Here is a 72,089-nt window from a genome sequence, read left to right as displayed (position 1 = left end):
TCTGCAGTGGGTTTGGCTGAGAGTAGCGCCCAAAATATTTGACATTACATCGGGCCTTGGTTTCCTCTTCATACGTGATTGGTCACATCGCGACATTACCTTATTTGAATTTTTACAATGAGAATTTCGCGCCTCCCCCCGATCCGCGCAGACGACAACTCTGAAATTATATTATGACTTTGTGTGGACAACGCCCATTTTATAAATAGCGGGCTAGTTTTATGTGAGCGACAAAACCAAAATTGTGTATTCAAGATAATATGGGACTGGTATGAAATATCACATCACAAACTGAGGACTTGCTAAGTGGGTAGAAGAAGAGAGGCAGAGGAGGAAGGGGTGAAGGGAAAAAAACGTTAGAATTCGCGATTTCAAATTTGTACATTACACACGTAATAGGAATGCAAGCATGGAAAATACCGAACAGTCACATGTTAATTTGTATTCAGGAAATATTTGTCGTCATCTAATACTTTAAATATCACATCTCTTTGTTATTAAAATAAGCTATGTAAACTGAATGTTTTGCGTTTTATGACACGGTCTTTTAATAGGAAATTACAATGTCATGACCCTAATACTCCTATAGGTACTCCGTTGTGAAAAAGAGCAAATGAATCTTCGATATATTGCAAATAGCCTGAGCCAGTCGAAAGGAAGTTCCATTTTGAAATCGACGTTCAACTGAACACTTTACACTTGTAAATTTAGTCTCTGCTGTACAATATTTAAACTGACCTTTCAGCTGTTTAATGTGCTTATCTATATTTTACAAAGTTTTGTTTTTACTACAATATTCTATATATAAAGTACACGTTTCGTATAATGCTGAGGAGCACTAATAATTTTGTCTTGAACAGTATTTTAAGGTAGAACACGTCTCGAGGACAGATATTCAAACTCTCAAACTGTTACAATATTATTTTGGTTTACGTCTTGCGGGATTCATTTCGAAGCTTATGGAGTACGTAAAATTTTCACCGGTTTAGTTTTTGAGAAAAAAATCGGAAATTTTATTTTTGCCCATAGAGATTAAAGAGGGATGGCAGCCATTTTTAATGTCAAATAATGGTAAATATTGAGTGATTCGTTTTCCTAATGTCAAAATCTGCTCGGTGACCCCAATTTTTATTCTTAATTTTGAAAGAGCATGGCTGGAAGTTTTCTGGAGCGAGGAAAGTTTGAGCAAAAGTCTGTCTGAGGAGCGAACTTCCTTAACCCTTTCACCACCATGGTTTGTCCCAAATCCATCGTTTTCTATGGTAAACTTGGACCTGTATACAGGGATCTGGAGATGAAAGGGTTAAAGGATGTTGTCAGAAGAAGAGATCAGTTGAAATGCTCTGTGGTTGAAATAACGATTGTTCCAGCTATTGTAACATCTATCGCTGTATCGGTCCCATTTTCGTCAAACCAGGCGTGAAACCTTCGATATGAATAGATCATGTACAACTAACAAGACCAGCGCATGGCTAGCCCTCAGGAAGAGTATTTAGAGATAAACCGTACAAGGACGATTTCGAGCAAATCTTCAAAATGTACACAAAACGGATAAACTTGAGGATTAGACATTCTAAAAACATATATATTTATCTTCCTAACTTTTGCGAGTTATTACGAATGCAGATTACGCCTTTGGGTTGCCATGGCTACTATATAAATTAAGCATCGCTTCAGTGGATATGGTCATATGACGTAGTAGATTGTGACCATCAGCCGCATTCCCTCCAGGGGTCTTCATTTTACTTTATTGCTTTCCCCTCCCCCTCCGTCAGCAATAAACGAGTTGATCATCGAACACCTCTGGCGCTGTCACTTAAAGAAACCATTGTCAGGTTGAAATGCCATTTAAGCACTTTAATGCCCTGGCCATTTTTCACAGACGAACACCCTCAACAACTAAGCTTACGTTTTTAAGGGACAAACTGATCATTTAAAGTATGAGGAACGACCTTGAATCAAATTATTCCTTCGCTGTGACCAAGGAAACAAAATGATCATACAGAAGCAATATTTCCGTCATTTTTTTTCTGTTTGGTATCCTTTTACCGAAAAGCCTAGAAAATTAAAGGAGGATGAATGTATAGGTAAATACTATTTAAAAATGTAAATAATTGTTAATGAATAATTAGATAGTGAGAAACAAACGTAAAGACAGACATACAAATAAATAAATAAATAAATAAATAAATAAATAAATAAATAAATAAATAAATATGGCGCCGACATGTGGTTACAGTGCCGTATCCATGCTTTTCAAAGAATGAAAGTGCGTGATATTTAAACAAGGTCGTAAATTACCGGCTGGTGACTGCATTCGATTACGATGGCAAGCTGTGTTGTAATGACATTGCAAAAAAATTATCATGCTATGAAGTTGTCACGGTTCAATTATAAGCCAACGTTTTCTTTCAAAAATAGCGTACAGTTAAAAGCCACCACTTTTTTGAAAAAAATGACTTATTAAAATCACTATTCGTTAAGGTGACATTTGTCCACTCAATTCACACGGTTAGATATACTTGTACCTATCATTACGACTACAACAAAACTGATCACGTATCAAACAAAACAAAACCATCGTGAATCAAAGGCATATATTGTACCGGGCGAGTACTGATGTTTTTTTCTCTGTTTCAGATAATAGAGGCGCCTTTCCGATTATTCGGCCGTCACTTATTTTTAATTTGATGTTTAATCCTAACCCAATGTAAATACATCGATGGAAAAAAGCGACATGTGTTTTAAGTCAAATATAGACGCCAGCGCTGAGCGCACTTGCGCACAAAATTTAATGCGCAATCTTGGTAAAAAGCTGAAGTATGTTTTAATTGCGGTCTGTGAACATATTTGTAAGGAAACACGAGGCAGTATCAGTGTTCCTTCCATATGGGTGGAAATCAATAACACACAAACTACATCCCACGATAATGACAGCGTCATCAGTTGTCACAGCCAAGGTCGGAAAAACTACTATACAGCGACGATGAACAAACATGCCTGACATCTAAACTTTCGACCGGTTAAATTAATTCCAAGTGAATCCCAGCCGGGGAAATTATTATTTCTGTCAATGACAATTTGTACTACTATGAAGGTTTCGTCTTCTTTCAGAGCTAGATTTCTGTCTTACTTTGCGAAACACAAACCGCTGAACTTTGATATCTAAACTGTGTACTTTATATACCTTGCCATCGATGGATCATGCGCTAATCGGTTTTGAAAGTTCCCTGTCGCAGGTTACTGCCCACAGAATGATTTATACCACAGGCTCAAAATTAATCATCCTGCCGACAAACGATCCGCAGTGTTCTCATTGTTTGACGTCGACAAACGAATAATCAACAGGTCAGGTCGGTATTCATGAACAAAGATAGATCATACACATATGAATAACGACAATTGTGTAACGATAAATTTCATATTCGCCTGGGCATGTCTGTTCTGAAGAATAGCATATGTAGTACGGCCTAGAAAGGCTTCGAGACAAATATTTTCGCGCGCTAATATTTAAGGTCGTTTGTCACCGTGTCTTGCGCGTATTCGCTTGATTAAATGGCTAGATATTATTTGTGTTATAACATCACGTGACCAATATGCAAGCACTTGGCACGAAAAGATATTTTGTCTTTTTTTAATTGTCAATTAGCGTAATAGCCCAACGAGGGATAGTTGTCAGCCATATTTGATGCGGGTGGTTCTCTCTCTTCTTGTCCCAGTATGCGTGTTGTTAATTTTACTCGCTACCATGGCTTAATCATTGTTCAGTATTCATTTGCACAGAAATGGGCGTATGAGTGCGAAGAGGGACCCTTTTTTTGCTATTGTAAACTATCCAATGTACCTGTGTTATGTATCTCACTCGCCTATTAAACTCACTAACTCAAATAAGTAGCTCGTGTCGACATCGACCGTCTTGGAGAAAACTTTGCTTATTTGCGTAACAAAGGGTATGGATGTTGTCGCATGCCAATGTGACGTCACGGCCTAATTCCCCTCTGTAACAGGGTGAGTTGATATTTGCTGTCGGTCGAAATCACGAGACGTTTTTTAGAATTGGGTAAAATGGTGACTGCACATTCACGAGAAACAATGATATCTGGAACGCAATTTGCGGCTCATATTGGCGTTTGTAAGAATAAGCTTAGAAATTGGGCCTTCGTATGGCCCACAGGGCTGATTTTTTTGCCGATACAAATATGGCACAACAAACACTTGTAATGAGCGCTGCTTAAGAATTTCACTAAGCGGAGAATTAAACACTTTTCACCAACCGTCAATTCAGTTCAAAAGGCACACGGGGAAATTACTTTCTGCAGTTAAGTTTTGATATTTGTTCGTCATACAGTGGCTCATGTAGACGGATCTGAGTATAGTCGATGTCCGTTCCTATGAAACAACCTTTCCCGCATAGATTACTTGTACACCGCCTAATAGGGAAGGACAGAGCCAAAAGTTTGACCATTAGGCAGCTATGGCGGTGTTGTGACCCGGTAGAGACGTCCACGCGTCACATGTACGAATGGCTGGTACCTACGGCAGACAACCCACACTCAATATCGTACCCAGTCACCGCCATGAGGGTTAACATGGTGTGCCTAATGGTCATCGTCCCAATTACAGACACACTAAGACGTAGCGGGAAACGCCGGTCTGACATGAGCTACAAGAAATTTCTACTTACTCATGTTGTCGTCGAAGGTTCACTTAATATCCAGAGGGGAAAACTGGAATCGTCAAGTCGTTATCCGGTAACATGGAGGACACCAACCCGTACATTTAGAAAACATAACATGGTGTCTTTTCTGGACCCGTGTTATTATGCATTTGAAAAGGGGGTCATTTGAATAACAGAAGCCGTTTTCAACAAAGCACTCTCACCTCGGGGCTGACAGTTGGCCGCTCGTTCCGAACCCCTCCGCTGGTGTCGTATGAGCGAGTATCTACAGCCACCCTGCATGTGCGTGGACATCTGCGTTACAGAACACGACGGACAGGGGCCGTTCCTTCGTCGTCATGGTGATGCGTAAATCGGTAGAATTTCGCCGTTTTCTGGCAAGCTGTGACACTCAACGGATCAACAGCTTTCTCGCCTTTCGACTTCTTAAAAATCGAGGGAAGAAAGTGTATGCCTCTATAGGGGTAATAATAGTGATTAAAATAATCGGAGAGCAATTAAGCAAATTGATGGAAGCTATAAATAAACAATTGTAGAGTACATTACGAAAATTAAGAGTGTTCATCACTGGCGCACTTCATTATAAAATTGTACGTGTGTTGTAGCAGTGTCACACACCAAAACGGTCAAAGTTACACCCCTAATAGAGACATCTGGTTAACATTCAGTGTTAACACTCAAATAATTTATTTTTGACCACCACCTCATCTATTCTCAGGCCCCAACCCGTCCACCGTCACTTCCCATCCCGGTACCCCGGGGGATCACACACCGCAAACCAAATGGTTTCGCTTTTCGTTTGAAGTTTGTGCAGGTGATGTATTACCTGGTGGTGAATCCACAGGGGAAATCTATTGTTACCTGCCGATTGTTTTCATTAAAATTACCAGGCCGTGCTGTCAGATCACACACTTACATACACACAGGCATGGCATTGCAGCCTGCCATCGCCGCCATGCTTCAAATTATGCATGCATTCTCATCAACCAGCGAAAGTTACAACAGGTGGTTTCACGTATGGGTACATCCATTAATCGCAGTGAACTCACTTACGTATACGCTAAGCTTCATGATGAAATAAATGAAAATATTTTACGAATATGGCTTCATCATGTAAAGGTAATTTCAGCAAAGAATGAAATTACGGAGGAAAAGATTTCCATGAACGAGGATGGACATTGCTTGGTCAACTTTATATCATATTGTTTTCTAACATAACTGAATTATGTCAAAGAAATTTATGAAATCGCTATTCGACCTGCGTCTGCCTGTCCTATCATGGTGTTATCTTTCTATAGGCGTTTTCATTTCGAAGTATTTAGTGAAGGTTGTTGCCCAGCAACGAAGTCTTTCCTTTACACGACAGTCCGCTAAACTTTGCGAAAAATGAACGAACCGAGGGTGGACCGTGACCGGGTACGTGACAAAGTAGTGGCTTAGACGGCATCAACACCTGTTAACCTGTCATCGTACACCAAGTAACGGGTGACAGTCTCGGTTGGGTGTGAACATCCAAAACACAAACATTGTACAGGCTGTCGCTAAATCAATGTGTTTTTTTTCAGGAGATGATTTTTGCTTTTCAACAGTAAACGATGCGATATTGATTGCACACGAAGCGTACATGTAAATACGTGCCGGAAAAAAGTAGAGGTGTTTTCAATAATTTGTACCTATTATAAAAGGCATTCTAATGCCTGATCGGCTATCTATCGATGTCTTTGCTTATATTAACACAGGAATGTCACTCGCAACAAAATGGGAGATACTATTTTTATGACGATGTAAAACAAACACCGTCAATTATCCTCCTGTGTGCCATGACCTGACGGCTTCCGCATATATCAGTGGAAAACTTCCATGCCACTCATACAATCATTGAAAAAAAATACAAAATGGCGGTTCACTTCGTGAAAACTCGGATTTGAAACGAGATGGAGTCATCCTCTATTTAACTTGAATTACGTTGCTACCATGACTTTGATAAAATGAACAAGGTTAGGGTAGAAAGCGCCTTACGGACACTCAACTGGCAATCAAATCCATTCTGGTCTGCTGTTTGTATGGCTTCGTTATGAATCGCGTAGAGTAAAGAACACTTTCACTGTCAAATTTTATAGTTGATTTGCAATCTCTAACCCTAAAGATAGTCCAATGATTCCTGGCATTTGTTCTTGATTATACCATAGAATGATTTCAATCTTTGCTTGAGGAAAAAATTAAGCAGAAGTTTAGATTTCCTTTTCGATGCGCTATATTGAATTTCCTGTGACTCAAATTAGAGCCACAGTTGCGCAATCACTGTGGTGTGCCATAGGGTCTATGGGAAAATGTTTCCCTGCTGTACAATCTCTGTATTTCAGTGGCAAGGAAAAATTTTGCTGTGTGGAACTTGGTAAAGAGGGATGTCATTCAACGTTTTTTTCTATGAATAAGTGCAGGATAGGGTCGTCTGTGGTATGATGTTTGCAGCTTCCTCGTCAATTTCCACATTCGGGCAAATAAATCAGTGACAGGAAAAGGAATTGAATGGGAATATCGCTGTTTCCTTGTATAGTGGAAAAGTCAGTGTCGATAACTGCCCTATCGTATCCGAAATTGACTTTCACTTTGTTTCGATTTACGTTATTGAGATACCAGACAAGCCATTGTCACCGTCACTGTCACACTACCCCAGAGCACAGTCCCTCTAAAGGGACTGTGTCAAGAGTATCTGTGGTTTGAGCAGAGGATATTGAAGTGTAATACGGCACCGCTTTGCAAGAGATAATGGTACAGTAGCATACGTGGTTATTTCATCAGCAGTGTGTCCACACCCCATGCCATCGGCGCCGCTTTTTTTTTTCAGTCAACCGACATAGGGTCCACCTTGGACAATGACAGAGACCGTACGCTACAACCCTATATACACATAGTCCGTGCAGATTGTCGGCTATATTATAGACAGTGGAGCGGAAGATCTTCTGCTCTGCTGTCTATGGATCAACATAGTATTGAAGAGCCATTGAATGAAATCACAATAATAGTCCATGAGGCCACGTGCTGACGATTAGCACCTCAAGTGTCAATCTTGGTCTACTTGACGACTTGAACCGTTCTTGGCTCAATGAGATAGCTTTCATGCGAAGTAGTGTGTTCACCAACTAAGCGCACAAACACTGTGAGCAGGGCTCACGTGCATTTATAGCAGTGACATGATAATGCTGTGGATGAGTTAAAATCCTCGAAAATCTGTATGATTACTTTTGAGACAGCCACTCTCGATAACACCACAGATAGATGCACGTCAGTTGATTTTGAAACGGCACATTCAAAGGAGGTCAGACGACAAGGTGGATATGCTTGTAAGATGCACTAGTGTTTGATCACGGTGGACCGAGGTTTGATATTAGTAAAACCAATGATATCGGGGTTTATTTTTTGTAAATTTCAAAGTAAACGAAAAATTGAAAAAAGGTTAAATACAAAGCACTGTTCTCCGACATCTTGAAGAAACTCAAAGAAACCTACCAGAAAGATGGGATGAAGTGCACGCGTATTGAAACGGTTATCTGAATGAAAACTTTGAAACAAAGAATTAGAAGAAATCTCGGTGCCTTTTTTTTCATCAGTACATATCTACGGCACGCCGCAAAACACTGTGACGGTCTTTGCGGACTGACATTCTACAAGGGGGAAACGACCGAGTCTGGGACCAAGGAACTACATTGAAGGAAAAAATTCTCTTGTGAAAGCCATCCGACGGTGAACAAATACACGTTTAAGAAATGATATTATAATTAGAAAAACAAACTTTTTACTCCCTGCTCGTTGCCACACAATAATCGAAGTATTTTTACATTTTATCTGCATTATTCTCCAAAGGTTTGTTGCAGAGCTGCAGTTTCTTCAGGTGATGATTTCGTCTTCATGCGTTGTGTTGATTTCTATGCCAGAGGTCGTTCCATATGAATTACGGTACGGTCACAGCATACTTCGAATTTCATATTTTCGGTAATGTGAGTTCGCTTGTTGATTACACCCGAAGTCTGCAATCTCTTGGAGGGAGCATCACCTACAACCCATAAGCTTACCGTGAAAGCTCAAAAGGCGAGGTTCTCTCGGGGATTGTTCAAAATCATGAAACAATCATAGAACAACAAGATCGGACGTAAGTATATTGTATCATAGACAGTATATTGAGTAGAAACAAAGTACCAATGATGTTACTCTCTCGCTATGAATACAAGGTGAAACATAACGCCCTTGCAAGCCCGCATAGCATGACATGTGAATCTGATGCTAATACACCAATGAAATGGTGTTCACTGAACCATAGACAAAACGAAAGAAACGATTAATACCATTGGCACATGAATGAGTTTAGTAGACTGAAATTAAAATTTTGGCTCGTGTGGGTTTCGCATTCTCTCCACCATCTACGCGATAGTCTGTTGAAGTTTATTCCTTTATTCTGTTATGATAAAAGCCCATAGACTTGGGGCTAGTTAGCTGTGGGTTCATAGCTTTGGTGTTTTCAGACGGGATTCCTGCCTTTTACGGGCTGGTTAAAATCATAAAAGTCAAAACCAGCCGTAAAAGGCAGGAATCCCGTCTGAAAACACCACAGCTATGGACCAACAGCTAGGGGCTAGTCTACTCCCCTCCGCCTGCCTGCCTGCCTGTCTGTCTGCCTGCCTGCCTGCCTCTCTCTCTCTCTCTCTCTCTCTCTCTCTCTCTCTCTCTCTCTCTCTCTCTCTCTCTCTCTCTCTCTCTCTCTCTCTCTCTCTCTCTCTCTCTCTCTCTACCATAGGTGAACATGTAGGATTGGATCACCAGGTCTCTAGCAGCCGAGAACAACAGTATTTACCATTCCGAAAATTCGCATTTTAAGGCTTTCTTTGGAAACATTCAAACCATCCGAGGAGTAGATAAAAAACTTGACATTACTTAAAAGACACGGCTTCGAAAATCTGCCACTCTATTACATAATTCTTAGAATGATGCTGGTTGGACACCGCTTTCATGAACAGATTCTATTATTTCCAATAGTATAGTGCGACCTTGGTAGAAAACTAATGTTGACAGAGTTCATTGATATTCAGAAACAATCTTGAAGAACTGGAGATTACAATTATCATAATGGGGATGTTAAGGTGCATAATACTGGCATTTCGATGGCAGCAATCTATATTGAGCTGCTTGATGCGGTGTTTGTTCGGTTGACGCTCTCCCAGTTTGGCTGAAGCTACCACCTCGATTGACCAAGGAAGTTTGTGTAGATGCAGACACAGGCAACGTGATACCGCGCGGTTCAAGCTCTTTCTGTACACTATTTACCGTAGTTTTGGTCTTATTCTCAACTCGTCATTTGGAACTTTTTGTAACAGTAAGAATACAAATTGAATTTTTTGTTTGATTTTTGGGATTGATTGAATAAGCGGTGTGCCTTTGATGACGTTTAGTTTAGGTGTTCTGTCTTGAAAAAAACGTCTGTGGTTGCGTTTATTTTGTTGCCCCGCACAACAGAGAGTCCACGCTGACTTCGTTTTCGCTGTAAGTTTGTCGTTTAGTGTAGGCCAGGAGGTCGCGATACTTCTTCTCAAATTTCCGCCACAGCGGGACCGTCGTCTTGTTTGCATGGTTCGACTCATGACGTGAACATCGATTAACGAGTTGAAACCACAGAGGGCGGCTCACCCATCTCCACTTTATAGGCCATAAAAAGTGAAAAGTTTTTTCTCATCCTCGTGCGCGTCGATAAAGACTAGCTGCATCATCATCCTGTATTTTCATGTTTACTTGTAAAACTGATATGTTAAAAAAGTTGTTACGCATGGTAAAAACAGTAATAACATCTATTACAGGATCACAAGCACACATTGCGCAGTTCTAGATCCGACAGTAAATTATCACCGACATCTTGTCTCAATTACCATTGCATGTCAACATTCCTGGTTTGTTTGTTGTTGTTTTTTCTGTCGGGAGCTTGATTTTAAGAGCTCAAACAGCCGAACAAATAAACAAATAAACAAACAAACAAACAAACAAACAAACAACTAAACAAATAGAACAAAAATCCGAGAATGAAATTTAAATTCACAACTCCTCCTCGTTTTTTTTGTAAGATGTACCTAGGATGAGACAAAATTATAAACATCTTTTGGCCTGAATAGAATTTTCGTCCTATCAGTGTGTGTCACCATGTTCATGCTGATACAGTGAAATCATTGGTTGCATAATAAAGGTGACACTGAGTTTTTAAAATTATCCTTATTCAATATTTAAATGATTATTTGTGTGGGACAATGACATGTTATTACGTATGATTATCTATGATGTCCTATAGGTCGATGGAAATAATGGCATATTCATGGTCAAGGCTTGGCGAATGCTGTGCCCAAGGTTCAAAGGTAAAGGCGGCTCCTTTTGTAAGTCTCGGTTACCCAGACTACTCTGCGCGGCTCAGCCAACCAAGAGCCACGCAGAGCAGTCTGGGTAACCTATACTACTCCTTTGGTGAGAGAATGGAGAGCGATTACTATCGGCATATTGATAGTAATAATGAATTTTGCAACAAACTGATACTACTACTACTTTTTTCACAGCAATCACTTCTAAAGTTGTATTAAAGCATGTACTACAGCTTTCTATTGGAGTACCCCTAGGTGTCTCTAATGAGTAAATACAATCACGATAACCCCGAAGAAATTGTTGAATTTTTCAAGTTTTTCAGGTATTGCACAGTACGAAATATTCCTCAATCTTGCCGGTATTTATTGTAAACTACCCCGGTTCAATCTATGCTGTAGCTTGTACTGGTATTCGTGGAAAGAAATTCTGCCGGTATTTGACTCAATCAGTCGACATGACAAGTTACAGTGTGGATCATTGATCTCTCACATGACACAGTTGTGTGATGAGGTGAATAAATGCACATAAAAAGCGAGTCAAAACTGTCACATGATTAAAGAGATCACTCGGACGTCAAAAGGTAGTTCATACTTGAGTCGGAGCTCATATTTGTCACTTCATCGCTGGAGCTCCCATGACAACGCCAATTTTTCTGGCACTAGCGTGGAGCATGGTCTCTACAAAACAAACAAAACAAAACGGACCGTACAAGACACTTTTGCACACATCTCAAGTTCTGATAGTACCATTGTTATCTGCTTGACAAGGCAGCTTTTCATCTGGTATCCTCGAACACGAGGCGCCACTTCTCGAACGGCTAAATTAGGTGAGTCTTTTAACGTACCTACGGGCGACTACCACAACGTTGTAGACGGTTTACATTGGTGTCAAAGCGCATTGCCACTCTGAATGCGTGACTCAGCACTCTCAGTCGATTCATTTGTCAACAATACCTGCTGGACCTAATACAGACACAGACGGAGCAGTGCAAACAAAACTGAATGCAGGGCGTTCTGAAATGTCTGTGTATTCAAGAAGTGGAAGAAACTGTTATAACAATATGGTACCAGTAAACAGAATGAAAATCAAAAATCACCGATTGAGTTCCAAATGCTTAACTCTCTAGCATTTTAATTCTACGGGCACGCGTGAGTGTTTGTGTATACTAGAGTGCAAGTGACTTCAGTAACGTGTTGATTCAATCTACTATATTGCACAAGAGTGTACAGAATGCCATATTTACCACTCACATAACAATTTCACATAGCGTGCGACACATGTCAACTTTACAATAAGTCGCTATAGCGTATCGCATTCACTTTTCATACCCGCACAATTTTCATCAAAATTATAGATATTTATCCACTACAACAGTAAGGCATACAGGGGCTACGCAAATGTGCGAAAGGGTCAAATATTTAACTACCGAAACAAACTGACACAAGGATCATTATTTTTTAAGGGAAATTTGACACAAATCCGTTTATCTTTTCGTGAAATCATAGCAACCGGGTCAATAGTGCTTGCGCGGTGATACATATGTCCAGTGTCTGGTCAGGCTTCAACAGAACCTGTATGATTAATATGTTTTTGCGACAAGAAACTTAACGGGCAAACGTCACTGCGCTCGATTTAAGTGTCCGTTAAGATGGCGCTGTCTACCATTGAAAAGTTTTGATAACACGAGGAGAGAATGTCAGCGTCTCTTCGGTAACAAACACAGGCTCCGAATGAAAGGGTTTGTATTGAATTTCGTCAGAATAGTGAATCTTTGTGTACTGTTACAGACAATATCTGAAAAGAGAAATCTTGTTGCAATACCAGCCGTTCCGTCAAAATTAATAACCATACGATATTTGGGCGGAATCAACTAGGGGCTGTCGTTGCATACGAAACGAAGCTCCTTTGCTACGTGATCGGAATATCAATTAGCTTAACCGAGCGTCAAAATCGCAAGTCATGTGATGAGAATAACACCTGCTGATATAAAACTTTAGAAAAATACAAACATTGCGTTGTAAAATTAAGATTAGTTGGAATTCAAGTATGTCGGTACAAAGCGTACGTCAAAGTCACATCGAACGCGGTGAAACACAATCTACGAAGACATAACGACCTCAACTTCATGATCAGAAGTTCCGACAGAACGAGAAATGCGATGGCGATAGTACACAATATTTACCTTTGAGGGTAAACATTTCATTTCGCACGCACCAATCATTTTACTATCGAAGTTCCCTTCGAGGGGGTTTAGTCTCTAGCACACAGTGTGAAAAACAAATGTTTTTATTTGAAAATGTGATATGTTGGTACCCAAGAGGCCAGATTTGACTGGTTTCTGTCAATGCTTTGAAAGGCCAGATATGTATCAGTTGAAAAGAGTATATCTGTGCATGGTAACTTGAAGTATTGTGCGATCAACCATCGCGCTTCACGCTTTCAAATTAAAAATACTTTATATTTAACATCGAAACCGGTGATTCATCTTTCAGATATCTCGAAGCTCCAAATCGTGCGAGTCTCCTGTCCTGAAACAACCAACACCTCCTTAACAAACTGTGTGCTGACCGCGCAGTGTACCATCGGAATGTTCAGAAATCATCCATTGGTGATATTATACTGCCTAATCAAGCCTACCTTCATATCGACCTTATCGTCCATAGTGACACCTTGGTTCTTTATTGAAAATGACATGCACTTCAAATATTTTCGTATTTGTCATTGGATAATATATTTTATGCCAGAGACTTTTCGATATTACATATTTTCATATCTGTGTGTTCAGTCGCTTTAACAAAACACACCTACAAAGTTAAAGCTTTCTGCAAATATTGCTTTGGGTGAAATTACTTTATGCGTGACTTTGTTCACTCTGTGAATGAAAATTTATAATTGATTGTTCAATACATAACAAAATACCTCGACATGCCCACAGCAGTCTTTGTATAAGGACATGTAATAACATGTTGCAGGACATTGGTGTGGTACCAGCAATTTTATCAAGATAACAATGACTGTAAATCATTGCCTCGAATCACTACGCTTGAACGGTTTCGGTTTTTTGTTTGTTTGTTTCCCTTTCTCCTTATCTCGAACGCACTTTTGAAATTCTTCACTAATCTCCCTCTTTTGGTGTCGTTTCGCAATGGGACTCTGACAGTTTTAATCCTATTGCTACGACACTTTCACGGGCTTTCAGTTCAAGCCCGGCGCCAACCTGACCTATGATAAACAGCGTGTGACTGCGCCCTCAGCGGTTGATTTACTATTTACATAACCTCGTTTTGTTTGACTTGTATGGCTCATGGTCAGAATAGTGAAACGATCTTTTTTTACCAATTGATTGCATTTTTAATTGGACTAGTCTCTCCCAGCATTATTTTCATGCGTTGGCAGGAGGGCCAGGCGATTAAGTCACATAGTTGCGTAACAAAATTTTCTTCATGGTGCACCTGTGTGTTTCCGTTGTTTGTAATGAATATTATGCGATTGAGTGACCAGATCTATTCTCCGGAAGTTCAATAGCAGTTCGGGAGATTTGAATCCATTTATACAATTATTTGAATCCGACTGAAAATTGACAATTTTTCATACTGCCCATGTAATTAAAATAAAACAAGTTGGATATGAATAAAAATATATATATATATATATATATATATATATATATATATATATATATATATATATATATATATATATATATATATACACACACATACATATACACACACAGTGACTTGGTGTCAATTCAGGCCATGTATAGTGCTCAATGCGTTTCCGTATGGTAAAGATATTGCTGGGTGTGGAACTTGTTAAGGATACTCTGCAGTCTGTTTCATGCGTTGGGCAATTATCAGGAGTGATATTGGCAGGCTTGTTGCTGCGTATATATAGGGTCATATTATACATACTACATATACTCATTCAAAACATCAAAACACAAAAAACCGCATGGAACTCTCAAAATACATGTGGGCCCACAAGGACAACAACACAGAAAACAACATCACATCATGGTCTATCATTTCTATCATTGACTGAGCCCAGTCTTTTATATATATATATATATATATATATATATATATATATATATATATATATATATATATATATATATATATATATATATATATATATATATATATTATATATATCCTGAAGTTGTGATTGATAGATAGTTTAATTCATCAATATTCATCTTTGGTTATTGAATATAGAAGTAAGATATACCATGTCTTGTTACAGATTTTGACAAAAGTGATATAAATATTGGATTGTCATGTCACAACAGTAATTAACCTAATCCAAATTGGGGGGGGGGGGTTCTTATACAGGTGTGGAGGGGTTCCCTTCACTGTTGAAAGGGAGACCATCTATGGACAATCCATTCCTGTCCTGAAAGACAATTTGCTATGAAAATTGACAACTCATAAATAATAAAGACATGTCATTATGCAAGTCACACACAAACAAAACCCTTAATAATGATCTACATAATACAAGATGTGACAACCATATTTCTGCTAATATAGGGAGCTTACTGGACTTATGCCATTGAATGCACCAGTTATGCCATTCCCATAGCCATGTGAAACAAGATCGGCCTTGTATGACTATGTGGTGTCTGTATTGTTAGAGTGGCTATAAGAAATGTGTTTTTTGCAGTCTTTCATGTAAATGATGTCCCATTTGTCCTCTGTTCTGCAAGCACCCATAGCCAGGCAAGATCTCGTGATATCTTGTGCCATGCAGAGAATACTGGTTCTCAATAGTGTAAAGTCAAGTGCATGGCAATCCATTTAGGAGACACCAAGTACAAAATATTTTGCAAACATGATATCAATTCATATGATGTGCACTTGAAATAGAATCATATTTCTGGATACAAGCCATACATACAATTGAGTTCACCATCTGGGATGGATGTGTATATTTCTGTCTTTGTCAATAAGATAAAGTAATGGGTTAATACATAGACATATCTTCTATTGTCTATGGTTAACAGGGTGTAAATAACAAAGGCACTTTTCAAGATTATTGACCTGTTTTCGTAACCATGACTCTGAATGCAAACATTACAAGTTTAAATATTAGTGTTCTAAACAATAAACTGCATAATCGAGAAAGAAGAACAAGTCATTTTATACTTTGTATTTACTGGGAGCTTCCATTATCATACTTATTGAGTAATAATATTCACATTTACATTATAGGGCATTTTATAATCTTTCAAAGTTTGGCATGGGATCTGAACACGAATGTGAACCCAAATGTTAAGAATGTCACCAATCCTTTACAAATGCATTTATACTGACAGTGTTAGTTTTATTGTGCTGTTGATCACGCAGCAGTTGTTATTTTTGCATTCTGGAGACAGAATTTCCAACAATTGGAGAACTGGAATTCATGGTGATTCAACCGACCGGGGAAGCCGTGGAATATGGTGCGCTTCAGGAGCGAAGGATCGTAAGAGTGGAATGCTGATATTGCGCTGAGCGTAGAGTTGGTGTTGCTGTCGGTGACATTGGATACCTCGGGAATGATCAGACAGCTGTTCAGGTTGTACATTGCGGCGGCCAGGATGTTCTGCTTGTTTCGGGATGAAGTTGTTGGCACGACATCACGGAATATGACGCTGCGCTTTCCTGTCTCTGTGTCGAAGCAAAAGAGCCGCCCGTCAGTTTGACTGGGCCAGAACTCCAAGGTAAGTATGTACACACATTTACCAATGGCTGACAAGGTAACGGAATCTAGAAGATGTTTGGGTTTTTGCTCCACGGTGGTCTGCCATTCGCTGCACTGTGGGTCATATGCAAATAAGAATGGCTCCGCCCCACTTGTAGTGTAGATTTTACCATTGGCTGTAGCAATACTGACACAGACATACCGATCCATTGGTGATTTAATCGTTTGCCACTCGTCTGTCGTGATATTGTACTGCAATATCTTTGACAGTTCCATCGTTCTAGGCTGATAATGGAAGAAGTACAAACAGTCTCCAAGCTGGATGATATTTTTCCCATGGGGTGTTTCACCACTTCTCTCCTCTCCACCACCAGCTGGTCTTGAAATTTTGCTCCTGTTACCATGGCAATCAAGTAACCACAAGTCATCTTTGTCATCCAATGCGAGAACACCCATGCCATTGTTCAGGAACTGTACAGCAACAAATTGATCGCCTTCAGCCTGCCAGTATGGATTTCGGTCAGTTCTGTGTACTGTTTCACTGTCAGATGGATCAAAATATTCAAATGATTGCCTTGCAAGTTCACATCTGGCCATTGCACTTTCTGTGTAGCGTTTGTGATGTCGTGGAAGTGCAACCAGAACTTCATCATATTGTCGAGACTTGATCCCACTTTCCTGTAAATGTGCTAGTTTCTTCTGATATGTCAGTTTCCTGTAGGCCTCTTCTTTTGCCATCAGCGTCTTGATTTCATGATGTCCTTGACTGATATGGGACAAATACACAGGCTGTGATATACTCCGAGTGTAGGGATATCGTATGTGGTGCAAGAGTTCAGTGAGGTGACAGCTGCGATTGGCATGGTCAAACCCAACCCACAGCATCAGTCCATCTAACACCCGGAGTTCATTGTCAACTCGAAGGTCATCGGATGAGATCAGATCAAGGAGCGAGTCTTTACTACTCCTTTTGAAATCTTCAGTGTTCATATACGCTTCGAAGTCTTTGATAGCTGTGTTCTGAGAAGATGAAACCCATCGGACTTTAGAAGCCATCATCATCGGCAATGTCTTCCTCCGCACAATCCATTTCGGAAAAATTGTGTTGACCAGTTGTCTTATCATTGTGTCCACAGACAACTAAACGCTGTAATCTATTTGTTTCAAAACTCTGAAATCTAAACAAAAGAAGGAATGGCTTAATAATTTAAAGGTTAACACTGATTTTGATCACTTCACCCCTTTTCCACCATAATGGTAAATGTTATATTTGAAATTGTATAATAAGTGAAACTTGGCTTGTGGATGGTTAATCTTTCACATTTTTCCTGCTATAACACTGTAATGCTTGTTTGTATATATTTGTACATATGTATGTATGTGTATGTACGTATACATGTATAATGTATTTATGCATGCATGTATGTATGTATGTATGTATGTATGTATGTATGTATGTATGTATGTATGTATGTATGTATGTATGTATGCATGTATGTATGTATGTATGTGTGTGTGTGTGTGTGTGTGTGTGTGTGTATGTCTGTATGTATGTATTTATGTAGGTAGGTAAGGTAGGTAGGTAGGTATGATCTCTGTGTGTGTCTGTATGTACTGCTGTACATTATGTGTATGTATGGGCGGATGGATGGATGGACGGACAGACGGACACACATACAAATATATGTTTGTATGGATGGATAGATGTTTACATTGGAAATCACGAACATTTGCATATTTCTGTGCAACGGAACCAATCAAATTGTGTTCATCTGCTTGATCTGGTTGATATCAACCAGGGTTGGACTTCAAGTATCGCCTTGCTGAGAAAAACATTCTGGTATGACCTAAGCTTAGTTCAACTGAAATTAAAAAGAATTTCATCACATGGGATCTTGTCTTGATCATACTCTTGTTCAAAATGAGAGATAGTACAGAAAACGAAGTGCATAGAAAATTGTGATCTGGACGTTAATCTGTGTCACAACATCCTTTTTTAGCTCAATGGTCACAGCATGGAGCTAAGTAGAAGCCTCTACTTGAGTCCACGGTCATAGGAACGGAGTGGCTGCAGAGGCACTACCATTGCCACTCGGTTGCCCTCGTACGAATCATTGACCTATCACTCCATAGGTTGTGTTGTGTTAGGAGGGTAGCGGCAGTGTTTCTGACACATACCTGGATACCAACCAAGGACATAAATCAATGCACAAGCTCGGTATGCGGTTGCGACTCGACGACCCGACTCGACTGGGGATGGGCACCGTTCAAACTCTAACCCGTCATACCAAAGTTTTGTGACTGCTCCGGCGAAAGTAAAGCTCGCAGGGGCCAGGCCGTGTTGGAAGTGAAAAGTGGTTAACCTACCGTCACGTCACCTCAACTTTCCGTTCATGTAGTTCGTACTCGTAGGCCATCAGTTGTTCTTTTGCTGCTTCCGGGTATTCGCTGTCCCCACGTAGCCTATGATTACTCACGTGACCAGATGACCCTGTGCATAGTTCACACAGCGACACGCCGGCCGGGACGACATCGAAAATCGTCCTAGAGGGCGTCATGCATTCTTGCCGTCTCGGCAAAGCCAACAAGCAATCTCCAATTTTCAGTGACAATGTGATAACAACGTGTTATTTTCTGGGTGAAAATATGAAAATGCTTATTCGATTTTCCTTACACTTTTTTTTTCATTCACGTACAGATATGACGCAATCATAGTTTACGGAGATGACATGTTTTTTCTGTGACTTGCTCTGAGTACCAGTAGTTACAATTTATTTCATTTTCTTCTGTAAAATGAAAATACAAATCATATTTTAGATCTTCAGATATAAGCATGCTAAATACTTCCTTTACGTAATCGAAACTACAAACTCATCCTCGAACTCATCCTCAAACTCATTCTTCTCATCGGGGATTTCAACCTGGACAGTGCCATATAATCAAGGATCTCGAGTGTAGTGATACATAGCGACCGTAGTATATACGTAGTATATACTACGCGGCGGTCGCTATGTATCACTACACTCGTAACTGTGGTTTATTCCGTAGTACAATCACAAAATCATGTATTGCATCAAATCTACAAATCTTCAAAATAACCGCCGATCCAGTGACAGTTCTTCAAGGAGAAATGTGAATGACATCGTGTCTATGAAAAGCAACCGACGGAAACTGTACTGAACAGGCAGAACAACAGGTAAGACAGGCCAGTTTTTTCAGCCTGGGGGATCCATATGGGTGTCATCCTGTTTTCGACTTTGATGATTTGCGGGGGAGGGTCACCATGTTTTTGAAATGCTCAAAAGGGGGGGGGGGGGGTCAGTGTGTTTTTGAATTAAGGTACGGGCTCATAATTGCATAAAATGCATCATACCACAGCCAAGAATTGCATCATTCAGGTAAAGTTTTCAGCGCGCCGCTGGGGCGCGTAACTTTAACATGTCACAGATATATAAGGTCTGTTTTGCAAAGCATTCTCATCATTATGAATCTGCAGTTCATATACAAAGCATGACAAAAATCTGATCCTTTACTGTTTTCTCTTTGAGAACTCAGTATAAGAAAGCAGCTTGCATTAATATTTGACAATACATTGATACAGTGACATATTTTAACAAGCGACCTAACCGCCGATATAGCTCCGCTGTGTTTATGTAGAGAATAACTATTTTTGACACATGTTGATAAAGAAGGTAGAAATCTTTCATAGCTCATTTCAATGGCCAGAAAAACTGGCTAAAATAGCTGCAAAAATACACAATTGAAGATTTCATCATAATTTGAATATATCACATTGGATCATCCATGAGAATATGTCAACCAAAGCTATCTGACGAGTAGTTTTTTGAGAATGAAATTTTCTGACCATATAACAAAATTGAAGATTTCACCATAATTTCAATATATCACATTTATTTCGTCTGTAGGAACCTGCATATCAAATTTCAAAGCTATCAGACCAGTACTTTTTGATACAAAATTGCAGATTTCATCATAATTTCAATAAATATCATTTTTTCATTTGTAGGAACCTGTATACCAAATTTCAAAGCTATCAGATGAATAGTTTTGGAAATACACATTTTTTGACCAAAAATGGCAAAAATTGACCCAAAAATACAAAATTACAGATTTCATCAGAAATTCAATATATCTATTACTTTTAGTTCATCTGTAACCTGTTTACCAAATTTCAAAGCTATCAGACCAGTACTTTTTGAGAAACACATTTTTGGACCAAAAATGGCAAAAATGGCCCCAAAAATACAAAATTGTAGACTTCATCATAATGTCAATAAATATCATTTGGTTCATCTGTAGGAACCTGTATACCAAATTTGAAAGCTATAAGATGAGTAGTTTTGGAAATACACATTTTTTGACCAAAAATGGCAAAAAATTGCCCCCAAAATACAAAATTATAGATTTCATCAGAAATTCAATATATATTACTTAGTTCATCTATAGAAACCTCTATACCAAATTTCAAAGCTATCAGACCAGTACTTTTTGAGAAACACATTTTGGACCAAAAATGGCAAAAATTGCCTTAAAAATGCAAATTTGCATATTTCTGCACAATTTTACAAATATGAAATAGATCATCCGTAGGGAACTATGTAGGCCTACCAAATATCAAAGCTATCTGACTGGTAGTTTTTAAGGAGAAGATTTTTAAAGATTTTTTGACCAAAAACGACAAAAATTGCCCCAAAAATACAAATACGCAAATTTCACCACAATTTTGACAAATCTAATGAGGTCACCAAAAGTAAACTTCATATCAAATTTCAAAGCAATCGGATAAGCGGTTTCAGAGAAGGAGATTTTTTTATCAACAACAGTAAAAATGCCCCAAAAATACAAATATGCAAATTTCACCACGATTTGAACAAACTTAAGTGAGGTTACCCCAAGTGCACTGCATATAAAAATTCAAAGTAATCGGACTTGCGGTTTCAGAGGAGAAGGCAATTGTTGACGGACGACAGACGCCGGACGCCGGACACCAGACGCCGGACGACGATGGACGACGACGGACGACGAGGGAAAATCAACCTATTTGATAAGTTCCGCGTCGCTGACAGCGGAGCTAAAAAGGGAAAAATAACAAGATATTTTTCGGTCTCATTGGTGCAATTTTTTTCCTTTTTGTGACAGGTTTCCAAATAAAATGTTTTTTAATGATTAAAAATTATAGTCAATAAAGGGTAGCTTTTGTAATTATTAGTTCTGTTTTTATGGTTTCAACGATAAAAGTAAAGGTCCTCTCAGACACTGTACAACTCATAGATGTAGCTCTCCGGTGCTTCTTTAGAGATGTAATTGGAACCGAGCAAAAAATCCAATTTTTCTGTGCTCCAACCCATGGTTTTGGCATAGGCGTTGTTGTACTTTGTTAATACTACTGAAAGTTATAGTTTCCTTCATTAAGTTTCTGAAGCTCTCATTAAAAAGGTAATAGGGAAAAATTCATATTCAGTACCTATAGTACAAGGACAACTGTTAAATGACGGTTTCAAAGATTTGCAACAATGCATTCTCACTGAAAAAAATATTTATATCTAAATAATCATGAAAAAACAGTTCTCCTTTTCGGAAGGGTAGCTGTAATTTATGACAATAAAACTTCTCCGTTAATATTTGTTCTGTTATGTCAACCACAGTGTAATGTACTCTCTGAACTTTTTAAATCCCATTTTCCTCTGCAGAGATCCACCATGAAAGTGAAGGGGTTAAAGGTACATTGCAATGCCAAGTCTTAAGTTGTTGAAACAGCCTGCTTATGTCAGGCAAAAAGGGGAATTTTTAGTCTAAACCAAAATTCATGTATTGGCAATTTATTTACCTTGAGTGATACTGATTATTGAATCTATATGTCTATTTTATACATATGTATTCTATGTTGACAAATTAAAGTCTTCGGCATTTCCGTCCTTCATATACAGAATAAAAATCATAAAAAATTGTCAAAAGACACAGCTAACCGTCCCTTGAATATACTAAACTTTACCCGCAAATCAGGAAAAACAAGTTTTCATTGAGTCAAGCTCAAGCATTGGTTCATAAACACTTAACATGATGGCTGGCAACAGTTTAATGTCATGAAGTTTTTGATTTTTTGATTTTCTCTCTTTGATATTAGTGATTGACATCAATTTATGTACAACAGTTCTGGAAAATACATTCACAGCTCATTCAAAATATTGTATTCACACTTTGAAGTTGAAACTTTAAATTTCCTATCCTACAACTGACATGTTAACAGAACGACTGAATGTTAATATATATATATATATATATATATATATATATATATATATATATATATATATATATATATATATATATATATATATATATATATATATATATATATATATATATATATATATATATATATATATATATATATATATATATATATATATATATATTATAGTATTTACATTGCATCGATCTACGTTGTGTTTTACCTTTGCCTCCAGGAGGTCACCCAGTTTTCGAAAATTCAAAGGTGGGGGTGTCCAGCCACTCAAGTCCCCAAAAATTATACACCGCGCCCCAAGCAGAATAAACAGACCAGTCATTCAATACAAGATGAACTTGATTGTTGTCAAACACTCTCAGGAAATCCATGACTGCCTGTCTTCGACCCTTGTTATTTTAACGAAATTAATTCATAAACAACGATATCATCAAGAAAATTGATTCTTCTAACTTTATTAACGACTTACAAAATCTCCCCTGGAATAATGTTAATGCCTGCAACGACATCAATACTGCCTTATCAACCTGGAATTCACTTTATACAAGTGTTCTTGACAATCATGCACCTATCATCAAAGTCAAAAGCCAACCAAAATCCAGCCCATGGATGACAACAGAAATAAAGAAGAAAATGCAGCTTCGTGACTGGTTTCGGAAAATGCATCATCGCACTGGCCTTCATGTCTACTGGTTTGAGTTTGTGAAATATCGAAACTGATAAAGAGTGAGATAGTAACTGCTAAATCTCGTTTTTACGAAAACATAATCAATGAAAACATCGACAACACCTACAAAGTCTGGAAAAGGATTAATAATTTATTAAATCCTTCCTGCAATGTACTACCTGCTCATGATGATCCGCTTCCCCTTGCCAATAACTTCAACCATTACTTTTCCAACGTTGGTACGCTTGTCCAAGAAGAGCTCAATTCTGCAAAACCACTACTGGATCACATCAAATTGCCTTCGAACAGTTTCAAACTTACTAGTGTTACAGAAGAACAAGTCACCTCTGTTTTGTCTTCACTGCCATCTAACAAGTCCTCGTCAGAGAACGACTTTGACTCTCACTTATCAAACTGTCCATACCAGCCATTGTTCCTTCACTGACGTATGTATTCAATATGTCTATATCTCAGGGAATAGTGCCAACTGACTGGAAGAAAGCTACAATTATTCCCATTTTTAAAAAAGGGAAACAAGATAAGCAAGATGTAACAAATTACCGTCCGATCTCGCTACTCCCAACCCTGTCAAAAATTCTTGAACGTTTAGTCTGCAACCAGCTCAACTATTTTTAGAATCAAATAATATTCTCTTTCCAACATTTTCCGGTTTTCGTCCCAAACACTCTACAGCTACTTTACTACAGCGTTTAACCGATGACATCCTTGATAACATGTACAATAAGAAAATTTCCTCTCTTCTCATGTTAGACCTTTCCAAAGCATTTGATTCAGTTAACCATAACATTATGCTCAGTAAATTGAAACGCTACAATTTTCACCCGTCTACAATTCAATGGTTTAGTAGCTACCTAACAGGCCGTACTCAGTGTGTTAAAATTGGTAACATTTCATCCAAGTTTATTCAAGTCAAAACGGGTGTACCTCAAGGTAGTGTCTGTGGACCAATTTTATTCTCACTTTACATTAACGATCTCCCCACATGGCTTCATTCCACAACACCAATTTATGGTTTTGCTGATGACATAAACATCCTAAAAGCGTCCACAATTTCTGATATTGACAACTTCACGATGATCTGGAACATGAAATTCATCATTTAACTACTTGGTTCCATTCCAATTCTCTGAAACCCAACATTTCGAAATATCAATACATGCTCTTCGGTACTAGGCAACAACTCAAGAAAATACCAAATCACATAAAAGTTCTTTCCAATCAAAGTACTACAATCAAAGCATCTCCTTCTGCTACCTGTTTAGGTTTAAGACTTGACCAAGAACTCAGCTGGTCCAACCATGTTGCCTACCTCCGTCGAGCATGTGGCTATCGTCTGACGAAATTGGCCCGTGTCAGACGATGTATTCCTGAAAAGGTTCGCAAAAATGTTATCTCAGCTACAGTTTCTCCCTTTTAGACTACTGTGACACTGTCTTTTCCAACTGTAATATTACTTTCAAAAGCTATCTACAAAGCATAATTATTTTGCAGTTCGCATTCAGTGTGGACTCAAAAAGTCAGACCATGTTACATCTTACAGAAATTCACTCAACTGGCCAACTATCCAGGAAAGACACGACCAACACTTAAAAAATCTAGTTCACAAATGTATCAACAAAAAAGTTCCTGTCTACTTGTCTGACCTTCTCACAAAAAATTCAACAATTCACCAGTATAACACCAGAAGTAAATATCATGTTTCTAAAGCCCACAGTCGCTCATTCAAATATCGTTCATCCATCATTGCCAATACTATAATTTAAACTACTTTTCTGTGCCTGTCTATTCTTTTCAGAGCCAATTCTTGGCCGATTTGTATGTCAACTTCCTGCTTGTTTTAATTAATTACACGGTGCTCACTAACTTTTTATGCTTATCTTTTGATGTGTAGTTTTTTTAACTTTTAACTACTGGTTTTTATTGAGTTATTTATTTATTTATTTATTTTTATTCTGTATATGTCCATGTATTTTATTCAATGCATGAAAATCCATTTATGGATGCATTGACTTGAAGTAATAAAATTACAAAATTACAAATCAGAACGGTAAACCATAAATTTTTCAGAGATGTACTTTTTCGTTTGTTTATTTAATCGAGAAAGGTTAGGGACAAAAGTCAATAGGAACGTCATAATGTTGTATTTCCTTCAAGTACAATGGTGCTCGAGCCACTGTGATGGTACGTGTAGTACTAGTGTCACGGAGCAATTTAAGTTCGCGGAGTGATCTTTGGACGTGTTCGGAAAAACTGAGCCTCTTGGCCCGTTCTAAATCAGCAGAAAAATAACTCAACGGGCCGCAAAAAATGAGGCTGGTGGCATTCCGTCGACCTTTCAGTGCCTTGACCGGGGTAACATGAAAGGTTGCGCCGGATGAAGTTGTGTCATATGACGGTAAGCCGAGAAGAATGTTATTGTTTTGTTTCAAATGATCGTTCGATGTTCATCTAATCTGCTTCATCAGATAAGTTACGGATTAATTATTTGTGTTCCTGGTAGCAGGTGTAAGATGTTGTTATGTTTGGATGACCGACGATGACGATCTCGACGATGATGATGATGATGATCAATATGAACGGTGCAGTATTCTGGTTCTGAGATGAGATGGCAGGTCACTAATTAATTTGCACCAATCTTTGTGATGTACCAAGAGTATTTTCGCGCTATTGTCTTTTGCAGCGCACATGTCTAAACGGACATATTGGCCACTAAGAGTTAATCTTTTTCAAACGTCGATCATCCGGTTAAAAAAGTTTGTTTGAGTAAACGAAAAATGTCCACATACATCTCTACTTGACTAAGAGCTTCGACACCAGCAAGTCACAGTTAACAATGGATTGGTGGGGCGCCGCCGGTGATCTGTTGTAAAAATGATTTTTAACTTGTGTTTGTGTCTATGCGAAAGTGCATACATGTGAATATTTACCAGTGTCCGAAGGATTTTAGAAACTCTTGATCTATATATGATGACTGATGCATTTATACAGAGTGGACTGGCATGGTTTCAACTTGAAATAAACTCTGTTAACAAGGCAAAAGTTCAGTGGGTGACGAGGGCCCGAAACCGAAAGAAATTTTAACAAGTTTTCAAAGGTGACTTTCTGCACTTGCAGACACCAAATGAACAATAGATTAAGTGGCAGAATTCATGAAGCTTTATTGAGTTGAAATTTTGTGCAGAAAATAACCATATTCAAATCTCGGTCGAAAGCAGAGCAATTCTTTGTCTAAGAAATTATCTCATTTCGTTTATCGGTGACATTTCGGTTATTTCAGAATTGTCTCGTACCGATAGCTTTTCAAGCAGCAATTCAGTAACAACAGAGGAACAGCGTATGTATTGGCGCCTTAGGGACGGACCATTAGATCTTGGGAGGGGGTGGTCAAAAACAGAAAAAAAAAATTTTCAGAGCAGAAAGTTAGGAAAAAAAAATCTTAAAACTAGTTTGCAAAATAAAAAATAAATAAATAAGAAGACAAAGGCGTAAAAAAAAAATCTGCAAAAGTCTTTAAAATTTTGAATTTTTTTTAGATTTTACCGACAGAAAGCAACTTTCTGTATTTTTTGGTACATCCTCCAGGCACATTTTTACACATTTAGAGTGACTGTATCCTTTATACTGGAAGTTGTGATTATCTTCTCTTTTAAGGGCTTTTGTATTCTGATCACTTGAAAATTATGAAATTATAGAACCTGTTTTCTACTTGTTTCCTGCGTATAAACCAAGCAGGTACACTAGGTAAAACATTGAAACTATGGTATGGTTGTCAAGACAGAAAGTTGTATTTGCCTTTTAAGATCAAGGTAAACAGATGCAGGCCACATCAGTTTCATTTTTTTCACAGCATTGTATTGCAATGATGAATGCAAGAATGGGTGAACAAGTAGAAACACGTCAATAATGATAAAACAACATATCAAGTCATTATGTATTATTTTGCTTTTAAAAAGGCATTTTCAATTCTTTTTTCTCAAAAAACAGCCTCAAAAAACAACAGCTACACATGTTTTAACATTCAACAATACACTACGTAGAATGCCATCTATCCAACAAATCCCAACACAAAAACACACAAAAGGGTTGAACTTTGAAAGTTTCTCGATAGCAAATACTGAATAAATCTACATGAATAATCGTTTTTGTGTCGCAAATTTCAAAGAAATTGGACAAGCCATTTCAGAGAATACAGATTTTTTTACCATGAATGGCATAAATTGCCCTAAAAAGACAAATATTGAAATTTCAACACATCTATACACATCCAATCAATTTGGACATGCTGCTACAGAGAAATAGATGTTTTGATCAAAAAAGGGCAACAATTGCTCTAAAAACTCAAATATGCAAATTTAACTATATTATTTAGCTTATTTTAGCTTTTCAGCTTGTCAAAATCAATTGTTAATCATGAGATATGCATGATGTTTGGTGGGGTGAATGTAGGCATTTCACCACGCAGTAGAAAGGGAAGCCAGGAAACCAAAATAGTCAATTTTCAAAACTATAGGAAGCTACTGAGGAGCAAGAAGACCATGTTTCAGAGGAAGATGTGTAATCCGAAAAAAATGCTCCCAAAGTGCCACCAAATAACACCATTTTTATCTTTTTTTTTCAAAAGCTCCAACAGCAGGAGGGGGGGACACCCCCCTCCTGACCTCCCCCCGCAAAAAATACTCCCCAAGTGCCACCAAATAACACCATTTTAATCTCTATTTTTCAAAAGCTCTAACGACAGGAGGGGGACACCCCCTCCTGACCACCCCCCGCCAAAATACTCCCCAAGTGCCACCAAATAACATCATTTTAATCTCTATTTTTCAAAAGCTCCAACAGCAGGAGGGGGGACACCCCCTCCTGACCTCCCCCCGCAAAAATACTCCCCAAGTGCCACCAAATAACACCATTTTAATCTCTATTTTTCAAAAGCTCCAACGGCAGGAGGGGGACCCCCCCTGACCACCCCCCGCAAAAATACTCCCAAGTGCCACCAAATAACACCATTTTAATCTCTATTTTTCAAAAGCTCCAACGGCAGGAGGGGGACACCCCCTCCTGACCCCCCCCACCAAAATGCTCCCCAAGTGCCACCAAATAACACCATTTTAATCTCTATTTTTCAAAAGCTCCAATGGCAGGAGGGGGACACCCCCTCCTGACCTCCCCCCGCAAAAATACTCCCCAAGTGCCACCAAATAACACCATTTTAATCTCTATTTTTCAAAAGCTCCAACAGCAGCAGGGGGACACCCCTCTCCTGACCCCCCCCCCCCCCCGTGACCGCTTGCGTGGCCGCTTGTGGTGCTTGGCACCACATCTTTGCCCTCTTTATCTTCAGACAGCGACGAACTAAAAAAAATTATAAATCTGAAAATTTAGTCTGAAAAAAAAATTTGCACAGGTAATGTCAATTGGAAAAAAAAAATTTCAGAAATTTACAAAAGTAAAAAAAAAATTTCACAATTTCATTGTGACCACCCCCCCAAGGTCTAATGGTCCATCCCTTATCCAAACTTTCTGCTGCATCAAACAGCGCATGCGTGTTAATTGCTTACACAAAATGTTGACTCGGCACAAATATCTACTCTACATTCGTCATCAGTGGAAGTGCGAAGCTAATAAATCTTGTTTCTAACCAAAATATTACCATATCATATATAAGTAGGAATGAATGTTATCGCCTGATACAGTCGCTACCATGCAAAGGGCGCGTTGCATCCGTGTACAGGGATATTAGAAATATTAGCTATGTTTTCCTTTGCATGCATGGAAGGATGATTTCACAAATGATGCGAACATATAGCGCGTTGTACGTGAACATTTTTAAAAAATGTTTTAATCTTTGCCTCACAATTTACTTAAAGAACTTCAGGACATTCTCTTTTTTAAGTTAGAGAAAAATTCAAAGACAATAGTTGTTCATAATGCATGTGGCACTGAGCCCGAATTGAAAGTTACCACAGTCAGTATTCACTACCACGTATTCATTTGCATAGCTAATTCATCTAAACCAACGCAGTAAAGTTTCGACTGATTGGAGTGTTTCCATTCTTTGAATCCAAGCTCCCAGTCCAGTAATATTTTGGAACAGTTGGTATTAAGATGGGGGAATTGACAAAGTACGCTTTGGTGTGTTAAGTGCAATGCGGACGAGGTTGGTGAGATAGTCAAAACAGTAAATTGAATCGATATACAATGGTAGACTATCGGGCAGATCGTGGGTTGAACCGACCAGGAAGTACCCCAAGAAAAACCAAGCGCAGGGCCTGGCCAGCCGGTAACTGTTGCGTACACCAAGATAAAAACCAAGCGCATGACTGGGGACAGTCTAGGTATAGCCACAACTATTTCCATAATTGGTTGAACGTGCATGTAGAACTGCCTGTAAAGGTAGCTCCAAATAGCTGGGTTAGTTATTTATACTAATATAATAATTCACTCCAAACTGACAAAGGATTAGACTGAAGTGGTATCGAGTCCACACATTTTTGTGTATCCTTGACGTCTCGAAACAAAAAAAGAATATACTGTAAGACCATAAATCCTGCGAAATCGGATCTCACAACATAGGTCTCGATATTCAATACAGATTCAATAATGCCGGTAATCTTGGCTTTAGCAGAGATTGTCTGAGAACTTCTTCGAGTATGAATACGTTCGCTCGTATACTTATATAATAAGAATTACAAAAACTGACACACAACAATGGTGTAAAACCCCGTAACATGAGTATTTCTGGCCGGATATCTATGGGTCTTGTTGATTTAAGCATGTCACTCTGTCAATCCGGATTTTTACCAGGTATTTTGTTCATACTGACACAAATAAGTTTACTTTCCTTTTTTGTGACATTTCTATCATGCTAACGTTCAACGCGGTAACACTCACTGCTTTCCGCAAGTGCTTGAACTCCCAAGCTCTCATTACAAGAGTGCCAATGACGTCTTTCACCGGAAATTGAAATTCACAATGCAGGCTATCAAATTGCAAAATGAAACCTTGACATGTAAGAGATGTTGAAAAATATATATGCCTTAGATTTCAGAGAAGTTATTTATAATCAATGCAGATAAGTCTAACCTGATATACAAGAATCGTCCTGAGTTGGTCTTTATAAGTGCCAACACGAAAACAAATTTTAACTTTTCAAATTTCCTTCCAACCCACCGCCACAAATGGTTTGATCAAACTTGATACTTACATGTAAGCATCTGAGCAAATTTCAGACAATAACGATCCCGTGTATACGTGAAACTCGAGTCGGGTAATAGGTACCAAACATACTTGATGTGTTCTCATCTTTATTATATATATATATATATATATATATATATATATATATATTATATATATATATATATATATATATATATATATATATATATATATAATATATATATATATATGTCTGTTATGTGTATGTATGTATGTATGTATGTATGTATGTATGTATGTATGTATGTATGTATGTGTGTGTGTATGTATGTATGTATGTATGTATGTATGTTTGTATGTATGATTATATATATATATATATATATATATATATATATATATATATATATATATATATATATTGTATTTACATCGCATCGAACTACGTTGTGTTTTACCTTTGCCTCCAGCAGGTCACCCAGTTTTCGAAAATTCAAAGGTTGGGGTGTTCAGCCACTTTTTGAAGTCCCTAAAAATTGTATACCGCGCCCAAGGCTGAATAAACTGACCAGTCATTCAATACAAGATGAACTTGATTGTTGTCAAATATTCTCAGGGAATCCATGACCGCCTGTCTTCGGCCCTTGTTTTTTTAACGAAATTAATTCATAAACAACGATATCAGAACGGTAAACCATAATTTTTTCAGAGATGTACTTTTTCGTTTGTTTATTTTCATCGAGAAAAGTTAGGGACAAAAGTCAATAGCAACGTCATAATTTTGCAATGGTGCTCGAGCTACTATGATGGTACGTGGAGTGTCACGGAGCAATTTAAGTTCGCGGAGTGATCTTTGGATGTGTCGGAAAAACTAAGCCTCTTGGCCCGTTCTAAATCAGCAGAAAAATAACTCAACGGGCCGCAAAAAATGAGGCTGGTGGCATTCCGTCGACCTTTCTGTGCCTTGACCGGGGTAACATGAAAGGTTGCGCCGGATGAAGTTGTGTCATATGACGGTAAGCCGAGAAGACTGTTATTGTTTTGTTTGAAATGATCGTTCGATGTTCGTCTAATCTGCTTCATCAGATAAGTTACGGATTAATTATTTGTGGTCCTGGTAGCAGGTGTAAGATGTTGTTATGTTTGGATGACCGTCGACGATGACGATCTCGACGATGATGATCAATACGAACGGTACGTGTAGTATTCTGGTTCTGAGATGACCATGGCAGGTCACTAATTAATTTGCACCAATCTTTGTGATGTACCAAGAGTATTTTTCGCGCTATTGTCTTTTGCAGCGCACAAGTCTGAACGGACATATTGGCCACTAAGAGTTCATCTTTTTCAAACGTCGATCGTCCGGTTGAAAACGTTTGTTTGAGTAAACGAAAAACGTCCACATACATCTTAACTTGACTAAGAGCTTCGACACCAGCAAGTCACAGCACAGGGGCTCATAAGTGCCTATTTAAGTCAATATTACAGCGTTTTTCTTTCTTTTTCAATGTTACAAATAAAGCTGAAGAGCACAACATTTGTGTAGCTGTCTTTTGTGTAGCTTGTATTGGCATGTATAGTGCGCCCTCAATGGGGAATGTGATCATATGTAAATACGACCTTTAGTTCTGTGACCTCTAGCCAATTCCTCTGGCCATGCCTTCTGGCCACATGCACAGACGTCGCTGTGTTTACTGTACTATTAGTACAGTAAGCATAGCGAGGGCAGGGCAGGAAGTAGGCATGGCTAGAGCCGGGCCTAGAGGTCACGGAACTAAAGGTCACATTTACGAGGACGCACTATACATGCCAATACACGCTACACAAAAGACAGCTACACAAGTGTAGTGCTCTTCAGCTGGATTATTTGTAACATTGAAAAAGAAAGAAAAACGCTGGCACTTATGAGGCCCTGTGGTCACAGTTAACAATTGATTGGTGGGGCGCCGCCAGTGATCTATTGTAAAAATGATTTTTAACTTGTGTTTAGTATGGGAAAGTGCATATATGCGAATATTTGCCAGTGTCGGAAGGATTTTAGAAACTCTTGATCTATATATGATGACTGATACATTTATACAGAGTGGACTGGCATGGTTTCAACTTGAAAGAAACTCTGTTAACAAGGCAAAAGTTCAGTGGGTGACGAGGGCCCGAAACCGAAAGAAATTTTAACATGTTTTCAAAGGTGACTTTCTGCACAAGCAGACACGAAATGCAAAACAGATTAAGCGGCACAATTCATGAAGCTTTATTGAGCAGAAACCCTGTGCAGAAAAGAACCATATTCGAATCTCGGTCGAGAGCAGAGATGGATTAATTTTATCCCGAATATAAACTTTATTTCAAAACATGCAGGGCTGGGGCGAGGAAATAAACGCAATAATCATAAGCTACCGTTGTGATGGATACACTCGGAACTTTACATAATACATATTGTAATAATGCACTTCTTGGCCTAAAAAATTATCTTACTTTGTTTATCGGTGACATTTCGGTTATTTCAGATTATTCTCTCACCGTCATCTTTTCCAGCAGCAATTCAGTAACAACAGAGGAACAGCGTACGTATTGGCGCCTTAGCCAAACTTTCTTCTGCATCAAACAGCGCATGCGTGTAAATTGCTTACACAAAATGTTGACTCGGCACAAATATCTGCTCTCGCATTCGTCATCAGTAGAAGTGTGAAGCTAATAAATCTTGTTTCTAACTAAAATATTACCATATCATGTAATAAGTAGGAAGGAATTTTATCGCCTGATACAGTTGCTAGCATGCAAAGGGCGCGGCCACTGAAGAATGTCGTAACGTTCCGTTTCGATACCTTTCGCCTCTTCTAGTTGTGTTTGAGTATCAATGAGGATTATGGGAACTTTTTATTATTCTTTTTCTTTGAGTTGCATCCTTGTAGGGATATTAGAAATATTAGCTATGTTTTCCTTTGCATGCATGGAAGGATAATTTCACAAATGATGCGAACATATAGCGCGCTGTACGTGAACATTTCTCAAAATTGTTTTAATCCTTGCCTCATAATTTACTTAAAGAACTTCAGGACATTCTCTTTTTTAAGTTAGAGAAAAATTCAAAGACAATAGTTGTTCATAATGCATGTGGCACTGAGTCCGAATTGAAAGTTACCACAGTTAGTATTCACTACCACGTATTCATTTGCATGGCTAATTCATCTGAACCAACACAGTAAAGTTTCGACTGATTGATTGGAGTGTTTCCATTCTTTGAATCCAAGATCCCAGTCCAGTAATATTTTGGAACAGTTGGTACTAAGATGGGGGAATTGGCATAATACGCTTTGGAGTGTGAAGTGCAATGCGGACGAGGTTGGTGAGATAGTCAAAACAGTAAATTGAATCGATATACAATGGTAGACTATCGGGCAGATCGTGGGTTGAACCGACCAGGAAGTACCCCCAAGAAAAACCAAGCGCAAGGCTTGGCCAGCCAGTAACTGTTGCGTACACCAAGAGAAAAACCAAGCGAATGACTGGGGACAATCTAGGTATAGCCACAACTGTTTCCATAATTGGTTGAACGTGTATGTAGAACTGCCTGTAAAGGTAGCTCCAAATAGCTGGGTTAGTTATTTATACTAATATAATAATTCACTCCAAACTGACAAAGGATTAGAGTGAAGTGGTATCGAGTCCACAAATTTTTGTGTATCCTTGACGTCTCGAAACAAAATTAGAATATACTTTAAGACCATAAATCCTGCGAAATCGGATCTCACAACATAGGTCTAGATATTCAATACAGATTCGATAATGCCGATAATCTTGGCTTTAACAGAGATTGTCTAAGAATCTTCTAGTATGAACACGTTCGCTCGTATACTTATATAATAAGAATTACAAAACTTGACACACAACAATGGTGTAAAAGCCCCGTAACATGAATATTTCTAGCCGGATATCTATGGGTCTTGTTGATTTAAGCATGTCGCTCTGTCAATCCCAATTTTTACCAGGTATTTTGTTCATACTGACACAAATAAGTTTACTTTCCTTTTTGTGATATTTCTTTCATGCTAACGGTCAACGCGGTAACACTCACTGCTTTCCGCAAGTTCTTGAACTCCCAAGCTCTCATTAAAAGAGTGCCAATGACGTCGGTCATCGGGAATTGAAATTCACAATGCAGGCCATCAAATTGCAAAATGAAACCTTGACATGTAAGAGATGTTGAAAAATATATATGTCTTAGATTTCAGAGAAGTTATTTATAATCAATGCAGATAAGTCTAACCTGATATACAAGAATCGTCCTGAGTTGGTCTTTATAAGTGCCAACACGAAAACAAATTTTAACTTTTCAAATTTCCTTCCAACCCACCGCCACAAATGGTTTGATCAAACTTGATACTTACATGTAAGCATCTGAGCAAATTTCAGACAATAACGATCCCGTGTATACGTGAAACTCGAGTCGGGTAATAGGTACCAAATATACTTGATGTGTTCTCATCTTTATTTATATATATATATATATATATATATATATATATATATATATATAATATATATATATATATATATATATATATATATATATATATATAATATCTACGTTGTGTTTTACCTTTGCCTCCAGGAGGTCACCCAGTTTTCGAAAATTCGAAGGTGGGGGTGTCTAGCCACTTTTTGAAGTCCCCAAAAATTATACACCGCGCCCCAGGCAGAATAAACTGACCAGTCATTTAATACAAGATGAACTTGATTGTTGTCAAACATTCTCAGGGAATCCATGACCGTCTGTCTTCGGCCCTTGTTTTTTTAACGAAATTAATTCATAAACAACGATATCAGAACGGTAAACCATAATTTTTTTCAGAGATGTACTTATTCGTTTGTTTATTTTCATCGAGAAAAGCTAGAGACAAAAGTCAATAGGAAGTCATAATGTTTTTTTTCCTTCAAATAGAATGGTGCTCGAGCTACTGTGATGGTACGTGTAGTGTCACGGATCAATTTAAGTTCGCGGAGTGATCTTTGGACGTGTTTGGAAAAACTGAGCCTTTCGGCCCGTTCTAAATCCGAAGAAAAATAACTCAACGGGCCGCAAAAAATGAGGCTGGTGGCATTCCGTCGACCTTTCAGTGCCTTGACCGGGGTAACATGAAAGGTTGCGCCGGATGAAGTTGTGTCATATGACGGTAAGCCGAGAAGAATGTTATTGTTTTGTTTCAAATGATCGTTCGATGTTCGTCTAATCTGCTTCATCAGATAAGTTACGGATTAATTATTTGTGTTCCTAGTAGCAGGTGTAAGATGTTGTTATGTTTGGATGACCGTCGACGATGACGATCTCGACGATGATGATCAATATGAACGGTATAGTATTCTGGTTCTGAGATGAGATGGCAGGTCACTAATTAATTTGCACCAATCTTTGTGATGTACCAAGAGTGTTTTCGCGCCATCGTCTTCGGCAACGCAAATGTCTAAACGGATATATTGGTCACTAAGAGTTAATCTTTTTCAAACGTCGATCGTCCGGTTGAATAAGTTTGTTTGAGTAAACGAAAAGCGTCCACATACTTCTTAACTTGACTAATAAGAGCTTCGACACCAGCGAGTCAAAGTTAACAATTGATTGGTGGGGCGCCGCCAGTGATCTGTTGTAAAAATGATTTTTAACTTGTGTTTGTGTCTATGCGAAAGTGCATACATGTGAATATTTGCCAGTGTCGGAAGGATTTTAGAAACTCTTGATCTATATATGATGACTGATGCATTTATACAGAGTGGACTGGCATGGTTTCAACTTGAAAGAAACTCTGTTAACAAGGCAAAAGTTCAGTGGGTTACGAGGGTCCGAAACCGAAAGAAATTTTAACATGTTTTGGAAGGTGACTTCCTGCACTAGCAGACACAAAATGAACAATAGATTAAGTGGCAGAATTCATGAAACTTTATTGAGCTAAAATCCTGTGCAGAAAATAACCATATTCAAATCTCGGTCGAAAGCAGAGATGGATTAATTTTATCCCGAATATAAAGCTTAAATCAAAACAGGCAGGGCTGGGGCGAGGAAATAAACGCAATAATCATAAGCTACCGTTGTGATGGAACTTTACATAATACATGTTGTAATAATGCACTTCTTGGCCTAAAAATTATCTTACTTTGTTTATCGGTGACATTTCAGTTATTTCAGATTTTTTCTCACCGTCATCTTTTCCAGCAGCAATTCAGTAACAACAGAGGAACAGAATATGTAGTGGCGCCTTAGCCAAACTTTCTTCTGCATCAAACAGCGCATGCGTGTAATTGGCTTACACAAAATGTTGACTCCGACCCGGCACAAATATCTGCTCTCGCATTCGTCATCAGTGGAAGTGTGAAGCTAATAAATCTTGTTTCTAACTAAAATATTACCATATCATGTAATAAGTAGGAAGGAATTTATCGCCCGATACAGTTGCTAGCATGCAAAGGGCGCGGCCACTGAGGAATGTCGTAACGCTCCGTTTCGATACGTTTCGCCTCTTCTAGCTGTTTTTGAGGATCAATGAGGATTATGGGAACTTTTTATTACTCTTTTTCTTTGAGTTGCATCCCTAAAGGGATATTAGAAATATTAGTTATGTTTTTCTTTGCATGCATGGAAGGATAATTTCACAAATGATGCGAACATACAGCGCTGTGAACATTTTTCGAAAATGTTTTAATCTGTGCCTCGTAATTTACTTAAAGATTTATTCCAGGGCATTCTCTTTTTTAAGTTAGAGAAAAATTCAAAGACAATAGTTGTTCATAATGCATGTGGCACTGAACCCGAATTGAAAGTTTCCACAGTTAGTATTCACTACCACGTATTCATTTGCATGGCTAATTCATCTAAACCAACACAGTAAAGTTTCGACTGATTGATTGGAGTGTTTCCATTCTTTGAATCCATGCTCCCTAAATTGTAATATTTTTGAACAGTTGGTACTAAGATGGGGGAATAGGCATGGTACGCTTTGGAGTGTGAAGTGCAATGCGGACGAGGTTGGTGTAATACTAGTCGGTATAGTTAGACTAGTTCCAAGTCTATCGATTAAGCATACAAAGATCAAAATAGTAAATTGAAGCGATATACAATGGTAGACTATCGGGCAGATCGTGGGTTGAACCGACCAGGAAGTACCCCCAAGAAAAACCAAGCGCGGGGCTTGGCCAGCCAGTAACTGTTGCGTACACCAAGAGAAAAACCAAGCGCATGACTGGGGACAGTCTTGGTATAGCCACAACTGTTTCCATAATTGGTTGAACGTGCATGTAGAACTGCCTGTAAAGGTAGCTCCAAATAGCTGGGTTATTTATACTAATATAATAATTCACTCCAAACTGACAAAGGATTAGAGTGAAGTGGTATCGAGTCCACAAATTTTTGTGTATCCTTGACGTCTCGAAACAAAAAAAGAATATACTGCAAGACCATAAATCCTGCGAAATCGGATCTCACAACATAGGTCTAGGTATTCAATACAGATTCAATAATGCAGGTAATCTTGGCTTTAGCAGAGATTGTCTAAGAATCTTCTAGTACGAATATGTTCGCTCGTATACTTATATAAAAGAATTACAAAAACTGACACACAACAATGGCGTAAAACCCCGTAACATGAGTATTTCTGGCCAGATATCTATGGGTCTTGTTGATTTAAGTATGTCAGTCTGTCAATCCGAATTTTTACCAGGGACTGTGTTTCGTACTGACACAAATAAGTTTACTTTTCTTTCATGCTGACGGTCAACGCGGTAACACTCACTGCTTTTCGCAAGTGTTTGAACTCCCTAGCTCACATGACATGTAAGAGATGATACAAAATTAAATAACAATGCTACTTTAACACCATTACTAACTCATTGATTATATATATATATATATATATATATATATATATATATATATATATATATATATATATATATATATATATATATATATATATATATAGAAGTACACAGATGTCCTCGTTGGAATTACAGTGCTCGATGCTAATACTCTATGTAGTGGATCAATCCATCCATCCATCAATCAATCGATCACAAATATTTATGTAGCGCCAAAATTCATTTCTAGGTAATGGTAACACTTTATTGAAAAACACGTGTAAACACTGAATATTTCTATGAATAAACGATCTTGCTTTGCTTCTCGGTGACTTTTGCCTCTTTGTTACATTGACTTCCCCCAAAATCTTCTTTACTTTGCTGTCGTCAACAACATCACGTCATGATTGCTTCAAGTGTACATGGGGATTCAAAATGTAAGGCGTCATAACTCAACTCTGTACGTACAGAAATACCTGCTATTTAAATAAGTTCAATAAGTCAGTTTTTAATGCCGAGACCTTTTTGAAGTAGCAATGAAGTGGTTTATATAAGAACATGTGTGTAGGCACAATGGAATGTTAATGACAGTGGCATGATATGTACTCACGGCTGCCGCGCAGACTGGCTGGAAATTTGTGCTGACACTGCTTTTCTTTCCAACGTCTCTGCCGTTTAAAATTCTGAGTAACCGTGTCAAGCGAATTTAGACCTTCAAAGTGCAAAACTATACACCAAGACATGCAATTCTTTCTTTTACTTTACAAGTAAGGAGGATTGTAAATGTATCACGAACTTTTTCTCGACGTCCATGAAAATATTTGGTTCAATTCATCCCGTAGATGTTAATCCCTTTGTTTCAGTGTGTTTGTGTCCCAGTTTCGTAACAAACAGATAGAAACGCACCCTCGGGTAACCTTGATCAAATTTCGCAAACGGTGAGGAACGACTAGTACTAACTGTGTCTGAAGTCATATAATCATCGCTTTATAATACATATTGATAGACTACTATGATAATTATTAACTATCAAGGACTTTTAGGTGGCACAACTGTATATATGTTGTAATTAATTGCCCAGGGTTTCAATTAATTAGAGGCCTGTATTTTCCTTAGATAATTCTGGCAGCTAGCCTGTACCTGTATGGCAGTATCAATGGTAACAATCGACAACATCTCTGTAATCCCCTTATCATCTTAGACAAACGCGATAATTGGAATTGCAAACAAAGGCCTTTGTGAGTCTAAGTAGATCACAAGTCGTCTATTTAGATAACTAGCCTATCTTCAAGCAATTTATTTCTAGTGTTTAGGGCATTTACACCTAGGTATCAGTCTGATCATTTCAGGTTACACTCTTTCTCCCTCGATGACGTAAAATAAGTCTTAGGGTTATCTAACCTGGCCGTCGGCCAGAGTCCCAACGTGACCGTTAATACAATCCTGCACGATGTCGACTGTACGCAATGGTTTCTCGCCGTGGCAATTCTAAACTGACGAGCATTCACATTTGCAGCGACAGATACGTCAAAAGCACACAATGCCGAATAATTAAAGTATCATCCATGATACATAAGCGATGTAAATTTCGAAACAGAAATACTTAAATTGTTGCTAGAACCTTCCACCAGGAACCTTGCAACCATTCTCTTTCAAAACCAGGATAAAATGGTACACTGTAAGCTTAGTAAAGGACATTTAGGCCAGGAAAAATAAAAAAAGTTTGTTTCTCATCCTCGCGCGTGTCAATTCAGACCCGCCGCGTCAACCATTTTTTCTGCTCATGAGGATAAAATGAAAAAAACAAACGCAAAAACACGCGACGATAGTGCAAAACATAGTGCAGTATAAAACAGATCTGAACTGTAAACAAATAACTGACACTAATATTCCATTTAGAACTGTACACATACGTAATTGTCTAAACTGTGCATTGCTGCACTAAAAGTCAAACCACAGAACTGTTGCTATGCAAAATTACTGAAGCAACACTGCTGTGCATTTATCTCTGCGTGCATTCCTATGTTGTTTTCATGTTTTTGCGCCTTCCTCTTGGTTGAAGAATAAAAAAAATTGAGAGTAACAAAAACCCCGCGTCACCGCATCATTTTTGCAATATCTCTACAATGAGAGACAAACTTTTTATTTTTTTTGGCCTAACCAATATTTACCGATATTTGGAATAGCGCCATTATATGGAAATCCGGTCACGACATGCGACATGAGACCTGCGACTTCAAAACTGCGACCTGCGTCCTGCGAGTTTGAAACATACGACCTGCGACTTCGGCATTTAGACCTAAGTGTAACCTGCGACTTCACAACAGCGACCTGCGTCCTGTGTGTTTGTCAAACTGCGACATCAGTCTTGATTTGTTCGCACCATTGCTCTGAACACGAGCCTGAAAAACACGAGGGACACCATTGCACTGTATTAAAACAGCCGGTTTACCGCATTCTCGCGACCAGAGCATAATTTTCGCACCGCTGGCCTACGCAAAAATCGGCCAGCGAAAGAATTCAACCAGCGATAGAAGTGCACGAAGGTGTGACGGTAGAGAATTCCACAAACGAAGAGCACAAATTTATTTTCCTTCTTACGAAGGGCAAACTGATTTGAAATAATGCAATAGCAATAGAGTTTTAAACGTCTACATCAGAGTTAGTTTCTGGAACTTTTCTGCCCACATGATCTAAAATATTATATACACACAAAAAATAATATGTACATATTACGCTCATGGTATGTATTGCCGTTTGAGCACTCTGGTGAGTCCATATTTTCAATCCTCAACAATGTGTAACCGTACTCTCTGTGCCCAAGTTCAGAGGTTGCCATAAAGCCATTATGGTGATAACCGGGAGGACACATTGTATACATTTTGTGTACATATTATAGTATGTACATATTAGGCTTAAACACTGAAAATAGGATTGTAGGAGTGTTTAATGATGTCCTGTTTTACAGTTTTAACTCGCGTTATCTATAAAGAAAGTCGGTCACTGGCCATTCATGGTTAGCAAATATGTTTGCACTTCTGTCAATATCAGTATTATTTTAACTGCTTTACTTTGCATATGTTATTTGTGTAAACAAATGTAGTCCGAAGTAAACCAGTAAGAATATTTTTTTATTTTATTTCCAACTGAACAAAAGTTGGATCAATTCGATTTTTTGACGAAAAAGTAAAAATGAAATTAGACGAAAAGATGGCAACATCCGATGATCAATCACTGGAGAATTGGAACAAAATTGGAAATGTTAGAAAATGAACGACAATAACTGAAAATTCTAATGTTTGCAATGACACTGACGCAGTTATGATACGGGGGGGGGGAGAGACAACTGATGAATTAAACAGACAGCTAGATGGTTATACCACAGTGAAATGAGGATAAATACCAGAGATATCTAAAAATCAAAAGGTTTGTCGATAACATAAGGAAAGAAGCGAGGTAAGGCAGACGAAGAATATCTAAAATAATTTGAAATTATAATATAAACATATAAATACCTATCACGTAGCATATTATTTTCCATGCATTGACACGGACTGTCAACATTTCCGTCATAAAATTATCTCTCCAGATGAAAATGAGTGAACTGGTGTGTACATGAATTGAGTTTTGCAAGACTTGGTGAACGATTTACCAAAGCGAATGGCTAGTGAACGATTTACCAAAGCGAAAGCAATGGCTTATTAATTGATCGATGTTGAACGTTAAATCTCCTTTCCACGTTTTACCCTTTGAGCGCCGTAATTTTCTCCCACCAAAATTTTAGTGCAAAATTTTACCAATTGTATGAATTTTCTGTAATTTTTTGATAATTTTGGACCAAATCGACATCACATCTCATTGGCTACAGGTTTTTCCCATTTTTTTTTGCAAATATTGGAGAAAAATTGACAGGGGTTTATTATATAAAGGGGACAAAAATAGACTTTGGCGCTCAAAGGATTAAAGTTCACGCAAGACGCCTCCAATCTAATACTGAGGAAAACACCATGAAACGTTACGTGCTGTTGTCGCATGTCGCAGTTGTGAAGTCGCAGGTCGCAGTTTGACAAACACGCAGGACGCAGGTCGCTGTTGTGAAGTCGCAGGTTACACCTATAGGTCTAAATGCCGAAGTCGCAGGACGCATGTTTCAAACTCGCAGGACGCAGGTCGCAGTTTTGAAGTCGCAGGTCACATGTCGCATGTCGTGACCGGATTTCCATACCATTACGTGTTAACTCAATGAGAGAAAAAAAATGAAATTAAATTAAGGCGTTAAAATGAACCCCCAAGCAGCAGTAGAAGAGTTAGTGGAAATAACCCGTGTCCTAGAGTTGAATTCTATTCCGCAACTTGAAATAAAGTGGACCTGAATCTCAAAGACAGTTTCGGCATGTTTGTCTTTACGAACCGCAGACCTCAAATATGCAGCTTTAAACTTGAGTATATTCAATAACACTCAACATTCGAATTTCCCAATACTCGAATCTTTGAAGTCAGATATCTTGATTTTTCGCGCCAATAGCTTACCTTTGTCACATATATAGGCACTATCAAATTTTCAAAGCATGATTTAACATTGTTTAAAGTATTGATCGATGCCAGTTTCGCATACAGTCAGTATTTTTAGAAAAGAAATGCAGCGCACAAGACTGCGTGGTATTTCAAGTGGCCAAGATATTTCTATTCCTGAAGCACACTTGGTCAAAATATACTGCGTCTATTATGAAATGCCCTTTAAAGTATTTAACTTTAATTTGCCCTAATTTGGCTATGCTGAGTCACGGTCCCTCCACAAGGACCATGGCTGAGGTCAACGTTCACGCAGTGCGCTACTTAGCTGAAATTTTCAGAAACGTCCCAGATTGCCTTTATGAAGTCTTCATATAAACTTTCAACAGTCATGAAGTTTGCTTTTTGTATTGTCTATAGCTCTATCTAGTCACATCGCTCTTTTCAGTGAGATCCTATCTTGTTCACACAACTTTTATTTCATTACAATTTCAAGGTCAGACCATGTAAGACGTATTTCTGACAAGGAAAGCCCTAACTCTTTGTTGCTATACAATTTCTAAATGGTTTTGAACCATTGAATAAATATTGAAAGGAGGTATTTACTCAACCATCAACAGAAGCGATACGAACAAAGTTTGGCTGTGATACTCACCTCTGGGCGAGGTGTTGCTTTTAAATCGTCGCTTCCAATCTTAAACCTCTCCAGACTTGATTTGATGAATGATGCATTCTGACCGCCGACACTGTAAAAGCTAATCCTCGCTATATACGCACTGTCTGGAGTCTGGATCCGAACTTCGACATACTCGCGGCTCTCTCTTGAATGCGCTGAACGTAATATTAAACGCGCAGAACTGTTTGAAAAAATCACGAATTAGCTGACAAGAGAGCAGTAAAATATTTATATAATGTAACTGAAAGTGAGTGACATGATGTGAATACTATCTTTTTTAGTGACATAATCTTTTAATTCAAGACTTCGCTCAAGTCACAAAGATTTAAACCATGGAAATATTAAGGCCTAGAACTTTATTTTTTTCCTTCACCGGTGAATGAGAGAAGGCTAACGATTCTTCTGAGGGTTAATTTTATTGAGAATGGTCGATTTCTCTTTTGAACACAAGCTGCAGCCCAAAGTAAAACAAGGTTTTGAATTACAGATACTATTATCCGACGCAAAAGAAAATCGTGAGTTTAATTTGGAAAAGGAGCAGAATGAATTAAAAAAATAAGAAAAAAATCTAAAACTAAGATGGTCTAGGATCTTGGTCGACAACTGCCACGGTGGTCGAGGGACTATGAAGAGGTACGACGCTCCTCAGCAAGAAGAAGGCAGTCACGTGTCATTCTCACAGCAAATGCATGTTGATCGTGACGTAGGTGTGTACTTACACACCTGTTTATCACGCAGGATCCAACAGCTACAATGGCATTGCCCACGAGGTATGTCACGCAGGGCGAAGACGCCGGCAGCCAAGTTGCGAGAAACCTCAGGTGCCCATTGCAGGGATCACATGTACACTTCGTGGGCAATGCAAACAAAAGTTCCATCAAAGTATTGCCGATGAGACTATCACAATGCAGACTGATGTATGTATCAGTAAAAGATAGGACAGCACAATATAGGTCAGAATTGCACGAAAAAGTCGACGCACTTTATTGACTAGGTCACCAGTTGGATGTAATAATTTAGATAATCTATACTGTTGTGCACCGTTGGTATGAAGTTTATACATACATACATACATACATACATACATACATACATACATACATACATACATACATACATACATACATACATACACATAACATATATATATTTTATATATATACATATATATATATATATATATATATATATACATACATACATACATACATAACATATATTAATATATATACATATATATATATATATATATATATATATATATATATATATATATATATATATGTGTGTGTGTGTGTGTGTGTGTGTGTGTGTGCATGTATAAAACAGAGAGAGAGAGAGAGAGAGAGAGAGAGAGAGAGAGAGAGAGAGAGAGAGAGAGAGAGAGAGAGAGAGAGAGAGAGAGAGAGAGTAAATGACAACTCACGATGGACATAGATGTCCCAAACAGAAAGGAAAAAAATACGGCAGCGACTGTCCCGCCACAAAAAATCTGTCTTCAATGAAGACGGACTGTGGCAATGTATATGGAGTCAGGAATAGCAATGGGTATGGACAATGAGACATAAGAACATAGTCATTGTGATGGACATGAAATCAGATCAAATAATAATGTCCAATATGTTAATGAGATGTATTTTTGCAATGGTCTCCTAGTTAAGGTTACAGTTCAGTCTTGTTTTAATTTTTTTTCTTTTTTCCCCTTTTTTTCCCTATGTTAAAGTTTACAGACCTTCGTGATCGTCGTTATTTTGAACTCGTCTCCTTCACGTGATGGGGCAGCATATGATGTTTTTCAGTGATGACCTTTAGGTCAACAGCACTTTGCAATTGTGGCAAAAATCATGATTTCTTCCATTATATGGCACAGTTTTGTTTGCTGACGATAAAATTTTAACGCGATGTCGATCTAGAACGGACATTTTGGCCGGTCCATAATCACGTGTCTAAATCGTGCCATGAGGGTACACCGTGGTAGCTGTGCTGGATGTCAGGGCAAAACATCGGGTCCATGTGTATGCAAATGATCCCTTTTAGGATCACCTTTGTGTAAGGCCGTCTGGTAACTATAACCCCAAGTCAAACGATTGATTTCACTCTACCAATGTAAATGGAGTCTACTCCATAAACCCTTCACTGCAAATGGCAAAATTTACATACAATCGAAGTCTGGGGAATGAGGGTAGGGGGTGTGAGGTTGCAGCAGTCGAAAAAAAGGACTCGTGAACCTTCGAGTACACCATGACGATAATTATGCAAGATAGTCGTACGATGGTTGCAATTAGCCTTTGAAAAAACATGGATCTAACAGGTTACCCCTAAAAGCCACATTTCGTTGTGAAAAAAAGTTAATGTGACAGAATGTTACCGAACTTTCCATTAACAGGGAAGCAAAAGTGAAACAACCACTGCTTTTAACGAATTAGAAAGCAGAAGGCAATGGAAAATATAGACCCCTATGATTTTTTTTAATATTGTAAAAGAAGCAAGTTTTGTGAAGTGATAAAATGAATCAGTTTCCTTTCATTTCGGTCAATTCTGTAGGAGACAAATTCAATACACTGCAGTGACCTACTGTGGTCGAAGTGGAGCGACCCCTGTACCGTCCCACCTGCACGGACCAATGACTTTGCAGTTTCTTAAGGTCACAGTTGTCTTAGGAGGTTAACGCTCAATTGGAAAATGCGTGAAAAATATATAAAACTGCTTTCAAAACATATTAGTGATCCATTGCCGATTGCTGGTATATCTATCTGTCTGTCCGTCCGCCTGTGTCTTGTCCTTCACTTCTTCCTTCTTCTCTGTGTGCGTACTCAGAGAGTAGAACAGCTGCATGGTAGAAATCAAGTTGTCGATCTGGTACACATTATACTTCACTTGACCTAATTTAAGATGGTTTGCACCTCGAAAATGACAACCTTAAACTTTTGCTTAAACTCTTCTCATTATAAGCAAACTTTCAACCATTCTCTTTGTGTTAATATAATTTCTATTTACTAAAGCAAAACTCATTTTAAAAAAAATCGGAGGTCACCACGCAAATTTTGTTACTAGAAAAACAATTACACAATGTTTAGCGACATTTGAAATTCAAAATGGCCACCATCCCCGTGTTACCTCTGTGCGAGAAGATAAAATTCCAAGTTGTTTTCACAAATCTAAACTGGTGAAAACTTTGTTTACTCCATGAGCTTCAAAACGAGCCCCCAAAAGTGGTGGACTAAAGAAAAAGTTTAAGAGTCCGAATGTCAGTCCCAAAGGCGCATTCCACCTCTATATTCTTAGCCGTTCTTAGGCTCGCTGAATTCCTTGCCAAGCATTGAACTATACATGTTCCTTGGCCATAGCTTTAAACCTGCGCTCCCCCAGTACGGAAGTTTGGCTATGTAAGAAAAGGTGATTTCTGTACGGAAACAAGCTGACGACTGGACGTCAGATAAATAGTGTGTTGGTTCGACTTGAGCGTTGCATCGTTCCGTGAAAAGGAGCAGCAAGGGAAAAAAGACATAAACATTATACCGCTAGGTTTGAAGATAAATATTCACTTAATTGCTGCTGTTATTGAAGATGACGTCATGGCATCCTAGAACTGTCAACTGTCCTTGAGGTCTTGTCGCTTTCAGCTGTCTAGGTCTTGAAAGATGATGACCATACTTCACTGAGTGCGAGTAGAGGGGACTATGGGGCAACCTCCACGAGGAGTCGAACAAACGATAGTTTGTCATTCGTTTGTATGGATAGGGTAAATGACACTAGGTTTAGACCGCCGTGTGCCCGCATCGTCTGTTCTGTTTCATTTGTAAAAAGTATAGTGTGTCCTGTCTGAAATTGTGAAAGTTTTCCAGCTTCGTTTGGTGTACAAAGATTCTTTCTCGATCTTAGTACTAAATGCGTTCAAGCCATATAACAGTTTACTATGCTTTTAATCTTACGCGAGTGCCCTTTTCACTCATTCCTTCTTTTACGACTTTAAAACACGACAAGCATAATCTTTCTAAAGCTTTTAAGTCTGCTGTTATTCAGAGAGGACAGGGGGCTGGGGATAGCAAGGCAAATATATATCTAGAAGTAAGTTTAATAACATCATCAACTGACAAAGTCAGGACTTTTGCCTCGTGTTGTTCTGTCTTGTTTTCACCGTCTTCGTTATTTTCTATTGTCTCCCAGATTGTTATATCCAGTTCTTACTGGACTACTTCTTGTCGTTTGTCGGGTGTGGCAAAACAGTTGCAACCCCCTACTTTCCGGAGTCATGCATTTCGAAGTAAACGAAAAAGCACTGAAAGACATGTAGCGACACAAAAATACCTCAGAATCATCTCCCTCCTCTCCCTCTCCCCTCTTCCTCCCTCTAACTCATCCCGACGACATGGAGTCTTACTCTGCATCAAAACATATCCAATTTTCATTTGTAGCTATCGACAGGGCATAACACGTTGTTTTTCTCTTTTCACGGCGACAGTAAAGCAACACCATCAAGTGTTTGCTCAGTGATTGTTTCGGATTAGTTTGTCAAGAGTTCAGTTGAAATCGAAGTAAACAAGAAATCCTTGGTCCGTGTGTTTCTTTATTTTCCTCGTAGAGATCCGGTTTCCAGTTCCCTCCATGTAATGTCAAGGTCACCCCGACCACCTTTTCGACTGTCACGTGGTATCCCACGTCGGTAATTTTCCAAACGTGAATTCACCCTCCTTAATCCTTTATTTGAACAGCAAACGACTTGTGTGAATTGTTTGTTTGTTTGATATTCCGCATAATGAAAGCCGGAAAATGTCAAAATCAGAATGTTGAAAAAAAAAACGACTCGCAGAGTTGCACGAGTGTTCCTGCAAAGCACTTGACAACAGTTTTACGCTGTTTTGTGATTCTCATGGATGTCTACGTTTAACCGAAAAGTTCATCTTCATTATTTTTAGGATAAATTCCGTTAAAGGGAGGTTTCTGGTTTTTTTTTAATGACTATAAAATTCAAATTTAGTAAAATCCTTTATTTACTTTCAAACGTAAGTGCTTCGATCACCTCTATTGTTGTTACATCTCAAGTGCCTGACCATAAGAGGATAACGTCCGGGAGCCGAGAGGTTCAAAGGTCGATACGGCGTCATACACTCAGCTGGCGAAGTCATGCCACTATATTTTTTCACAGCGTGATTGGTTGAACCGGGTAGCAAATCATAGAAAGTAGGTTTCGAACTTCATGAACAGAGGTTTATTTCACTTTTCACAGTGATTCATCATCATTTACTCCATAAACAAGCAAAAACTACGACGTGATGGCGAGCTTTAGGGGGCGTGTGGCGGTAAACAATTGAGAAAGTGACAGCTAGGTATATACGAGTCACAATTTAGCAGAAACCGCTATTTCAAGGCAGTGGGTCACCTCCGACAGTTTATTTTCTTCATGGTCTGCTCAACATCACCTGAAAACTTAACCGATTTGATAACTGCCCTACTATCGTGACAAGATGAATTGACTTATCGATTCAGGAGAATTTTAATTACAGTCAATCTGTTGAACAGTGGGATCTGTCCATATACATAACAAACAATTGAGAAATGAAACTTATTTCAAAGTAGTGAAAAAACAATGTAGCCTGATTGACTGAGTATTTTATTGTATCATTTACGATCAGCAAGTTTCAAATTATATATGTGTTCTGTGAGTTTCGAGTGCAGCAAAAAGTGACATCGCATTTGGTTGAGATGAAAACGCAAAGAACACATTCATATACAACATATATATATATATATATATATATATATATATATATATATATATATATATATATATATATATATATATATATATACAGGGCTCGAAATTTACTTTTTTCTCAGGTAGTCCACTTGGACTACCATTTTCTGAAGTTGGTAGCCCAGTGACAATGGCTGGTAGCCCACGAATTTTTATTTCAGGGAAATCTTTTTTCGTTAACCAGACAAGAAAAAGCTGTTTTTCAAGATTCTACACATGAAGTGAATTTTCTAGTCATTTGATGTGAATATTGCACACCTTTAACACCTTGGGAAACTGGTATAATGGACGTTATGCAAATTTGGATAGTCGTCATGACAACGACACGACCTCAGCACTGAGACATACTGTAACAGGGCTTAAAATAGACCATGAGCTTTCTGTAGGGACCAGACACATTTTCTATGTACACTAATTGTAATTGATTATGATGAAAATGCGACGAAAATACATTTTCATTGACAATCTTTTCCTGTGCCTGTCATTCAAATACGGCAGTTCAGATACAGAAACTTTGTTGCAAAGTTCTACCGCACGGTCGTTTTCGTTATTTGCATAACAAAGTCATAGTCTGGCCTTTCTGTGTCTGGCTGGGTTCGACCGCATTTAGCTGGTCCCAAAGTGACAGGCCGGACATGGTCATGCGAAGTTTAGACTGAATTTCAGGTCCCAGACTTTGGTAGTCCGTGTGGGCTACCATTTCATGGATTTTGGTAGCCCAAGAGAAAAGTTGGTAGTCTGTGGACGCAGGACTACCGCTAATTTCGAGCCCTGATATATATTTATATGACAGGAAGATTGTCTATATGCTATGTGCGAAAATGTTTCAATCGGTTTTTTTTTTCAAACGATTTCCATACCATTATTCAATCTCCGAATGTGATCTTCTTTAACGCTTTCTTCACAGCGAATTCGAGCTACCCGCAGTTCGCCTTCGATTCTCTCTACACAAATCCCAAACCAACAGCAGTGTTTACTTCACTATTAGGCGGACAACATGAATTATCCTGTACTTTGTTTCTCAATCAAAGTTAGTACCATAGCCTCTGATTGAAATATAAGATAGCTCCACTTAAAATACATTTTCGACAACGAAAACATGTTGTCGAAAATGTAAGTGAACGTAAAAAGCAAGCACCAACCCCCCCCCCCCCTAAAAAAAAATACGAACCTAAAAACCGAAATGCCTGTGTCAATCCGCACACATGGCAGTAATCACAAAGTAAATAGTCATGTACACTTCTAATCAGGGTGATTTTCGATCTACAGTATTTTTTGCTTTAGTCACAGTCCGTGGGTGGAGGAATGGTGCTTTAACTCAGCGTTTCACTGAAGGCTTGCCTTGAAATGAATTTCAAGTCACAGTTTTCAACCAAAACCACGTTAGAAATCGTGATTTCTTTCTTTCTGGTAATTTCTTTACAGTTACGGTTGTCTGACTATGAATATGCCATCAAATTCACGATCCAAAGATGATCATCCCGGTGTTGAGATGAATTGGTTAGGATGCATGTATGTTTGTTATAAAGCAAGAATAAATGATTAAATTAATCGGTTCTGAGAAATAAGGTATGTTTATTTTTTCCTTCTATTTGTTGAAGACTCTTAGGGTGATAATTACTGCAAAAGCACACACACATACACATACAAACACTGACATGCATATACGCTCTACCACTCTACTCTGTTTCAAAGTCTAGCTATCTGCGGTTCTTTAATTTCTTTCTTTTCTTTACATGCCAACCCCCGTCTTTCTTTTTCATTGCGCCGAAGTCGAATTTGTTTCTACATGTATCTCTGTTTGTTTGTTTGCTTGTTTATTTGTCTGTCTGCCTGCCTGCCTATCTGAATGTCTGTGTGATCTCAGTATTGTGTGTAAATTAGAATACCTTGTACGTGTCCTTATAGGGCGAGAGTTTGGTCACGTGATATACCCTCGACATATGTGAACAAGCTGAGTCAGCGTTTTCGCAAGGCCGAGGTGAAATCCCGGTCGGACTGTTGGCACAGTAGCCAAAAAAACCCCAAACCCGTCATTATTTTAGAGATGACATCAATGCAGCTTTCGAGATCGATTCTTTGCTTGGACAAGCTAGCATACCTGAAAACAAAGGATGGACATTTTAAGAGAAACAGAAGGGAATTAAGAATTTCGCATTAAAGGATTTTTATTTTGACAGTTGACTTCACGATCTCTGCAGAGTAACTCGTTAGCGGTCTCACAGTAACCTCGATTAGCGAATTTCTTCTTTCGAAATCTGCATCATCTCTCCAACATGATTAAAATTGCCTCCTTGCCCAATCGTTCACCTTTATTTGGACTCGTATATATACGTGACCTTCACATGCACCTGGGCCTTGAACAGTCGAAGCTACACGAAGGTTCCAAGCTAAATGGTCCGAATTGGATACAAAATCTCATGTCACAATGCCCGTGCATTGGTTTCCACTGCAAGTTTAACTCAACAAGAAGTAAAAGAAATAATCTCGGGGAGTAAAAAACAAATTAGAACCAACTAGCTAACTTGTTTAGCGGGGAATAATCCTGATAACGATGACGTATGTGCGACAAAATTATACAAAAGAATTTTGATAAAACCAGGGCATGAGTAAATAAACATGATAAAATAATTTTGATCATTCAAATCAATTAGTGGTTATCCCGCGTCGTATCGTTAGACAGAAAGACAATAAAAGTGCACGTGAATAATGACTCATGGGTGAACCCCCATCACTATTAAACATAACAAGGGGAATTTTTTTAGGGATCCTAGGTGGTCTGTTGTGCGAGATTATATATGATGCTGTGAAACTTTGAAGGATCACATTTGGTGGTAACAAAGGCAACAGGTCCAAGGACGTCCACCATGAAGGTTCTTCTCTTACTAGCTGTGGCCGTTGTAGGTGAGTTGGTCAACTTTGATCTCTCTCTTTCTGGAGATTCTTTTGCTAGAAAATTAGAACCATTTACTTTAATTTAGAAAAATGCATGGCTTAATTCATAAGGGTTACTTTTATCTGTTTTTTTTTTCGTGTACTTTTCTGAATATTGAATCGTTGCATCTATTTCGCGACCGACATCGAAATTTTTTTCGAAGTTTTTTGTGTTGTGAGTTTCTGCGTTTTCGCACGTGTATGTGCGCGCGACGCATTTTCGCTTCACTATATGTCGACATGCTTAACTTTCTTCAAAAATAATATTATTGCGGCTTCATTATGTGCGGGTGATTTTAGTATTTCACTTTTATCAGAAGAGTTCATGAAAACTAAAAGGATTAGTTACCTTGATAATTTGAAGTAGATTTAAAAGCTGTCAAAATTCTTGAAAATGAAAATCCGTCGCACATCACAAAATATACCGGTAAGCGAGTTTGAGAATCGGGCAAAGGGCGGGTGGGAGGCAGGTAGATTTTTAGAGAAGAAGAGGAGAAGAGAAAGGGATTCCAAGAACTCGCGAAAAAAATCAATTATTTGATAGCTTTTTCCAGAGCCTGGGCGGAACAAGTGCGTGATAAAACCTAGACAAGACAGGAGGCAGCGTTGACCAGAACTGAATCGTGTTGTGACAAGTGGCATTGCAAAAGGTTTTGAAACTTTTTGAAGGACGTAGGGTTACTGTACGCTGATGATGAAAGTCAAGGGAAAAGGCTCCAGTACTTGGCATACTGATTTTTATATTTTCTGCATTGGGAGCAGATTTTTTCTGAATCGACAATGTTGATGAGATAATTAATTCAAAAATTTAGAGAAAAACTGTGAGTACTGGAGATATTGTACAAATGTTCTTTATATTTTGGTGTAATACGTAAAATCGGTTGTCTGTATAGCTAAAACTCAGCCTGGCAATAAGTCGAAAGTCTGGTTGTGCTGATATACATTGTTTCCACTCAACATGTTCCTGCGCATCCTTATTCTCACATCGGCAGCTTGAAAAGTACGTCAAACCCGATTTCTCGCAAAATAACGCGAGCGTACGCACTGTACAAAGAGGACTGCTGGAAGTGGACAGCAACACAACTCATTTGCATACAATGGTGCACGGTACGACACCAATCCATCGATCCAAATACTTGATCCGCCGTCAAAGTTGTTGATCTCTCTCGACCTGGATGTGTTTGTTGTTTGTCAATCAGGTCATTAGACCATAAAATGACGTTAACTCCCATCGATTGTGTTTGAAGATCACGCCACTCCGAAGATTATATTTAAATTGCCCGCAGTTTCAACTCTGTGACGGCGCAAACAAAAATGTGACCACAAAAACTTGTCCTTATGGAAGGTCAAATAGACTTAACAGGTTCTGTTTTGAAAACATTCAAGGTCTCCTTTCTCTCTTTCATTTTTTGTAACACTAAGCTTCACCTTTTTTCCCATTAGGTTGGTTGAACTTCAATGACACATGACGGGGCTCTCTGGCTCCTTTCAGGGAACCGTCAGTTATTACGGGGGGGGGGTGTCCAAGGCCGGGGGTGTCACATTTTTTTGAAAACTGACGGGTAGCTTTTTACAAAACTGTTGGAGGGGGCGTCAATTTTAACAAATCAAGTTTGACCTAAATTCCCCCCCCCCGGCCAACCCCCACCTGTATACTACTGAGGGCCCCTTATATTGATTTTGCTAGGCCTGAACTGTCACTGGTTGCGAGTTGTTTCACTTGCACTGTGTCGAGTTTACACCAATACAGAGAGAGAGAGAGAGAGAGAGAGAGAGAGAGAGAGAGAGAGAGAGAGAGAGAGAGGAGAGAGAGAGAGAGAGAGAGAGAGAGAGAGCTTTGAAGAGTTAAAATACATTGTCAGAACTCGTATGATTGAAACTTCAGACGTTATACATCCTAATCCTGTGATTGATATAGTCAAACGGGCACTGCTAAACAACTATTTGAAAATTATACCTCCAATACATTATATACATGTGCCTGAATTTAACCAAAATATACTGAAACAGCTATTTTTACGGTTTTTATATCTTGTGTAAATTCGTCTCGATCTATCTGAATTCAGAAACGCACCATGGTGTGTCAAAACATCAGACGACAATAATTTTTGCCCATCTTCAATGAAGATTAAAAATTATTTTGAACTCTCAAATTAATTCGCTCCGTCGTTGACACATAAATTGACGCTGTGATTCGCGCTCCCCGGGATTCGTAGCTCACAAGCGACCACTGCGGACTGTGTATGTGCGACCTATGTGATTACTTAGTAAATATTGCCGTCAAATTTAGTCAAGTTGCTGATCATTTCTGAGGATTGTCTATTCTGAAGCTTTGGTTCCAGACAAATAGCTGAAAAGGCGATGCTTATGACGTGTGATGCGAGAATATTCTTGTTCTATTCACAATCATGTAAAGTCCTGACCACTTCCCCAATAGTAGACATTCTGAATATTGACGATAGAATTGCATTTTGTCCAGCTTTATACTAACCCCTTTAACTGTCCTTTATGAATAGGGTCCTTTGCAGTGCAATACCCTCCACCATCCGATGAAATCCCGACCAGTGAAACCAGGGTCCGCTGGTGCGTGCACACTGTGTGCGAAGAGCACAAGTGTTGGCGTATGGCAAATGACCTGATGTACAACATCCAACCACGCAAGGCTCATGTCTGTCTCCTGGCAACCAGCGCTGACCACTGTATGGACTGGTAAGTTTTCACCTTCGATAGCCAGCATTGTGTTTTGGGCGCTGTTCTTTCAACAAGATCAAGTTCTCACGTTCAATTTTCTGGAAACGAAATACTCTGTGTTATGGCCTACCTGAAGTTTTTTTCAGCCTATTCTTTTACGAACCGACGTTGTGAGACGATTTTCAAAACCAAGAATACTTCAATATTACTGTACCACTACGAGGATCCACATGAATCATCGCGAAAATTTGTATCACAAGATCATGGTGCATAACATTATATAACATGACTAACCTGTCATTTTTACAGTTAGGTAACCCTATATGAGACCGTACCTAAAGCTTAAAAATGTAAAATTACAAATCAACATTTCAACTGAGAGAGAGAGAGAGAGAGAGAGAGAGAGAGAGAGAGAGAGAGATTCTGCCTCTGTTCGAATGAAGGATTGAAAGATGAAACTTGGGGCTGCTGATTTTCAGGGTCAAGAAAGGTCATGCTGACATTGTTGTCGCCCGTGGCGAAGACATCTGGAAGGCATATCGGGTCCATAATATGAAGCCAATCGCATACGAGCTTCCAGTGTACAAGGTAAGTTTTTGCTCTGCCAAACGATTGTGATTGCAAAGTTAGTCGGATTTATACCCGGGATTTATACGAACTCTTAATGTAATAAATGCCCAGCCCCAGGGACCGGGACTTCGTATGCTTATCAGTGGCCGTGGTACAAAATATTTTAGCGAGCCCTTTCGGCGGCGTGTTGGACTTGTCGATGAGGGCGTACTCTCAGTCAAAGGTCAGAAAGTTTCATTCCCTGCCGCGCGCGCCGTGCTTTGAAATTGAATTGTTTACGATTCTATCGCCGACCCGATGGATGTTTTACAGGGCGCTTTACGGTAGGCGGACAGGTAACAGCTACAATTACAGTTTAAGTGCACACATTCTGCCATAGCCTGATGATAACTCATCGTTCATAATCATCGAGTTTGTCAAAATTGTCGACACTTGCTACCTTTTTTTGCCATTCAGACATTTGACAATACTGTTTTGTAACATGCTTCTGCGCATACACATATGTGCAGTGATAGGGGCTCATAGGTTGGGTAGTCCACAGGCGGGGGGCCGCAGTCGCCGTTAAACGGCGACCTGCGGCCTCCCGCCTCGGAACGACTATCCAAGCAACATTACGATAACCTGTGGGGTAGTCTGAACGTACATGTACATGTACACGTTACACTCATGCGTACTGTATAGATTGTGTTGGGTGGGTAGGTTTGGTGTTTGAGACATTTTCACCGAGATAATAGATTCACTGACTTTGGTTGCAAAACAAACAAGATTATGTATTGTGTGACGTCATTTCAGCAAATACTAGTAATTCATAAATATCACCTAAATAAGTGAAGTTAAATTCAAGTGAATGATTTGGCCTTTTCAGAATTTCAAAAGCTTGGATTGAAAGTTTGAATCTTTATTGAGGGGTGGGACTAGTCCCCAAGCATTTTGTGCTGCCTTGCGAACTACTTGGTATATTAAAGTGTGTATTTACAGTGTTAATTTTTACATTGATATTTATTGTACTTTTGGTTTTGTCACAACAGGGCAAGGAACGTATGCAACATTGGGAGAGCATCAGTGTTGCCGTGGTACCAAAATCCTCACATATCAGTCAACTCTCTGAATTGGAGCACGTGCAGTCATGTCACGCCGGTGTCCATCACACCAGTTCATGGATGTCCCCCATGTGCTCTCTCATTCACAACGACGTGATGCCTCACCGTGGTGACATGGTCGAGAGTGCCGCACATTTCTTCAGCAAGAGTTGTGTTCCAGGTAAATACATGTTGGTTTAGTATTCTGGTGGTCATTGGCCTGTACTATATCTCTTTGGTTAAGCCATGGGTTTTGGCTTAATTCAAACATTGACAAGTACTGGTATGTGACACTTTTCTATGCCTACCATCCCCATATGTGACTTCATTGGAATTGACTCGTTTGGTTTAAACTTGGATGCTTGCATGATATCATTCGGTGAAGCCATGTACAATTTATGTTCATTTATACCCCCTTATACCTTCACATCCACACATAATGCAAAGTAATAGTTGTCGTTCCATCACTTTGAAATCATGAAGTTTTTTCAGAGCCTTTTACAAACTGCCCCTTAAGGCAACTTTCATATTTTCTTGAAAAATGATTGTATTAAAATTAATCTTCATAAATCTCCTAGATTAACTTAAATAATTTCCTAGCAATTAAGCCGCAGCCATCCAAGATTTATCGGGTTCCAAGTAGGTGTAGTCATGCAGCTCTTGTTTGATGTTGAGGTCACTGGTAGGTCAACTTATAATTGTGTCTGGTAATACTATATCACAGGCGTTCTGGACAAGGACTATGACATCAACGGTACTATCCCAGAACATCTCTGCGAGATCTGTCATGGACAAAAAGAGGACAACTCCTGGTGTCACAAGACCCGTGATACCTATGCTGGTTTCCATGGCGCTGGCCTCTGTCTCAGTGAGGGTAAAGGTCAAGTTGCTTTCCTTGACCATACGCACATCCCAGACTTCAAGGAGAAATTTGGTGAGTGAAGAAAATGATGCTGAATAATTTGTGTGTTTACTGAAAGATGCAAGTTGAAATAACGGATGTATCAGACTTTCCAGTGTCAAAAATCAGAAGTTAATGATATAGTCTCACTAGGTTCTCTCAGAGAAATATATTGAATTGGTCTTGACTTTTTTAGTTCACCAGGTACATTTCATCCAAAAAACCATGAATATTAGCCAAACTAGATACTGGTGAAACTTGAGTTACAGACATGACACTTGTCTGACATACATCAATTTTATTATTCTTACCAGTGATTCTATGTTTATACCATTTATAGGGAGTAACTTTCTTTCATCACACGCTATGCTTCACACTGTTGTACATATGCATAATTTTTCATCAGGAAATGACTACAAACTTGTCTGCATGAGGGGCACAGCTGAATTGGATGACTGGAAAATCGAAGACTGCCATATTGGATACGTTCCCCGTCCAACTGTTTTCACCAACCACCATCATGAGACTAACTACCACAACGATGTCTGGGATATCCTCAGGCATGCTGTCACTGTATGTAACATGACAAATTTCTATTTCGTTACTCCTTTCACACTCGTTCTTTCTCTGAACCAAGATAATGTGCCTTCTGTTTTATTTATAATTACATCGAAGACATGTTTTTTTACATCAAAAATAGTATTGTCACAATATTGTTTTGAAATAGTAATCGATGCTTAAACAGTCCTATGCAAGAATATGCAGATACACACCGTACCTGGAATACTTCAAGTAAATTCTAAACATTGACGAGGAGCTGACAATGAAAATTTGAATCATACGTGAATCAACTCAGACTAATATCGTGAATATTGACTACCTTTTCTTGCCAGGTCTTACCTCAACATCAATAAAATATTACATGCCAAATTTCATCTCAATATGTACAAGTAATTTATGTACATATTAAGTTAATGTATGTGCATATTAAATTAATTTGTGTGCATGTTTAATTTTCAGCATTACTCCAGAGATGATAACATGAATCTGTTTGGCTCTGATGACTACATTTGCCGCAGCAACCCCAATCCAAGAGATCTCATCTTCCGCGACAACACCAACGAATTTGTGCACATTCCCGAAGACAAGTCTTACATGGACAAGTTCTTGGATATCTACGACACTTGCCATCACATGACACCAAAACCACGTGCCAAGTTCTGCGTGATCACCGAAGAAGCCTACACCAAGTGCATTGACATGAAGCATCATTTCTTCAGAACTGACAAGGTAAGACATAGGAAACAAATATACAAGCGGAAAGCAGACCATTCAATATCACAAACATACCTGTATGTAACTTTTTGACCAGTGCATGTCATTTTATTCAGTGAAAGTTGCACTAATCTCCTAAGGCATTGTCATGAAAAACACTAATGTAAGCTACTTTGTCTAAGAAAAATTTGTAACAAAGAATCCAGAGGAAAAAAAATTTTCTTTCGAAATTCACTGTGAAAATTATGAATGTGTGTCTAACTCTTGGACATGTAGTGCATTGGACTTTTCATCGGTTTAGTTGATTTGTTTACACGGCCTCAAGAAATTAATTTTTCATTCGATTTAGGAAAAAAATTACAATAAGGATGGCTTAGGAGTGAGATAGTGGTATGATACTACGGATCAATACTAGCGAATTTTGATGACACTTACTCATCTTGAGTAACCATGGTAACATTTTTACATGGAATGACCATTCTCTTTTCCTTTGGTCTCTCAGGTCAATGAGGTCAGCTGGGGCTGTATGTGGGCGCACAGCAAGATGGAATGCATGAAGGCCCTTCATGAAGGCACAGTTGATATGGTTTCGCTTGATCCCATGGAGACTTTCATCGCAGGCCGGGAATTCCATCATCATCCAATCCTCAGCCAACATTTTGATGTCTTCCATGAGGTCAGTGTTGACCCAATCTTCTTCATTCTTTACACTATTGTCACTGAAAAAATTCATAATTGTGACGAAAAGTTACAATATTTTGACCCATAAGAATTTTGTCGGTATAAATGTCTGTGTAAACATAGCTGAAGTACAGTTAATTATAACACTGGATGAGAGCAGCAAATACTGGTACACTGCTTAAAGGGATACAGTCATCGTGACTGCACTCAAAGGTCGTATGGGACCCATATGAGCAAAGTATTCACTGTATCCAAGGTACAATGGTGACTGATGAAAGTTAAAACATGTCTTTCATAATCTACATCGTATAATTTAAATGTTGCAGCTATGATGATGAGGTACATCTAGACATTGTGCACGAAATACAATGTTTGTAAACAAGAAACTCGCACAGGCGCAGTTTTGACGACTGTTTCCCTTTAAGGGTAGTACGCTCCTTGAAACTGAAAGTTGTAAAAACTTTTGTCCAAGAAGCTTTAACCCTTTCGCCACCATGGTTTGGCCCAAACCCATTGTTATCATTGGTGAGTGTGGACCTGTTTACAGAGAATCGGGGGTGAACAGGTTAAACTATTCTCTGTTATAATCAAGAACAGAACTTGAGGTGACCGTGCTAATTTTGGCATCAGAGAAACAGATTACTGAAATTTCACCTACACTTGACATTCAAAATGACCAATATTCCTCATGTTAACTCTTTAGAGTAAAATTAAGTTTACAATTTTCACAAAAACAAAATGGTAAGACCTTCCTTTACTCCCCAGCCTTCAGAATGAGTGCACTCAAGAAGTAGACCAGCAGAGTAGTGTAAGAAGTTTAAAAGTCTGACATCTGTCCTGGACACCCATTGTACCGTAAATATCTATTTTAATTGAAACTTTGAAAAAAAATTGTTGATAAGGCAGCATGATGACGCTTAACATTGACCATCCAGGGCACCCCTCTTAGAAATGTCACCAGTATCAACCTTGTTTTAAAATTCCAGTTTTCAAACTCTTATCGATGAAAATATTTTCCTGCTTCAGGAAAGAAATGGCAAGAGATCATACAACTGGGATACAGAGACTTACACCATTGGTGTCATGCTGAGAAGTGTTTACCAGGAGAAGTTTGGCAGAGACAACGAATGGATCAACCTCAAGGATCTGAACACCTGCCACTCAGGCATTTCCAGAGTAAGCTTCAACAACTTGGTATCATTTGCGTGTGTGTCTGTCTGTGTGTCTGTCTGTGTACTTATGTTGAAAGCCAACATTGTGTATGTGTACTTTAAGTGTACCACAACATGTGTGTGTGTGTGTGTGTGTGTGAACTTACAGTGTACCTTAATATGTGTCTGTGTTTGTGTACTAATAGTGTAACATGTGTCTAATGTCTGTTTGTTTGTACTCACATCGTACCTTAATATGTGTCTATGTACAGATACCTTTTGATCAGTGTGATAATTCAAAATGTCTTGTAGCTCTGTGAGTCCTAGTATTATTAATGTATGTATGCACATATGTACACTGTTTAAAATGTCATTGTAAATATTTTTTTTGTTTATTTAGAATATTTTAGGGGATTTGTACTAACTATAGTCCATGTTGCAGAAGCATGGCATTCATTTTTCATCAACTATCACATCAATGTGAACTTCTAGAAGCAAAAAATTATTGACGCATATTTGTCTGTTGTTGCATAATATTCAATTCTTTCATACCGGTAATGTTAGCTTTGATTGGTGTGTACAAGTATGAATACAAATATGAAAGCTGTTTCACATTATGTAGCATGATCAAGAGAAATATGTGTTTGTGTGGTTGTCAGCTTTAGTGCCTTTTTAATGTCAATGAAACAACCAACCAAACTTTGACATCGTAGCAGTTCAGCTATCATCATCTGTTCTTGTTCACGTTTTACAGAGTGGAGGTTTTAACTTGACTGTTTGGTCAAGTGTGTCTTAACTGATATCAAGATAATTTCTCAGTTTCTGAAAATTGTCTAGACATGAACTTTCAGCGTCCATCACGGTGTCTTCTTCAGATCATGAGTAATTCTGCTCATCACATGACCTGTGAGGGTCGAGGTCATGTGACCAAACTTCTCTGTGGATCCTTCACTCCTTCACTTTGAACCTGACCCCATTTGACCTGGAATGGTTTGCATCATTGGTTACTCTGTTCACACCCCAGCTCTCCTGTGATGTGCTCCACACCAGAACTGACCTATCTGACTTGACATGACCCATGCAAATTAGCCTGTAAAGTCAATGTCTTTTTAAAATTGAATGAACTTAAATCTGGCTATATATTTATATCAAATTTTGCCAATGTTAACACTCCATTGCATCTGGTATTGAGGTCATGATTGAAAGTATTCATAATTAATCTAGCTGTTGTTTGATATATAAGTCCCATTTATGAAAAAAAAAGAAGAATTTCAGCCTGTTAAAATTTGATGTAGAACTATTGATTTCTTCGCAAATAGAACTGAAATCCTTTTGGATTGGTACCTTATTCCCATTCACCAAAATTATTATCAATCACCTGTTGCACAGTAATTGGCGACATACAGGATAGCTCCATATCTGGTTTTTTTTTGGTTCACATTTCAAGTTAACAATGATATTTTTTGTGAATTCTCACAGAATTATCACCATAGTTCAACATAGGTTTGACAATTTTGAGAAGTGTAAGGTGCAGATTTCTTGTGTCTCAGCTGTCAAGCATTAACCACCGATTGAAAAACTTTTCAATGGAAAAATATATTATAACAGAATAAAACCAGTGCTCAGTATACATATCCTGAGGTGAGCTTAGTGATTCTGCCGTGTTAGAAACTATGAAAGGCAAATTGGGGATAAATTCTAAGAGAAGAAGTGAAGCAATCCCTTATAAGAAGTGGCCTTCCAGCAACAGAAGATGACTTTTGATTTTTGTGGAAGCCATATGGAGCAGACCAGATGTCCGTGGAAACAACAAGGACTGGTTGCGGCATGGGTGTGATCTACAGAGAAGTTTGGTCACATGACCTCAACCCTCACAGGTCATGTGATGAGCAGAATTACTCATTATCTGAAGAAGACACTGTGATGGACGCTGAAAGTTCATGTCTAGACAATTTTCAGACACTGAGAAGTTATCTTGATATCATTTAATTCATTTCTCTCCTCCTGGTTGCCGCAGACGTCATCGTTCCATCATCCCATGGGATGGATGTTGTCCAATGGCACTATTCCACGTGTTGGATCAGTCTTCGAATCCGTCAACCGCCACTTTGGTCGCAGCTGTCTTCCAGGTAACTACTTTGACTGGGCCAGACTGTTAACTCTTTACAGATCCTATGATCAAATATTACAATTTGGCAAGATGGCTGGCTGATCTTTGTGATTATATACACAATACAAGTCTGTTCTGTGGAGTACGTCAAAGTCAAATGAAAAAGTCGTGAATCTTGAATGATATACTGACCTGTTTTAACGGTGGATTAAATATCTGAGTTGTGCCGTTGAATCAAATCATAGTACAAGGCCATGTTACTGATTTCTTTAGCGATTGACTGGAATTAATCTAAAACATTTGCAGCTCAGATTTTCTGTGGAAATTTGAGTTGATAGGTCAAGGTCCATGTGGTTTGACTATATCGGTTCTCCTTTCAGTGGTTGATTTTAGTTTTGTTTGTTGATTGTTGAGGGGAGGGGTAGCGTCGGCAAGGGTACAAGGACATATGTTGGAAAGCAGTAGCTACTACTGATTGTTCAAGCAGTACATTACTTTTACTGTAAAGTCAGCATTTAGGGGAATCAAGTCCTTTTTATATGATGCATCTCTCTGGAAAAAGCAATTCTCTTCCAAACCATAAATAAGCAATGATAGCAAAGACCATCAATACATGTGTCTGTGAAGTACAGGGATTGTGACAGTATAGTTATGGGAGTAGCAAAGCATCATTATGATATTTTTTTTCTGCAGGTGCCAAACATTGGAACATGAGAGATGACCTTGTACTTGGACATGAATTCAACTGGGGCTTCCATGGTATCACTTTCCACAACTTCACCGGAATGCAGTGGTTTGTTTGGAATGTGCCATACACCTGGAATTACTACAACTGGCACCGTCAGACTCCAAGGTAAACTACCTGTAGCCAGTTTAACCTTTTGCACCCTACCCCCCTGGTGACCTATGACATCATATGGACATTTTTAATCGAGCAGGGTTCAAATGGTTAAATGAAAAGTAACCGAGTGTGAATTATATGATTGATGTTGACAACAGTTGTCATATTTTCTGAATTGGAATGATACTGGTTGATGACTTTGCAATTTTTGGATAAAAATAGCGCCCTCATTGTCAGCAATGATACATGTATACAATGCCAGCTATAGGACTGTTTAACCCTTTGAGCGCCAAAGTCAATATTTGTCGCTTTCACAAAATATAACCCAGTCAATTTTTTTCTGATTTTTGCCTAAATTTTAATACGAAACTGTAGGCAATGAAATGTGATATCTATTTGGTCAAAAATTATAAAAAAATGCAGAAATGTTCATACAAATTGGTAAAATGTTGCACTAAAATTTTGGTGGGGAAAATTGCAGCACTTTAAGGGTTAACAGGTGGTTCTGGTCACAGTTTCTTTTTCATATGTTCATATTTCCAGGACTTTTGCCAACTGGATGGAACACCCAGATATGTTGAAGATGATGGCAGAAAACTGGAACTTGAAGCCAGACAACTGGAAATGGGACTCCAAGAACTGGAATCAAGAGAAATGGGACTCCAAGAACTGGAATCAGGAGAAATGGGACTCCAAGGACTGGAACTCAGATTCCAAGGACTGGAACTCAGAGTCCAAGGAATGGGACCAAGAAAACTGGAACTCAGAAAACTGGAACTCAGAAAACTGGAACTCAGAAAACTGGAACTGGAATAAAAATATCCAACGTTGGCGCAATACAAAGTATGGATAAACCTGATTACAATCAAATTCATCCATGTCCATTAATAACAATAATTATATTTATTGCTTGCTTAGTAGATTCATATCACATTTTGTGACAATAAAAGTGTTACATAAAAAGCAGTTTAAATTTTTCTCATAAAACAATATAAAATAATATATAATGAAGTTGAAGGTTTTTCTTTGTTGTATAATGTAACAATATTATCTGCAAGTTGTTCATTAAATGAGCTGATTTTGGTGTGTTTTCGTTAGAAGCTGTTGAAGGAACGCCTGACAATTTTAGTGATTGCACAACTTAAATTTCAAACTCAATACTACTGAGGGTATGGTACTGAAAAAAATTGCGTAACTCTTGCAAGAGTTGAAATTTTATAAATGTATATTGTGCTTATTATCTGGTGCTAAGAAAACCAGAGGCTTTAGATATTAAAGAGGGTTTAAGATATGAATGGAAGATTTAAGAGATTAACAGGCGTGGCTTTAAGGCTAGTGTGCACCTCGAAAGTGAAAAGACTTAAACTTTTGCTCAAACTTTCCTCAAGGAATCTTTCAATCATTCTCTTTCAAAATCAAGAATAAAAATAGGGGGTCACCGTGCAAATTTTGGTACTAGAGAAACAAATTACCCAAGATTTACCGATATTAGAAATTCAAAATGGCAGCCATCCCTGTGTTAACTCTATGGAGAAAAATAAAAAATTTTCGAATTTCGAAAAACTAAGCCAGTGAAAAGTTTTCTTTCACCAAGAGCTTTAAACTGAACCCCCACATGTGGTATATCAGAAGAGAATTGTAAAAGTTTGAGAGTCCGAATATCTGTCCCCGAGGTGCGTTCTACCTTAAAGTGGAATGTACCCCGAAATTGAAAAGCTGAAACTTTTGCTCAAACTTTCCTCTGGGAAAATTTAAACCCTCCTCTTTGAATCAAGAGTCAAAATTTGGGGTCATTGTGCAAAATTTATAATAATAATAATAATTTATTCATTTATAAAGCGACTAAATCCACACAAATTGTGTGATCAGAGACGCTGGGTAAAATACAATCAATTTTATAAAAGGTTACAAGAATAAAAAAAAAAATCAATGCAAAGGATGAGTTCAGTTAAAAGCAGAATTATAAAGAAGTGTTTTAAGACTTGATTTAAAACTTGGCAGGCTTGGGGAGCGACGAACCTCAATCGGAAGGTTGTTCCATAAAAAGGGGGCGGCAATACTGAAGGCATGATCCTCATATTTCTTTGGTACTAGAAAAACTAATCACCTGATATTTACCATCTGTTGAATTTCAAAATGGCCATCATCACTATTGGGAAAATTAAATTTATGATTTCCACAAACAATAAGCTGACGAAAACTTTATTTTCTCCTGAGCTGTCCCCGCGCATTCTACCACAAGTTTAGGTTCCCTACATGACCTATTTGAGGAATTTGATTTTTCCAATTTCCTCATCAGTTATCACATGACGTTGTGGAACCACTTCAAACAGAACTTGCGCACTGTTCCCGAATTCATGCTGCAGCAGATGCCAAACATTGAATACTTCTGGATGAACTGGAAGACAATGGTGGAGACTGGAGAAGTCCGAGACATGGACTACAGATGGATGAAACATCCCGTCGTCATGGTGAGCCATCAACTGTCTAGTTTCTCATATCAATCAATTGTGAAAATGCCTCAATTTTCAGTGAAACAATTACCATTTCATCCTAATATATCCTTTTTATATATCGTTCTTTTGCAATTGGCAAAAGGACTAAATTTGTATTTTTGCAATCAAAGAGAACGATGATGTACGGTAGCTCCTTTTGAGAGTACTTAGACATATTTGTATTCATGTTCAGAATTTTCAGTGTGTTTATATTGCATGTATTCGTAAATGTTTTCTTGAACCCATCATTTTAAAAGCATTACTCATCTTAGCATTGCAGAGCAGTGACATGTTGGCCACTAAAGACGCTGGCTAGTCACATTCATACATGTGTCACTTTCCAAACTTTCATTTGGCTGTAAAGATTTTCCTGTGTAGTATTGATAGGAGTGATGTAGATTTGTTCAGATTCTAATGGGGACAATTGGTCACAGTAAACTGAAAGACATCACCATTACTAATGTCTTTGTATGATTTACTGCTGTGGAATGGTTCTACTCAGGAGTGAAATGGACAGGTGATGTTCTACAGACTCAGTATGCCCAAGAAATCACGTGATGGTGGTACAACAAACCCATGTATGCCCAAACGTGTATGGAAATACACATTTGTGCACGTTGTTTTTGGCATGTGTTTTGTTAGTACCATTGCCCATTTGAATTCTGGCTTTACTGCAATGTTGTGAATAACTAATCGTGGTAATGTTGTTACGTTTATATGTTGGAATCTATGAATGAAACAGACCTCACGACACACTGCATCTCATCCTTCTTTGATCACAGAGCTATCTGAGGGTCTACTTCCCAGCAGTCACCGAGCGCTGGATCGATTTCTTTGACAACATGGACTGGGAGCCTGTGCATGAAGATAAACACAACCGCTACTCCAACCCGATCTGGCTGTCCCCCAAATGGGAGGAATTCTGGAACAACATGAAGGTACTTAAATTAGAATATGATTTTAAGCAAACTTTGAAGAAAACAGAAAGAAACACAATTATTTCTGCTCAAATGGTACCTTAAATGTACACACTGTGATTGCATTTCCTCTTTAGTTCCAATTATTAAACAGAAAATAATTAATGGAGATAGTGCGTTACTTGTTCAAAATTGAGTTCATCAGAGTTAAATCCAAAAGAAACAAAACAATACAGAGATATTAGCCAGTCCCAACCAAAAAACAAAATGCCTCCTTGCATGTATCTAAGCTTGTTCTTTGTTTCAAGAAAAAAGTCCTGAAAGAGTGTTTTTAATTTGTCTCCACAAAAACTTATGATTTTATGGTGTCCGTATTTGTGTGTAGGTGCACCGCGAGGAAATGTGTATGACCTGTGGTGGTCATACTGAGAACCACTGTGTTGAGGGCTCTGAGGAACCATACTGGGGTACCCGTGGAAGTCTGCACTGCGTGAAGGAGCACCGTGGCGACATCACTTTCCTGGAAGCTCACAAATTCGAGCCATACACCAATGACGTCGGCATGATTCCCCAGGATTTCGTTCTGATTTGTCCATCTGGCAAGGTGGTCCACTACGTGGACGAGCACAGCATCGAGGACTGTCACTTTGGACGTGTGCCTTTCCCGGCTTTGGTCACATCTCACAAACACACAGGTAAGGTAGCACGTGTCAATTCAGGTGTATGAAAGTGGCACAAGAGTTCTTCTTTTCAAAAATAATAACAATCAATCGGTTTTGATAGGGAAACTGTTTCATTTGAGCTACAAATGTTTCAAGAACACCATCTGGGTATTAAAGGTATTCATCTTGAATGTTTCTAACAGTCTTGATTCGATAAGGGAAAATGTTGAAGTATGGCCAAACTTACTTCATCCATTTTCATGGCTCACTTTCTGCAGATTTCAATCTCCTTTGCAAAATCTACAGTCATGTAATATAGACAATTTTGACAACTCTTGAATTCTTGTTTAGCAGAGACATCCGGTAATTTGCCCTTATATTTAATAATTATATTGGCATGTGTGATTCAGTGCTCAGTAGTGTGGTAAACACATTTTTCCGCAGTATATTACCTGCATATCAGTTGAATTTGATGCTTCCGTGAAATAAAGGCAAAAAAAAAGTCTCCAAATCTGCTTTTCACCAAGATATACACATATGATTCATGCTAATGACATGCAAAATATGCACTTCTCAGATTTTTAATGCCATGGGCTGATCTTATACACTATTCATCTTCTGTAACAAATTTTAGGCAGCTGGCGTTGGAACATCACCAAGGCTCTCCTCCACGCCCAGAAGATCTATGACCAGCCCGAACACAACCAGGGCCGCTTTGTCATGTTCGGTGAACACAGCGTCTTCCACCCACACACCACCACGATGTACCCGATCCACCTCATCAACCAAACCCACCACACCTGGCTTGGACCAATGTTCCTCCGCTCCATGGAGGCCCTCGTCAAACCATCTAACTGTGAGTTACTTGTCTCAGACTATCTCTTGAACAGAGGAAAAAACATCTGCCTAGTCAACATCTGCAAAACAATTAAGACATTGTAATCCTCTTTCTCTCAAGTTGTATTTATTTCAGTGTAAATGGTTTGTCTATGGAGCCTGGTAGAAAGAGGATTAAGTTGCTTTAGCTTTTTTTAACATCGCACAAACATGCTGTATTAATTTACCAATTTACTATTGGTGTATATTTGACCTTGAACTAATGCGAGTATCTCATGAAACAGGTGAAAAACCAATAAAGTCCTTGGAGATGTTTGCATACTAATGGCTTGTTAAATACTAATTTCTGAAGATCCTGTGTTTATCAGTGGCACTATCGTAATCTGAGTTAGGGAGTACAGACACAATTTGAATGCTGTGAGCATATAGCATGGCATGGGTAGTGTAGTGGTGCAAATTTTGCTTTATGTCGACTCCCTAGAATGGTATCAATCTGCATACTAGCACATCTTCAGAATACATTAGCTCAAGGAGATGGTTATGAGATGTTAGAGTCTGAGGCTTGCGCCATGAAATTTTGAAACTGTCCTTTTTTCTCTCTGGAATTTGTACAATCTGTTAATAATTTTAGGGTCAAATATCGACCAAAGTACTACAAAAAATTTGACTCAGTTTCTTCTTGTCTTTTCTTGTTTTGTCGGTTTCTTAGATGATTGGTGGAAGATGCACAAAGATATCTGTCATGCCGAGACTTTCCCTAATGTCATCTATCACCGTGACGGTCGCTGCAACGCCATTGTTGAGGAGGTCACCTGTATGGGTAACCCAACTCCTAAGACAATCTCCCTTGGACGTATTGGTCAAAAGTACACAGTGACTGTGCCAATGTGCAGGTAAATTTTGTCAGCTGATCAATGTTATGGATATACCTGTCTAGGTCATTGTGTGTGCTGTGTTGATAAAGATATCAGATCATCCTCCTGGCAGTATGACCAGTATGGCTATCAGGTCCTACTCAGCACTAGTTGCAGCAAGACACGATAGCTTGTTACTGAGTTCATGAAAGAACCAATATTTGGTGAACAAGAGTAGCAAGCAATCCTGAACTTGACTGTGGCAGGCACAGAAAGCACCAATCATCAGAAATGTGTCAGGATAGAGCACATGTTGACAACACTCAGCAAATCTTCTATTTGATTCAAATTTGACTGACTACAGCATAATCATCTTACCTTCATGTTTGTTTTTTCTGTCCATCTTTCACTCAGCCGTCCATCCCGCTTCATGCGCAAGATGGTCGAATTCACCTGCGACACGGGCTACGGTTACATCACACCAGTCATGATGCCCACAGAGTGTGAATGCATACCATGTGAGGACATCACCCATGCACCGGAATGGAGCCACGATCACCATTGGAAGAATGACGAAAGGAAATATGAACCAAATGAGTTTGAATCTAATCACATGGACCTCTGGGGTAAGTCACATGGATCTGAAGGGGTTTAGCAGTGCAAAGAACTAGCGGGTACCTAGAGAGTAGTTATAGCATTTCTGTTTTCCCTGTCTAAACATCCACATTGCCAACAGAAAACAATACAAGTCAGCCAGTCTGCACCAAGTGTAGTTCATTCTGTGGGTGACTTTTCGTGTTCACTTTTGGATGGTTTCAAGGGACCCCCTGAACAATTGCCAGATTGCGCTTTGTAAATATAGTTTCACAGGCTTTCAGAAGCTGGTCCAAGATAGCATCCCATACTTGTACCATACCAGGGGTAAATCAAAAGAAAAATTGTCACACTGTGCAAAACGGTCACAATGCGGCGTGGTCGCGATGTAAGACAGTTAGTTTTGTACTAAAATAACATGGGTGCATGTGGACATTAGCACCAGGCATTGTCATCCACTACCATCAATAAATGATTAAGCCTGAAGAAGGAATGTTTTCACTCTAGTCAAGAAGCTATAGTATATTGCAGTATGTGTGTTATGCTTGTCATTTCTTGATCTTTGTTCATCTTCCTCTGTCCAGGCAACAGACCATGGTGGATGCACAGAGAAACATACGACAACTGGTTCCAAGATGACATCATCTTTCCCCTGAACCAGGATTGGAACGTCAACCGTCACATGATGAGAAACAACAACGAGGAAGGCGACTGGTGGAATCGCAGCAGCGACAACAATAACAACGGCAAGAACGTCTGCGAGCCTAGGTGGTGTGGCATGCATTGGCGTGCAGAATGGTTCCCTCACATGCATCATGATGTCTGCTCTCACGATAGCAACACCTGGACGACCACTTGGAAGCTGAACACCCAGAGACAGCAATGGAACAACTGGCATGACAATGTGGAAAACATCTAAAATGACACATAGTGTAATTACCCCAAATGAATATCTAAGGTGTATTAACTTTGAACCTAAAGCACTTTCTAGTCTCTTTTTGTTGGGTTGACTCTTTGTAGAACAATCCTCTTCTTCAGACTCCCTTTCAGCTTCCAATTAACATCTCTATCACTGTAATGTATTTAGAAAATACCATTAGATAAACGTTTATTTGGGCTGTAAATTTTTCTCATGGATGTATTATTTTGGCATTGCTCTTATTCTGATTTTGTACTTTCGTTCTTTAACCAGTAAAACTTTTAAGCATAATTAATGTGTCTGTGTGATTTTTGGCCATTTCACATCTGTGATGACAATGACTAAAGGCCGTGTCAGATCAAATTAGGATATAACAGGTCTCTGCGATATAAAATTGATAAAATTTTATTTTTATGCAAATACAGACTGTACTTTGAGCTCTTTGGCAGTGGCCATTATTTCTATTCATATAAACTGCTATAGAACACTATAAATCTGAGTCAGCTTACAAGTTATACACATTTATCATTACATTTGTGAGATTTCACACTGGAAAACGTTATTGTCAGAGCTTCGAAATTTACATACATGTTCTTTTCACTCTGGTGTATTGACACATTTTCATAAACTATTTCCCCTTTGTCTCATTACAGCAGAGAGTGTTGAGGATATCAGAGTGCTTTCTTTGGTGTCTTTTGCCAGTGTTGACAGCATGAATGGCCTTGTTTGGGAGCTAAGAATCATAATAAAAAATGACATGTGTTTCTTGTTTTATAAATTATAGTTGTATCAGTGTTCTGTACACTGAAGTTGGTAATTATCCAGCCATAGCCCTGAGTGTTCAGTCCATATACAAAGTTGCAACCCAGGCAGTAAACAGCTTTGTACCAGAAAAACGCAAGCCAATGATCAGTGTAATATAT

The 72,089-nt window shown here is 38.6% G+C and overlaps 2 protein-coding genes across 2 annotated transcripts; one reads left to right on the top strand and one right to left on the bottom strand.

The window, feature by feature from the left end:
- Positions 1-15,235: 15,235 nt before the first annotated feature.
- Positions 15,236-19,246, bottom strand: LOC139152835 (kelch-like protein 20). Its single transcript, XM_070726186.1, has 2 exons — positions 19,127-19,246; positions 15,236-17,937 (listed from the first exon to the last, which is right to left on the bottom strand). Exon 2 carries the CDS (start codon positions 17,882-17,884, stop codon positions 16,415-16,417), a length of 1,470 nt encoding a protein of 489 aa, XP_070582287.1. The 5' UTR covers positions 17,885-17,937; positions 19,127-19,246; the 3' UTR covers positions 15,236-16,414.
- Positions 19,247-51,763: 32,517 nt separating this feature from the next.
- On the top strand, positions 51,764-71,457 carry LOC139152827 (major yolk protein-like). The gene is made up of 19 exons (XM_070726179.1): positions 51,764-52,559; positions 55,106-55,298; positions 55,760-55,868; positions 56,879-57,110; positions 57,654-57,863; positions 58,237-58,403; positions 58,851-59,120; positions 59,608-59,781; positions 60,813-60,962; positions 62,955-63,066; positions 63,741-63,900; positions 64,432-64,731; positions 66,188-66,359; positions 67,166-67,321; positions 67,686-67,995; positions 68,597-68,818; positions 69,509-69,692; positions 70,068-70,279; positions 70,832-71,457. Exons 1-19 carry the CDS (start codon positions 52,523-52,525, stop codon positions 71,164-71,166), a joined length of 3,705 nt encoding a protein of 1,234 aa, XP_070582280.1. The 5' UTR covers positions 51,764-52,522; the 3' UTR covers positions 71,167-71,457.
- The last annotated feature ends 632 nt before the right edge of the window (positions 71,458-72,089 follow it).

The sequence above is a fragment of the Ptychodera flava genome, chromosome 16 (genome assembly GCF_041260155.1).
Source record: "Ptychodera flava strain L36383 chromosome 16, AS_Pfla_20210202, whole genome shotgun sequence".
NCBI classification, from domain to species: domain Eukaryota; kingdom Metazoa; phylum Hemichordata; class Enteropneusta; family Ptychoderidae; genus Ptychodera; species Ptychodera flava.
Note: the sequence above shows the minus strand (reverse complement) of the source record. Positions and strands in the feature narration are given on the sequence as shown.

What these genes read in the sequence shown, in the direction of transcription:
- LOC139152835 (XM_070726186.1), bottom strand. Translation starts at nt 17,884, where the DNA reads ATGATAAGACAACTGGTCAACACAATTTTTCCGAAATGGATTGTGCGG.
- LOC139152827 (XM_070726179.1), top strand. Translation starts at nt 52,523, where the DNA reads ATGAAGGTTCTTCTCTTACTAGCTGTGGCCGTTGTAG. An exon ending in GCTGACCACTGTATGGACTG is followed by an intron (nt 55,299 to 55,759) that starts GTAAGTTTTCAC and finishes GCTGATTTTCAG; the next exon opens with GGTCAAGAAAGGTCATGCTG. An exon ending in CAACGTTGGCGCAATACAAA is followed by an intron (nt 64,732 to 66,187) that starts GTATGGATAAAC and finishes TTTCCTCATCAG; the next exon opens with TTATCACATGACGTTGTGGA.